Source organism: Triticum aestivum, chromosome 2B, assembly GCF_018294505.1.
Source record: "Triticum aestivum cultivar Chinese Spring chromosome 2B, IWGSC CS RefSeq v2.1, whole genome shotgun sequence".
Classification (NCBI taxonomy): Eukaryota; Viridiplantae; Streptophyta; class Magnoliopsida; order Poales; family Poaceae; genus Triticum; species Triticum aestivum.
In genome coordinates, this window is record NC_057798.1 from 786051728 (window position 1) to 786123816 (window position 72089).

At 48.2% G+C, this 72089-nt stretch overlaps 4 protein-coding genes across 4 annotated transcripts; 2 read left to right on the plus strand and 2 right to left on the minus strand.

Annotated features, from left to right (window-relative positions):
* Positions 1 to 18778: 18778 nt before the first annotated feature.
* On the minus strand, positions 18779 to 24357 carry LOC123039662 (auxin-responsive protein IAA14-like). The gene is made up of 2 exons (XM_044462726.1): positions 24131 to 24357; positions 18779 to 18833 (listed from the first exon to the last, which is right to left on the minus strand). Exons 1-2 carry the CDS (start codon positions 24355 to 24357, stop codon positions 18779 to 18781), a joined length of 282 nt encoding a protein of 93 aa, XP_044318661.1.
* A 3184-nt stretch (positions 24358 to 27541) lies between these two features.
* LOC123047405 (acrosomal protein SP-10) lies at positions 27542 to 28719 on the minus strand. Its single transcript, XM_044470948.1, has one exon. It carries the CDS (start codon positions 28606 to 28608, stop codon positions 27856 to 27858), a length of 753 nt encoding a protein of 250 aa, XP_044326883.1. The 5' UTR covers positions 28609 to 28719; the 3' UTR covers positions 27542 to 27855.
* Positions 28720 to 33561: 4842 nt separating this feature from the next.
* LOC123047406 (pyruvate kinase, cytosolic isozyme) lies at positions 33562 to 37965 on the plus strand. The gene is made up of 3 exons (XM_044470949.1): positions 33562 to 33947; positions 35476 to 35937; positions 36797 to 37965. The coding sequence occupies exons 1-3, from the start codon at positions 33678 to 33680 to the stop codon at positions 37607 to 37609; spliced, it is 1545 nt and encodes a 514-aa protein (XP_044326884.1). The 5' UTR covers positions 33562 to 33677; the 3' UTR covers positions 37610 to 37965.
* Positions 37966 to 62916: 24951 nt separating this feature from the next.
* LOC123039663 (auxin-responsive protein IAA14-like) lies at positions 62917 to 71663 on the plus strand. The gene is made up of 3 exons (XM_044462727.1): positions 62917 to 62964; positions 63194 to 63376; positions 71505 to 71663. The coding sequence occupies exons 1-3, from the start codon at positions 62917 to 62919 to the stop codon at positions 71661 to 71663; spliced, it is 390 nt and encodes a 129-aa protein (XP_044318662.1).
* Positions 71664 to 72089: the final 426 nt, after the last annotated feature.

A 72089-nucleotide genomic window follows, 5' to 3' on the forward strand; every position in this document is an offset into this window, starting at 1 on the left:
CAGCGGGATCTGGATACCCATGATGGCTCCCACATGTTCCACGATGATCTCATCGGATGAACCACGATGTCAAGGACTTAATCAATCCCGTATTCAATTCCCTTTGTCTATCGGTATGTTACTTGCCCGAGATTCGATCGTCGGTATCCAATACCTTGTTCAATCTCGTTACCGGCAAGTCACTTTACTCGTTCCGTAACACATCATCCCGTGATCAACTCCTTGGTCACATTGCGCATATGATGATGTCCTACCGAGTGGGCCCAGAGATACCTCTCCGTTTACACGGAGTGACAAATCCCAGTCTCGATCCGCATAAAACAATAGATACTTTCGGAGATACCTGTAGTGCACCTTTATAGTCACCCAGTTACGTTGTGACGTTTGATACACCCAAAGCACTCCTACGGTATCCAGGAGTTACACGCTCTCATGGTCAAAGGAAGAGATACTTGACATTGGCAAAGCTCTAGCAAACGAACTACACGATCTTTGTGCTAGGCTTAGGATTGGGTCTTGTCCATCACATCATTCTCCTAATGATGTGATCCCGTTATCAACGACATCCAATGTCCATAGCCAGGAAACCATGACTATCTGTTGATCACAACGAGCTAGTCAACTAGAGGCTCACTAGGGACATATTGTGGTCTATGTATTCACACGTGTATTACGATTTCCGGATAATACAGTTATAGCATGAATAAAAGACAATTATCATGAACAAGGAAATATAATAATAATACTTTTATTATTGCCTCTAGGGCATATTTCCAACAGTCTCCCACTTGCACTAGAGTCAATAATCTAGTTCACATCGCCATGTGATTAACACTCACAGGTCACATCGCCATGTGACTAACACCCAAGAGTTTACTAGAATCAGTAGTCTAGTTCACATCACTATGTGATTAATACTCAATGAGTTTTAGGTTTGATCATGTTGCTTGTGAGAGAGGTTTTAGTCAACGGGTCCGAACCTTTCAGATCCGTGTGTGTTTTACAAATCTCTATGTCATCTCCTAGATGTAGCTACCACGCTCTATTTGGAGCTAATCCAAATAACTGTTCTACTTGGAGCTATTCTAAATTGTTGCTCCATTATATGTATCCGGTATCTCTACTCAGAGCTATCCGGATAGGTGTCAAGCTTGCATCGACGTAACCCTTTACGACGAACTCTTTTACCACCTCCATAATCGAGAAAAATTCCTTAGTCCACTAATTTCTAAGGATAACTTTGACCGCTGTCCTGTGATCCATTCTTGGATCACTCTTGTACCCCTTGACTGACTCATGGCAAGGCACACTTCAGGTGCGGTACTCAGCATGGCATACTGTAGAGCCTACGTCTAAAGTATAGGGGACGACCTTCGTCCTTTCTCTCTTTTCTGCCGTGGTCGAGCTTTAAGTCCTAACTTCGTACCTTACAACTCAGGCAAGAACTCCTTCTTTGACTGGTCCATCTTGAACACCTTCAAGATCATGTCAAGGTATGTGCTCATTTGAAAGTATTATTAAGCATTTTGATCTATCCTTATAGATCTTGATGCTCAATGTTCAAGTAGCTTAATCCAGGCTTTCCATTGAAAAACACTTTCAAAATAACCCTATATGCTTTCCAGAAATTCTACGTCATTTCTGATCAACAATATGTCAACAACATATACTCATCAGAAATTCTATAGTGCTCCCACTCACTTCTTTGGAAATACAAGTTTCTCGTAAACTTTGTACAAACCCAAAATCTTTGATCATCATCAAAGCACACATTCCAACTCCGAGATGCTCACTCCAGTCCTTAGAAGGATTGCTGGAGCTTTGCATACTTATTAGCATCTTTTGGGATTGACAAAACCTTCCGGTTGTATCACATACAACCTTTCCTCAAGTATAACGTCGAGGAAACAATGTTTTGACATCCTATCTGCAAGATTTCATCAATCATGCAGTAACTGCTAATCCAATTCCAACAGACTCTTAGCATCGCTACGAGTGAGAAAACCTCACCGTAATCAACTCCTTGAACTTGTCGGAAAATATCTTAACGACAAGTCGAGCTTTCTTAATGGTAATTCTTACCATCATTGTCTGTCTTCCTTTTAAAATCCATCCGTACCCAATGGCCTTATGACCATCAAGTATTTCTTCCAAAGTCATGGATCCTTTCTCGGATTTTATGGCCTCGAGCCATTTATCGGAATTCGGGCCCACCATTGTTTCTCCATAGCTCGTAGGTTCATTGTTGTCCAGCAACATGACTTCCAAGACAGGATTACGTACCACTCTGATGTAGTACGTATCCTTGTCATCCCACGAGGTTTGGTAGTGACTTGATCCGAAGTTTCATGATCAATATCATAAGCTTCCACTTCAATTGGTGTAGGTGCCACAGGAACAACTTCCTGTGCTCTGTCACACACTAGTTGAAGAGATGGTTCAATAACCTCATCAAGTTTCCACCATCCTCCCACTCAATTCTTTCGAGAGAAACTTTTCCTCGAGAAAGGACCCGATTCAAGAAACAATCCATATTGCTTTCGGATCTGAATTAGGAGGTATACCCAACTGTTTTGGGTTTCCTATGAAGATGCATTTTATCCGCTTTGGGTTCGAGCTTATCAACCTGAAACTTTTTCATATAAGCGTCGCAGCCCCAAACTTTTAAGAAACGACAACTTAGGTTTCTCTAAACCATAATTCATATGGTGTCATCTCAACGGAATTACGTGGTGCCCTATTTAAAGTGAATGTGGTTGTCTCTAATGCCTAACCCATGGACAATAGTGGTAATTCGATAAGAGACATCATGGTACGCACCATATCCAATAGGGTGCAACTATGATGTTCGGACACACCATCACACTATGGTGTTCCAGGCGGTATTAATTGCGAAACAATTTCCACAATGTCTTAATTGTGTGCCAAAACTCGTAACTCAGATATTCATCATAGACATTTTATCCTCTTGTCACAATGATCTTCTACTTCACTCTGAAATTACTTGAACCATTCAATAATTCAGACTTGTATTTCATCAAGTAAATATTCTCAACATCTACTCGAATCATCTGTGAAGTAAGATCATAACGATATTCACTGCATGCCTCAGCACTCATTGGATTGGACACATCAAAATGTGTTACTTCCAACAAGTTGCTATCTTGTTCCATCTTACTGAAAACGAGGCTTTTCAGTCATCTTGCCCATGTGGTATGATTTGCATATCTCAAGTGATTCAAAATCAAGTGAGTCCAAACGGTCCATTTGCATGGAGTTTCTTCATGCATATACACCAATAGACATGGTTCGCATGTCTCAAACTTTTCAAAACGAGTGAGTCCAAAGATCCATCAACATGGAGCTTCTTCATGCGTTTTATACCATTATGACTTACATGGCAGTGCCACAAGTAAGTGGTACTATCATTACTATCTTATATCTTTTGGCATGAAAATGTGTATCACTACGATCGAGATTCAATAAACCATTCAGGTTTAATACTAATCTTGATGGTAGAGGGAGCGTGCGATGTTTGATCATATCAAACTTGGAAACACTTCCAACACATATCGTCAGCTCACCTTTAGCTAGTCTCCGTTTATTCCGTAGCTCTTTATTTCGAGTTACTAACACTTAGCAACCGAACCGGTATCTTATACCCTGGTGCTACTAGGAGTACTAGTAAAGTACACATTAACATAATGTATATCCAATATACTTCTATCGACCTGGCCAGCCTTCTCATCTACCAAGTATCTAGGGTGGTTCCGCTTCAGTGTCCGTTCCTCTCATTACAGAAGCACTTAGTCTCGGGTTTGGGTTCAACCTTGGGTTTCTTCACTAGAGCAGCAACTGTTTTGCCGTTTCATGAAGTATCCCTTGTTACCCTTGCCCTTCTTGAAACTAGTGGTTTTACCAACCATCAACAATTGATGCTCCTACTTGACTTCTACTTTCACGGTGTCAAACATCACGAACACTTCAAGGATCATCATATCTATCCCTGATATGTTATAGTTCATCATGAAGCTCTAGCAGCTTGGTGGCAATGACTTTGGAGAAACATCACTATCTCATTTGGAAGATCAACTCCCACTCGATTCAAGTGATTGTTGCACTCAGACAATCTGAGCACAAGCTCAACGATTGAGCTTTTCTCCCTTAGTTTGCAGGTTAAGAAAATCGTCGGAGGTCTTATACCTCTTGACGTGGGCACGAGCCTGAAATCCCAATTTCAGCCCTCGAAACATCTCATATGTTCCGCGATGTTTCGAAAACATCTTTGGTGCCTCTACTCTAAACCATTTAACTGAACTATCACATAGTTATCAAAACGTGTATGTCCGATGTTCACAACATCCACAAACGACGTTTGGGGTTCAGCACACTGAGCGGTGCATTAAGGACATAAGCTTTCTACTGTCCGCATAATTCCTACTTTCAACTTTCAACTATATTTTCTCTAGGAACATATCTTAAACAGTAGAACTAAAGCGCGAGCTACGACATAATTTGCAAAAACTTTTTGACTATGTTCAAGATAATTAAGTTCATCTTATGAACTCCCACTCAGATAGACATCCCTCTGGTCATCTAAGTGATTACATGATCCGAGTCAACTAGGCCATGTCCGATCATCACGTGAGACGGACTAGTCATCATCGGTGAACATCTTCATGTTGATCGTATCTACTATACGACTCATGCTCGACCTTTCGGTCTCCGTGTTCCGAGGCCATGTCTGTACATGCTAGGCTCGTCAAGTTAACCCTAAGTGTTTTCGCTGTGTAAAACTGTCTTACACCCGTTGTATGTGAACGTAAGAATCCATCACACCCGATCATCACGTGGTGCTTAGAAGCGACGAACTGTAGCAACGGTGCACAGTTAGGGGAGAACACTTCTTGAAATTGTTGTAAGGGATCATCTTATTTACTACCGTCGTCCTAAGTAAACAAGATGCATAAACATGATAAACATCACATGCAATCAAATAGTGACATGATATGGCCAATATCATTTTTGCTCCTTTTGATCTTCATCTTCGGGGCTCCATGATCATCATCGTCACCGGCATGACACCATGATCTCCATCATCATGATCTCCATCATCGTGTCTTCATGAAGTTGTCACGCCAACGACTACTTCTACTTCTATGGCTAACGCGTTTAGCAATAAAGTAAAGTAATTTACATGGCGTTGTTAAATGACACGCAGGTCATACAATAAATAAAGACAACTCCTATGGCTCCTGCCGGTTGTCATACTCATCGACATGCAAGTCGTGAATCCTATTACAAGAACATGATCAATCTCATACATCACATATCATTCATCACATTCTTCTTGGCCATATCACATCACAAAGCATACCCTGCAAAAACAAGTTAGACGTCCTCTAATTGTTGTTTGCATGTTTTACGTGGCTGCTATGGGTTTCTAGCAAGAACGTTTCTTACCTACGCAAAACCACAACGTGATATGCCAATTGCTATTTACCCTTCATAAGGACCCTTTTCATCGAATCCGTTCCGACTAAAGTGGGAGAGACTGGCACCCGCTAGCCACCTTATGCACCAAGTGCATGTCAATCGGTGGAACCTGTCTCACGTAAGAGTACGTGTAAGGTCGGTCCGGGCCGCTTCATCCCACAATACCGTCGAAACAAGATTGGATTAGTAACGGTAAGCATATTGTACAACATCAACGCCCACAACTACTTTGTGTTCTACTCGTGCAAAGAATCTACGCAATAGACCTAGCTCTGATACCACTATTGGGGAACGTAGCAGAAATTCAAAATTTTCCTACGAGTCACCAAGATCTATCTATGGAGAAACCTGCAACGAGTAGAAGGAGAGTGCATCTACATACCCTTGTAGATCGCTAAGCGGAAGCGTTCAAGTGAACGGGGTTGATGGAGTCGTACTCGTCGTGATTCAAACCACCGATGATCAAGTGTCGAACGCACGGCACCTCCGCGTTCAACACACGTACAGCCCGGTGACGTCTCCCACGCCTTGATCCAGCAAGGAGAGAGGGAGAGGTTGAGGAAGACTCCATCCAACAGCAGCACAACGGCGTGGTGGTGATGGAGGAGTGTGGCAATCTAGCAGGGCTTCGCCAAGCACCACGGGAGAGGAGGACGACTTGGGAGAGGGGGAGGGCTGCGCCAGAACTTCGTCTTCATCTCCCATGCGCCTCCCCACTATATATAGGGGTGGAGGGGCTGGTTTCTTGCCCTCCAAGTCCATTGGGGCGTTGGCCAAGGTGGGAGGAAAGAAATCCCATCATTTCCTTCCCCACCGATTGTTATCCCCCCTTTTTAGGGATCTTGATCTTATCCCTTCGGGATATGATCTTATTCCTTCTAAGGGGGGATCTTGGTGCGCCTTGACCAGGGGTGTGGGGCCTTGCCCCCACTACCCACGTTCATGTGGGTCCCCCCATGCAGATGGGCCCCACTCCGGAACCTTCTAGAACCTTCTTGGTACAATACCGAAAAATCCCGAACATTTTCCGGTGGCCAAAATAGGACTTCCCATATATAAATATTTACCTCCGAACCATTCCGGAACTCCTCGTGACGTCCGGGATCTCATCCGGGACTCCGAACAACACTCGGTAACCACATACAAACTTCCTTTATAACCCTAGCGTCATCGAACCTTAAGTGTGTAGACCCTACGGGTTCGGGAGACATGCAGACATGACCGAGACGTTCTCTGGTCAATAACCAACAGCGGGATCTAGATACCCATGATGGCTCCCACATGTTCCACGATGATCTCATCGGATGAACCACGATGTCAAGGACTTAATCAATCCCGTATTCAATTCCCTTTGTCTATCGGTATGTTACTTGCCCGAGATTCGATCGTCGGTATCCAATACCTTGTTCAATCTCGTTACCGGCAAGTCACTTTACTCGTTCCGTAACACATCATCCCGTGATCAACTCCTTGGTCACATTGCGCATATGATGATGTCCTACCGAGTGGGCCCAGAGATACCTCTCCGTTTACACGGAGTGACAAATCCCAGTCTCGATCCGCATAAAACAATAGATACTTTCGGAGATACCTGTAGTGCACCTTTATAGTCACCCAGTTACGTTGTGACGTTTGATACACCCAAAGCACTCCTACGGTATCCAGGAGTTACACGCTCTCATGGTCAAAGGAAGAGATACTTGACATTGGCAAAGCTCTAGCAAACGAACTACACGATCTTTGTGCTAGGCTTAGGATTGGGTCTTGTCCATCACATCATTCTCCTAATGATGTGATCCTGTTATCAACGACATCCAATGTCCATAGCCAGGAAACCATGACTATTTGTTGATCACAACGAGCTAGTCAACTAGAGGCTCACTAGGGACATATTGTGGTCTATGTATTCACACGTGTATTACGATTTCCGGATAATACAGTTATAGCATGAATAAAAGACAATTATCATGAACAAGGAAATATAATAATAATACTTTTATTATTGCCTCTAGGGCATATTTCCAACAGGGCCGCTGCTGCTCGTCTCCATCGGGTGCAAGACACCGAGCGGCCGTCGACAGGCGCTGCCCCGTGCCCGGTGCGGTCTGCAGCAGGGCGACAGAGGTTCTTGGCCCTTTTTCTCTGTATCATGAATGTATTTCTTGATTATCGAAAATATTGATGTTAAGTTGTGTAAATGGATATACAAACAATGTTGTAACTACCAATGTTTAATGGTTAGGTGTTCTGCGAACAGATTGTAATAGACTTGTTGTGTAAATTGATCTATGAAGAATGCCATGAGAAATGTTTTAGAAAATGTCCTATGATTTTTTTAAAATTAAAAAATTCTTTGCTGTCTGTAAATTAGATCAGCTGATGGAAAAGATTATGTTTCGGCTGACAGCAAAGATATTGCTTTGCCGTGTGTTATTGGGATTGGCAGACGGCAAAGTCTTTGCCGTCTTCCCTATAAAAAAGCTGACGGCAAATTATTCTTTGCCGACTTATCTTTGCCGTCTGAGTTTGCCGTCTGCTTCCTGACGGCAAAGTCTTTGCCGTCTGGATTTAGGTCTTTGCCGTCTGTGATCCACAGACGGCAAATTACCTGTTTCCTATAGTGATGGTAACAGGAAGCAAGGGACACAATGTTTACCCAGGTTTGGGCCCTCTCGATGGAGGTAAAACCCTACTTCCTGCTTGATTAGTATTGAAGATATGTGGAATACAAGAGTAGATCTACCACGAGATCGTAGAGGCTAAACCCTAAGAGCTAGCCTATGATGGTATGATTGTAAATGTGATCGGACTTCTAAGCACCATCCTCTCCGGTTTATATAGACATCGGAGAGCTAGGGTTTACATGGAGTCGGTTACAAGGAAGGAAACATAATATCCGGATCGCCAAGCTTGTCTTCCATGCAAAGGAGAGTCCCATCCGGACACGAGCCGAAGTCTTGAGTCTTGTATCTTGATGCTTCTATAGTCCGGACGATGAACATAGTCCGGCTGTCCGAATACCCCCTTATCCAGGACTCCCTCAGTAGCCCCTGAACTAGGCTTTAATGACGATGAGTCCGGCGCGCAGTCTTGTCTTCGGCATTGCAAGGCGGGTTCCTCCTCCGAATACTCCAAGATGATTATCAAACACGTAGACCGTGTCCGACTCTGCAAGATGATCTTCACATACCCTAGCATAAGTTCATTCTGCTGGCAATTTTTGCACGTCATGCCCTTGTATCGTGGCCTGGTCCAACACGAACCGGCGTCTCCTGCTCCACCTCGACTCGCGTCGCGAGGCGGTTTTATTGGCACGTCCTGCCAAGGCAGAGATCGTGTCCCCCTTAATACGGGCTCTTTTATTAATATGGGCATATGTGACCCCATGGCGACCGTTGGTATGATTCCATGTATTTTAGATAAGTCTCAAGCGGTCACGCTGAGGACTCTTGGTATTCATCCCTTTTATAAAGGGGTCAAGGCCTACGCCTTTCACCACCTCTCCTGCTCCTCCTTGCCTCTTGAGCTCCAGCACTCAAAACCCAAGCTCCAGCATCCCAGACCCTCCAACATGTCCGGATCCGACGCAACAGGCCGGTGGGTGGCCTCCTCGATTCAAGAGGAGGACATTACGAACCTTAGGGAGGTCGGATACCTGACCGCCGATATCCAGCACAACCTACCTACCCCGGGGCAAGTTATCCCCACGCCGGAGCCCAACGAGAGCGTCGTGTTTATCCCTCACTTCCTCCGAGGCCTAGGCCTCACCCTCGACCCCTTCATGAGGGGACTCATGTTCTACTGCGGGTTGGATTTCCACGATCTGGCTCCAGACGCCATCCTCCACATCTCGTCCTTTATTATCGTGTGCGAGGCCTTCCTCCACGTCAACCCACACTTCGGCTTATGGCTGAAGACCTTTAATATGAAGCCGAAGATGATCGAGGGGCGACATGTGGAGTGCGGAGGCGCTGTAATAAGCAGAAATGCTGATGCCCCGTGGCCAGAGGGTTCTTTTCCGGAAGTATCCGATGTGTGGCAATGGATATGGTTCTATGTCACTGCTCCCAGAGGCACAAAGTGGGCAGCTGCCCCCGAGTTCCGCTCAGGCCCTCCGTCACAGTTGGCATCTTGCACCCATGTGGGACAGAACTATGGGCCTGCTGGCGTTGTACCAGAACTGCAGAATCGCATCCGGGAGCTTATCGAGAGGGACATAAACCTTGTCAACATAATGCAAGTGATGCTAATCCGGCGAATGCTGTCGTGCAAGCGTCGGCCTCTCCGGATGGGGGAATTTAATCCGGAGGGTCCGTGGACTATTAAGCACTTCTTCGGCCTGAAGCTCGAAGGGATGTGTAAATTATCCTTGGGACCTCAAGTTAAATGTCCGGACACCATCGAGGATGCGGGCCTCAGCTGCAATCGCCTAGATGCCCAAGTAGGTAACTTCAAAGCTGGACACTTTGTTTATATTTATCATAACCTTTATTCTGAAAACCCTACCGTGGCCAGGAATGGCTCAACAAGGCGGAGAGAATCAGGTGTCCGGCGCCACTTCCTGAAGGCTCGCATGATCCCACTACCGCAAAGATGCTGGATCGGGCGCTCAGTAAAATCCCTTCAGGGAAAGGCGAAGGAAAGGGCAGTGAAGCCGAACTTCACGCGCTACGCATCCAGACCGGAGAAATCGCTACCTCTCCTATGGAGGATAGCCGGAAAGGGGAGGTCAAAGCCTCCTCCCCACGCGGGAAGAAGAGGGCCGCCTCCGAAGATTTGGAGGCGGAGACGCCCAAGCAAGGGAAGAAAACATCGCCCAAGGGCTTTGCCATGACGGGCATCCTCACCGCGTCATGCCCACCAAAGGGCCAGCTCTCCACCGAGCCGTAAGTTATTCATTAATTCAAAAAGTGTGGTGTTACTCCAAGATCCATAACCAGGACTTTGTCTTTTGTAGTCCGGCGAGCAGCTCTTCTCAACAGAGTTCGTCTTCGGGGGACCTTCGTCCAGAGATGATGGAGAGTGAGACTCCACCCACCTCTCCGCTTCATGAAGCGGGCGACACAGAGGTGTCGTCATGGAGGAGTCTGGATCTGCCGAAGTCGGAGGCTAATACGTCAGCCGCCCAGAGCCCGGAGCATTTGGCTCCCATGGGGGGCGATGAGAAGGGTCCGACGCAGTTTAGTGTCTGGCCGGACGCACTGACGGGTCATCTGGAGCGAGCTGCGCTCTCGGAGGAGCACCGCTCCTTAATGAGCATGGTGCTCATGAAGATTTCATCCGCTCCCAGCGGCTTGAATGAGGCATTTACAAGCCTGCTCAAAGGCTTTGAGGTGTGTAGTAAAAAATGCACAACTTTTTGGTTATGAAGCACGCACTAGGTGTGCTCCCTATAGATAGTAGCCCCTGAGACTCTAGTTGCCCGCCGTAGGCGGCAAACGGTGGATCATATATTAATGGTTGCGCCGTACATGTGCGCAGGTATACAAGGATTCGGCAGCCGACCAGTCTATTGAAGCTGCCGAACTAAGGAGGCAGATCGGATCAATTGATGCCGATATCACGCTGGTGAATAAGCGGCTGGAGGAGTCACAGGGTATGTGCTTGGCTTTCCTTATTATGATGTATAGGGAAATGTAAGAGGGGCGGAGTATTAATGCCATGTGGGTGCACTGCAGATGGTGCTGCTGCTGTGGAGGCCCTGAGGGCGGAGCTTGCTCAAGCCAAGGAATAAGCTCGGGCTAGCGATGCGGCTGCCCTAAAGGCGGCCGAGGAATTGAGAGCCGAACAGGCTGCTCATTGCCGAAGCGAAGAAAAGATAGCCGAAATGGTTGGGGAGTTAAAGAATGCCACCGACCGGTACGCACTCCTCGAAAAGGAGAGTAAGGCTAGTTCGGCCGAGCTGGACAAGGCACTTAATGCCACCAAGGAGATGCGGACCGAGATCCACAGTATGCGGGAAGAGCTCCAACAGGCCGACAAAATCATGGCTGGGGGCTCATACTTGCTGCGGACGAAGTTCTTGGATCCCAAGTATGCTCCCCTGGCGGGGCGCTTGAGTCCGGCAGACGCATATGCGGACTTGGAGAATAGTACAGCTGACGCTGTCAAGTTCTTCGAGGGTCAAGGCAATGAAGAAGTGGAGAAGCTTTTCTGGTCGCAGTTCCATGCTCCCACTCGCTCGTTGCCGCTGAATGAGAAGGTGGTTGCTATGGCGGAGCTCCACAGGCTGTCCGGACTGGCAATGCGGTCTGTAATATATCATCTTTGGCCGAAGGGGCCTAAGCTGGACAACTATTTTGGTTTGGTGCAGCAGTTCCTTGGAGCCGTGTCTCGGATTGACGCCATGAGGAGGTCGGCATGCATAGAGGGTGCGCGGATGGCACTGGCCCACGTTAAAGCCTATTGGACGGATATGGAGGCCACTGTAATAGCGACCCGGGATCCGGCGGGAGGCTAATATCCGGCTGAGCACTACTTGGCGCAAGTCACGGAAGGTGCCCGCCTAATAGAGGCACAGTGCTCGGAGGATGTGTCATGCGAGTGATAGGTCGAATCATTGTAGAGAACAATGTTTAATTTAATTATGAGGCTGTGTTTATACTATTGCCCGAAAGTATGATTGTCCCCCTTGTGTGGTCGTTTCTTATATGTATAAGTAGTCCGAAAGATAGCAGTCATTGGCTTCAGCCCCCACGCATGTAATGCGGGGGTATTCGCAAAAAATTGTGCTTAATCACACTTGATGCAACGTCTTGGTCCATAAAGGAGGTGATCGCACGTCGAACTAGGCAACCGGACTATATAGCTATAACACTTTCGCTTAGCCATGGGAGTATGATGGTGGGGCTACTATGTAGCCCTTGGTACCTTAGCGTGGATCCGAATACGGGCGCGTGTGTACATGGCCGGGAAGCGGCCCTTCGTTAATGCGGAGGAATCTTTAGGGATTCCGGTGAGTCTTCGAGTGGTTGAACAGTCTCTCGCTGTATCATGACGGTCAGTTTTCGGCTTTCTCTACTGAGGTGCTCATCCGGAATAACCAGGGCACAATCGCAGTAGTTCTCCTTTGGCCTGCCTTAGACGGATGATAGCGGAACGTAAGGCGGCAAACCCAGGAGCCGGGCAAACCCAACATTTGACCAAAGACATGATTCGGAGCTGATGCATATACGGCCAAACTCGTGACGCCGAATACTCCCGAGGGTATTCGGTCTTTTGTAAAAGAAGATAGGCTGACAAGAGCCTATTGTAAGCCCTGTATTCCTAGGTACGTGCAATTTAGTCTACCATGGCCAAATGCCAAAAACGGCAGTATCCTCTATGGGTATAGAACCCATGGGATGGTTTAAACAACAAGAGGCAGTAGAAAAGGTTTACACATGGGCTTAATCTAAAAAGAAACCTGTTGTACGGGGCCCTGCTGCACGTCTGCGCCTTTGTCTCCGTTGTGTCGTACCCTGGAAGGGTATCGTGCGAACGTTGTCTGTAAAAAAGGAAAACTTATAGGAAGTTGCAACGTAAGTATGCGATTAGTAATAAAAGTGTAAGCTATTGGCCCGTCAATAAGGTCGAGCCGAGCGTGGGGCTGTATTGAATATAAACAGCCCCTAGTTCCCATTATGGGATTACATATACGGTGCCCTGTTTGAATTTTATCCGGGCGACCGGACTCGTCTAACCGTGTCTGTGGTCGTAATGACCAGTCTTGTTTTCTAATACTGGAGGCCGCTTATAGTCCGGCCACCAAGGCCTTCGCGTACTCCTCTGCGCGTGAAGGGCGCTCTATGATTCCGCTAACAGTGATGACGCCACAGGGACCGGGCATCTTGATTGTAAGGTGGCCATAGTGTGGCAATGCGTTGAAGCGGGTGAAGGTCGTTCTTCCTAGCAATGCGTGATAGCTGCTTCGGAAGGGTGCGACAATGAAGAGCAGCTCTTCGCTTCTGAAGTTGCCTGGGGAGGCGAATGTTTCTTCCAGCACGACGGAGCCCCTGGCGCGGGCTGCAACGCCTGGTATCACCCCTTCAAAAGTGGTGTTGCTTTGTTTAATTCGGGATGGGTCTATCCCCATTCTGCGGACATTGTCTTCGTATATTAAATTGAGACCGCTGCCGCCGTCCATGAGGACATGGGTGAGACGGTATCCGTCGATTATTGGGTCAAGCACCAAGGCTTGTGATCCTCCTTGCCGAATTGTAGTTCGGCTGTCCGTGTGATCGAAAGAGATCGGACGGGATATCCAGTAGTGAGATGTGGGTACGACGGGCTCTGCATCGTGCGCTTCTATGAGCGCGCGTTCATGCCTTCTCGTGGATGTATGAGTTGCGTGGATCATGTTTACTGTTTTAACCTCTGGCGGGAATTTCTTCTGTCCCCCAGTGTTTGGCTGGTGAGGCTCATCCTCCTCTTCGCTTGGTGTGTCCCTCACCTTGTGTTCGGCATTTAATTTGCCAGCCTGCTTGAAGACCCAGCACTCTCTATGGGTGTGGTTTGCAGGTTTCTCCGGGGTGCCATGAATTTGGCATAGTCTGTCCAGAACTTTGTTCAGATCGGACGGTCGATCTTTACTGCCTTTGAATGGCTTCTTTTGCTGATCATGTCGAGAGCCCCTGAATCCGGCGTTGACCGTCATGTTGTCCGGGCTCTCTTCCTTGTTTTGGCATTTGTTTTTATTACGCCGTGGCTTCCCGTTGCCATCCCTTATCTCGGATGTGCTGGGGTCGCTCGTGCCTTTACAGGCCAGCCATCTATCCTCACCCGCACAAAGCGGGTCATAAGGCTTGTTAAGGCTGCCATTGTCCTTGGCTTTTCTTGGCCGAGGTGTCGGGCGAGCCATTCGTCACGGATGCTGTGTTTGAAAGCCGTTAAGGCTTCGACGTCCGGACAGTCGACAATTTGATTCTTCTTTGTGAGGAATCTGTTCCAAAGCTTGCGGGCGGACTCTCCGGGTTGTTGGGTTATGTGACTTAGATCGTCTGCATCCGGAGGCCGGACATAAGTCCCTTGGAAGTTGGCCCTGAAAGCGTCTTCGAGTTCCTCCCAACTCCCAATTGAGTTTTCGGGGAGGCTTTTCAACCAGTGTCGAGCTGGTCCCTTCAACTTGAGGGGAAGGTATTTGATGGCGTGGAGGTCATCCCCACGAGCCATGTGAATATGCAGGATAAAATCCTCTATCCAGACCCCTGGGTCTGTCATGCCGTCGTATGCTTCTATGTTCACAGGTTTAAAGCCTTGTGGGAATTCATGGTCCAGTACCTCTTCGATGAAGCACAGGGGGTGAGCAGCCCCTCTGTACCTGGGCGCATTGTGGCATGTAGTCGGTTGTTGTTGTTGTGTTCGGGGTTGATTCCGAACTGGTATCTGGCTTGTATGAGCATTTGGGTGACCCAAGTCCCTCGCTGGGGTGGGTCTTCTAGATCCATATATGGACCTGGCTGCACCGGCCTTCTTATCCGGTGGCTCGCGTGGATCGTGCGCAGTGTCCGCAGCCGCTCTGTTATGATTGTGAAGCGGTACGTCTGGTTTCTTGGTCGGATTTTCTTTTGGTGGAACGGCCGCGTCGTCGAATTATGGCAATAGCTTGCGCTTTGGATAGCTTTTCGTATGGCGGTCATCTCCATATCTTTCTTCGGTGTCTAGCACTTTATTCCATCTTCGGCTGAGCTTTTCCTATGCGACTTTGAGCCGTTGCTTCTGCATTTTTAGACTTTTTGTTGTGGCCATAAGCTTTCTGTGGGGGTTGTCTCGTTCCACTCGTTCGTCCGAGATGATGAATGCATCATCGTCTGGACTGTCATCCTGTTCTGGGGCGGCGTCATGAGCTCGTCCCTCCGGATCATTGCGATCGGGTATTTGCTCCGAACTTGATTTGGCGTGACCTGGCTCGTCCTGCTCCATCGCTGGGTCCGTGTGGTCATTATTGCTCTCGGAGTTTCCGGGTATATCAGCCCTTATTGCGCTCTTGTCGCTATTTTTGCCATTGCTGGACTTTGAGCAGCGTTTGCGCCGCCTTTTTGGCTTTTTTCTGGGTGTTTTATCTTCCGGTTTATCGCTGTCGTCCTTATTGGGCGTATCTACCATGTATATATCATGGGACCAGATAGTAGTCCCGCGCCCCGGGGATTCTGGAACTTCTTCTACATCGTCGTCCATACCGTCGATGTCTTCGGAGTCGAAGTCATGCACGTCGGTTAAATCTTCGATCGTGGCAATGAAGTGGGTGGTGGGTGGGCATCGAATTCCTTCGTCGCCTGCTTCCCACTCGGGCTGGACATAGTTCGGCCCAGAGTCTCTTGACAAAGAGAGAGATCTTACTAAGTTCAGTATGTTGCCCAAGGGCGAGTGCTGAAAGGTGTCCGCAGCTGTAAACTACATTACCGAAGCCCAGCCTGGCTCGGCTGGCTCAAGAGCGGGCGGACCGGGGCCAACAGCCGGATATGAGTCCAGGGGCCCAGGGTAACAAGCCTTCACAGAGGTGGGACCTGTGTTCGGCTCCACCGCCGATGAGTGTGCGGCCCGCGGGGTGGGGTCCATCCCTCCGTTCATAGGCAACGCAACCTGCCCTAGATGTAGATCCAGGGCTGCTTCGGGGATGATGTCCCGAGTATTGCCCGACTGCAGGTCTAGGCCGTGCTCGTCGTGACTGTCCGGCGCTCCTGACACAGGCTCGAATCCGTCGAAGATCAAGTCTTCGCGGATGTCTGCCATGTAGATCAAGTTTCCAACCCTGATCTGGCGGCCAGGGGCGAGGCTATCGATCTGCTCCAACTGGCCAAGCGAATTGGCCCGCAGTGCGAAACCGCCAAACACAAAGATCTGCCCGGGGAGAAAAATCTCACCCTGGACTGCGTTGTTGACGATTGAGGACGCCATCAAGCCTCGAAGCGACGACACAGAGGAACTCTTAATGAAAGCACCAATGTCGGTGTCAAAACTGGCGGATTTCGGGTAGGGGGTCCCGATCTATGCGTCTTAGGCTGATGGTAACAGGAGGCAAGGGACACAATGTTTACCCAGGTTCGGGCCCTCTCGATGAAGGTAAAACCCTACTTCCTGCTTGATTAATATTGAAGATATGTGAAATACAAGAGTAGATCTACCACGAGATTGTAGAGGCTAAACCCTAAGAGCTAGCCTATGATGGTATGATTGTAAATGTGATCGGCCTTCTAAGGACCATCCTCTCCGGTTTATATAGACACCGGAGAGCTAGGGTTTACATGGAGTCGGTTACAAGAAAGGAAACATAATATCTGGATCACCAAACTTGTCTTCCACGCAAAGGAGAGTCCCATCCGGACACGAGCCGAAGTCTTGAGTCTTGTATCTTGACGCTTCTATAGTCCAGACGATGAACATAGTTCGGCTGTCCGGATACCCCCTTATCCAGGGCTCCCTCACTTAGCTTTCTCGTTTGATTTATGCGGAAAAAAAATTGAACGCCAAATGTTACCTTTAAATGTTACATTTTGTTTTGTTTTTTCACCGACAAAACATTGCTATCCGCTGCGCATGAAATGTCAAGCACGCTTGCTAGACTAACATGAACATCCAAAAAAATGGTTTTTTCTTTAATTTATTTGCTCTTCTTTTCAATTTACTATTCAGACTTTTATGGACGATCAAGATCTAAAACTGTTAGGCCAACTCCAATGCGACGACCCGTTTTTTCGCAAAAGAAACGCGACGACCCATTTCCTCGCTGGTGTCTATTTGGGTCTGCACGGCCGAAAATGATGGCCCAATGTGTGACCACAAACGCAAAAATTGTTCATCGCGTGTCCTTCTGGACGCATTTCTCACGCAAATTTTGGCCTTATTTGCGCCCAGGCGAACACGAAATGGACACACCACGCATCCTCTCGTTATCAGCCTCCGGCCCGCGTGTCAGCCGGCCAACAACTGCTCCCATTTAATCCACGTGTGTCGAAGGGCCCCGCAAGTCAGCCACCCAGTCACCTCCACCCCTAGCTTGTAATGTGGTAGTTTTTTGCTATATACTCCGTGCAAGTGGATAAGCCGGCCAGTCCACTTCCCTGTCTTCTTCTTCTCCCTCTGCCCCCGGCCAACCCTAGCCACCGTTGGCCGCCAACTAGAATGTTGTGGAAGTGGATCCCGCAGAAGCATGGCCATGAGGCTGGCTCCGATGCCGCGTCTACACGTGAGCCAGCCCTATTCCGTCCTTTTTCTGGATTTTCTCTTTTTGTGAGGGATATTTCTGGGGTTTCAAAATTGGGGATTTCACTTTTTTTCACTTAATCAGTTGATTCCCCTCCTTGTAATTTTCCAATCAGGGCCTAAAGCAGCACTAATTCCACCATTAATTGGATTAAGAGCAAAACTTGACTTCATTAACGAAGATTTAAACATGATTAAGTATCAATTTTTTTTAAACATCAGTGCAGACGCAAGCGCTCATACATACACGCATACACTCACCCCATTGAGCCTTAAACGAAACCAGCTGATCCTAAATATGTTTCATTAGCCTCAACAGGGGGGCGGTAGAACTTAAGTGGAAATAATTAATCTTAAACAGGAGTGATTGTGACTTAAACATGATCATTAGCTTGAGCAGACCATCATTTGGTCTATACACACAATTGACACTGATCCGAAAAATTAGATTCTAACATGAGTAACTACATTAAAGAAGAGTCTATCTAGGGTTCTAATTAATCGAGATTAATGTGCTCATGATACCATTGTTAGATCCAATCTTCAGGGTTGACATAAAACCTTAGCTTAATCTCGTAACTCGAACACCTCATCATTAGATAATAAGCGCAAGCGTGATGTGGCCGCCATCGGTGGCAAAGGCACAGTCCTGTGCCTGCGGGATGCGGGCATTGTGAATTGCAGCTGCAGTCCAGGAGCTCCACCGCCCACCTTCATCCTCATGGATGACCCTTGTGGCATCTCCGGTGGTGGTGCATCTTTACGATTTCGGATGAGAATGGGGAAAGAAGGAACACGGTAAAATTGGTAGAGTAAGTGCACGGACGCGTTTTGAAACAGAGGGAGCACTTTATTATCAACGTAAGTAGTACAATGCGTTGTTACCGTGGCAAGCAAACACAAGCTCTAGGGAGTATCTGCTGCGTGCAATGCATCCACACACACACACACACACACACACACACTAGCTAGCTAGTGCTGCTGCTGCTGCTGCTGAACACCCCTGCACCCAGGCACCGAGGAACAAGTAGCTACCTCCCTCCTCCGTTGATAAGAATCCTCCAGCAACGGCATCGACACCAAGACGATCGAGACGATGGAATCAAGGCAGCCGCATCTTGCAGATGAGCAGCTTCACACAGCTATCGACGAACATGCTGCAACGCAAGCAAAAGCAGACCAACAACAACCACTTGTTAGTCAGTGCACGTTGTTGAAAACGATTGTTTTGGCAATGCTTCACGATGTATTGATCGGTGCAAAGCGCACGTATATATGGAGTACAAAGTGGGCCACAACCTCAACTATACAAAGACTAGGAGGTGGGCCAGACTATACAATAGACATGTACAAACCATATATTCAACACCCCCCGCAGTCGAAGCGTCGCCAGAGACGCAAAGACTGGACCTGAACTCCTTGAAAACAGAAGTAGGCAGTCCATTCGTCATGACGTCGGCGAACTGCTGCGCCGTCGGGACGTGGAGGACCCGGATGCGCCCAAGAGCCACCTGCTCACGAACGAAGTGTATATCGAGCTCAATATGCTTCGTTCGACGATGATGGACCGGGTTGGCGGAGAGGTAAACGGCGGAGACGTTGTCGCAGTAGACGAGCGTGGCCTTGTGAACATCACAAAGCAACTCCTGGAGCAGCTGATGGAGCCAAGAGCATTCAGCAACGGCGTTAGCCACTGCTCGATACTCAGCCTCGGCACTCGAGCGGGAGACGGTGGGCTGTCGCTTGGAAGACCAAGAGAACAAGGACGGCCCAAGGTAGACACAGTACCCCGAGGTGGAGCGCCGTGTGTCGGGGCAGCCAGCCCAGTCCGCATCAGAGTAGGCGACGAGGTCGGTGGAGGCGGAAGCCGTCAACGTAAGTCCCAAAGACTGGCTGCCGCGTATGTATCGGAGGATACGCTTCACCAGAGTCCAGTGAGAGTCGCGCGGAGCATGCATGTGTAGACAGACCTGCTGAACGGCATACTGCAAGTCGGGCGCGTCAGGGTCAGGTACTGCAGGGTGCCCACGATGGAGCGGTAGAAGGCCGCATCAGAAGCAGGCGAGCCCTCCAAAGCGGAGACCTTGGCCTTGGTGTCGACTGGCGTGGGAGCAGGCTTGCAGTTAAGCATGCCAGCTCGGTCGAGAAGCTCATGGGCATAGCGCTGCTGATGCAGGAAGAACCCATCGGGCCGTCGAACCACCTCAATGCCAAGGAAATAATGCAGAGGACCCAAATCCTTCAGGGCAAACTCATCACGAAGACGAGCAGTGAGCCGCTGGAGGAGCGCGACAGTGGATGCCGTCAGAATGATGTCGTCGACGTACAGCAGCAAGTAGGCCGTGTCAACTCCGTGATGATACACGAAGAGGGACGCATCGGAGCGAGTCGATGTAAATCCGAGCGTCTGCAGGAAGGCGGCGATGCGCTGGTACCAGGCTCGAGGTGCCTGCTTCAACCGTAGAGCGAACGGGAGAGCAAGCACACATGATCTGGATGCGTGGCGTCGACGAAGCCGGTGGGCTGCTCACAGAACACCTGCTCAGCCAGGTGGTCGTGCAAGAAGGCGTTGGACATGTCCAACTGATGCACAGGCCATGCTCGGGACACGGCTAGCTGGAGCACGGCGCGGATCGTGCCCGGTTTAACAACCGGGGCAAATGTGTCGGTGAAGTCCACGCCCGCGCGTTGCCGAAAACCCCGAACCACCCAGCGAGCTTTGTAGCGCTCGAGAGTGCCATCCGGTCGAGTCTTGTGCCGAAAGACCCACTTGCCCGTGATGATGTTGGCACGGGGCGATCGAGGAACGAGCTGCCAGGTACGGTTCCGCTGGAGCGCATCGAACTCTTCCTGCATCGCAGCGAGCCAATGAGGATCCCGAAGGGCGACTCGAGATGACGATGGGAGAGGAGACGGCTCGGCGGCGGAAGCAGCGAGAAGATACTCATCGCTGGGGTACCGCGTGCTCAGGCAAAAGGTGCCAGCCCGAGAGCGAGTCATCGGGCGGGGCAGTGGGTCCGTAGGGGAGGCAGGCGAGGATGAGGACGAGCCCGCCTCCGATGGGACCGCCGCGGGCGAGGCCTCCGTGGACGAGGCCGCCGGTGATGCGGCGGGCAAGGCCGCCTGCGTGGCGGCGGACGAGGCCACCGGCATGGCGGAGGCCGGCGGACGAGGCCGCCGGCAGGGTCGAGGCCGGGGACGCTGGGGGCGTTGCGGGCGTCGAGGGGGGTGCAGCCCCTAGGACAGCCAAACGGGGAGAGACTCGACCCGTGGCGCGGGGGGCACCCTCAAAGCCGGGAGGCGGCCCAAGAGAGGCACGTGGGCGGCCATCACCGGGAGCGGGCAAGGCCGCATCATCCGAAGGTACCTGCTGGAACGGAAAAACCATCTCATCAAAGTAAACGTGTCGTGAAGTGATCACCCGATGAGAGATAGGATCATAGCAGCGGTAGCCTTTGGTGTTAGGTGGATAGCCGAGAAAGATGTAGGCCACGGACCTAGGTGCGAGCTTATGAGGAGCGGTGGAAGCGATGCTGGGGTAGCACAGGCAACCGAAGATGCGGAGCTCAGCATAGGAGGGTGGCGTGCCAAACAAGAGGTGATGAGGTGCGAAATTCCCGCGAGTGCGACATGGGATGAATGTTAATGAGTAGTGATGCGGTGGCAAGCGCGTCGGGCCAAAAATGTGGTGGCACGTTGGCGTGAAAGAGGAGGGTGCGAACGCAGTCATTGAGAGTGCGTAGCACGCGCTCAGCGCGGCCGTTTTGTTGCGAAGTGTACGGGCAAGTGAGACGAAAGATCGTGCCGTGTGTGGCGAGAAGGTTGCGGATCGCAAGGTTATCGAACTCCTTCCCGTTGTCTGTTTGCAACGCATGAATGGGACGTCCAAACTGCGTGGAGACATAGGAGTAGAAGGCGGTGAGAGTGGCAACAGAGTCCGACTTTTGCCGCAACGGGAAGGTCCACACATAGTGCGAAAAATCATCAAGTATGACAAGATAATAAAGATAGCCCGTGTTACTTGCAACAGGAGAGGTCCAGACATCACTATGAATTAACTCAAACGGGTATGATGCGACATGCGAGGAATTGCTAAAAGGAAGACGAACATGTTTGCCGAGGCGACAAGCATGACAAGTGTGATCGTCGATCTTATTACACGTGAATGAAAAACTCCGAAGAATATGACGAAGGGTGGCGATGTTGGGATGACCGAGACGAGCGTGCCAAAGGTCCACTCCGGCGGAAAGCGCCATGGGTGCAGCAACGGATGAGGTAGGTGAGTGGACCGGGTAGAGCTCGTCGGGGCTGTCACATCGGTGGAGCACCATCCGGGTACGGGCATCCTTGACAGAAAAGCCAAACATGTCAAATTCAACGGTAACAGGATTTTCACGTGTAAGAGAACGAACGGAAACAAGATTTTTAATGATGTCAGGAGAAACAAGCACATTAGAAAAATATAATGGCATGGAGTTAGAAGGAAAAGCAGCATGGCCGACATGAGTAATGGCCATGGAAGAGCCGTCACCCACGATAATGCGAGCAGCGGTGTGAACGGGGTGAGCGGCAAGAAGGTTACCGGGGTTGGCGGCCATGTGAGCCGTGGCTCCGGTGTCCATATACCAGTCGCCACCACCGGTGTACTGCTGCGGCGTGGGGGCGGTGTGGAGAGCCGCTAGGAGCGCGGGATCCCAAGGCGCCGGCGGGAGGGTCGGGGCAGACGACGCCGACTGAGGCGGTGGCGCCACATACCCATAGCCCGAGGGGGCGTAGAGCGCCGCGGGCTGGTACGCCTGAGGGGCCGCGTACAGGGCCTGATGGGGGGCCGGGCGGGCGCCAAAGGAGCCGGGGACGGGGGCACGCGGTATAGGCATGGAGTATGCGTGCACAACCCCCGTCCACGGGCTCTGGCCGGCCTGCCAGGGCGCCGGTGGCAGCGGGTGCTGCGGCTGGCGGGGCACCCAGCCATGGGCAGCGGGCTGCTGCGGCTGCTGCTGCTTGCGGCCTCCGCGGCCGCGACGCTCGCCCCGGCGCTGCTGCTGCTCGGCGGGGGGGCGGAGGGGCCTGCGGCGGCACCGGGTAGGGGAACCCGGGCGGCGGCGGCGCCTAGAAGGGGCCCGGGGCGGGCCGCGGTGGTGGGGCCGGGGCGGTGGGCGGCGCACCGCCACGGGTGCCGGCGGTGAGGGCCGTGTGCGTGGCCCGGGTGCGTGACATCCGCATCCGCCTCTCCTCCAGTTTCAGGTACGCGACGATCTTGGGGAAGGTCAGGTTGGTGATGAGGGGGATGTTGGAGGCGGCGTTCCCGAAGTCGTCGTTCAGTCCGGCGATGAGGGTGCTGAGGAGAAGCTCATCGGAGACCTTCTCGCCGAGGTCACGGAGCTCGTCAACAAGCTTCTTGAGGCGCATGCAATAATCGTCAACAGACGACTCAAGCTGCTGGCACCCAAAAAATTCGTCGTGCAAGAAGACCTTGCGTTGGAGCGCGTTGTCGGTGAAGAGGCCGTTGAGCTTGGTCCAAACGGCGTGAGCATCATCGTCGGCGGAGACCACCGTGTGGAAGAGGTCCTTCGAGATGGTGGTGTAGAACCAACGGATGAGGGTGGCGTCGATGGCCGTCCACTCCTCATCGTCCTCCATGAAGCGGGAGTCCATGAAGCCATCGATGTGATCCCGGAGATTGTACTCACGGAACACAAGGGAGAAGTATGTCTTCCAGGCATAGTACGTGGAGGTGAGGTGGTCGAGGACGACGGGAACCCGGGCGAGGATGTTGAGGTCGCGGATGACGACGGGATCGGGACCGTCGAACGGGTTGGTGCGGCGGCTGCGGGAGGTGCCAGTGGAACCGGGGGAGACCATGGCCGAAGGGGGTTGGTGCGGCGGCACGGGAGCGGCGACGCGGCAGGGAAGGGGGAGGCGCCAGTGGAACCGGGGGAGACCATGGCCGAAGGGGGTTGGTGCGGCGGCACGGGAGCGGCGGCGCGGCAGGGAAGGGGAGGCGCGACGCGGGGGCGGCGCGACGGGGGAGAGGGCGGCGTGGCTTGGTGGCGGCGCGGCGGTGGCTGGCGGAAGCGCGGGCGGCGGCGGCGGACCAGGGCGGCGGCGCGGCGGCGTAGGGACGCGGCGGCAGCGGCGGCGGCGGTGGCGGCGGCGGCGGCGATGCGATCGCGGCGGCGGCGGCGGCGGCACGGGTTAGGGTTAGGATCGTAGGTCTGATACCATGTTGGAAACGATTGTTTTGGCAATGCTTCACGATGTATTGATCGGTGCAAAGCGCACGTATATATGGAGTACAAAGTGAAGCCACAACCTCAACTATACAAAGACTAGGAGGTGGGCCGGACTATACAATATACATGCACAAACCATATATTCAACACACGTGAAAGATGTTTACTGGCATGTACAGTATGTAACTGAGATGCAGAGACGATGATGGGGGCTTGCTTACTCCCACGGGAGGTCGCCGGCGAGCATGGAGTGGCCGGCCTCGTCCTCGTAGGCCACCAGCATGCCCCACTGCTGGCTAGCCCAGTTGAATGTGCGGACGAAGCAGAAGAGCGCAGCCATGAGCTCCCTGTACCCTCGGTACGCCCTCAGGTTCACCTTCCGCAGGTAGGGAGCCCCTTGGATGCTCACCTTGACCCACTTCTCGGTGTCGACGTGCCGGTTCTCCATCACTTGGCGCTCGCTCGCTCGCTTGGTTTGGAATTGGAAGCAGCAAGAGAAGGAGGGAGAGAGAGGAGTGAGTTGGCCTGTGAATTTATAAGGCAGTCAACCCTAGTGATGAGCATGTGTGTCGCTGTCATGTGTGTTCGTGTGGCGTGGCGTGGTGTGTGTCGCGGTGTGAGCGTGGTGAGAAGCTGGCATAAGGTAGAGTTGGTTAGTTGATGATCAACATGCATCTCCAGTTGTACCAACTCGTGCCAATTAGCTTAAAAGACGTGGTGAAGAAATCGGTCACAACTAGCGACAAACGGAAACGGCGCAGTAGTGAGAAAATATATCTTCTTTTTTTTACCTGTGACCGTAGAACAATCGTTTTAAGGTATTTTTATTAACAAGGATCAAAAAAGATATATCATTACCACGAGAATACAAAGAATATCTGCCTAATTTAGGAAAGACAGTCCTAGATAGAACTTGATACTTATACTAAAATGGCCGTATGCATCCCTAGATGGTGCAGAGGCCGGGGAAGTAAAATTCTCCCCAATTTTTAAGATAGAACTTGGATAATTTGGATGTTGAGAACAACCTCTCAATCATTTTTTTAAAGACAAAGCTAAGTGCAATTATACCAACAGCTAGAAATTGGTCTGAAGAAAGAACTTCACATAGCAATGCAGCTCCCTCCGATTTCTTTAACGAAAGCCAAGCGAAAACGGACATAGTTGTTCAGCACTGCTAGCTAGTCAGGTTTTACCTAAAAAAAGCCCAAATGTCTGAATTTGCATTGCACAGTGCGTCTGAATTTGCATTGCATTCACAGCAATAGCTACATGCAAATGAAATTGGTTTGAAAAAAAAAACATCACCACTTCACGAGAGTCATTCAGACAAAAAGTATTTTTCTACAACAATACACATAGAACGATGATGCTTACATGATCATCGATTATGGAAGGCTGACACCAAAACTTCCCTCAATCAAAACAGAAAAACATTCCTAACAACCAAAATTCTCATTCTTACAATCAGCCTACAAAATTCAGAACAACACTATGCAATGCTGAAAATAGAACCTGTATTTTCTGCGCTCGATTTAAGCCAGAGTAAATTGGCTATTCGGTGGTCGGTGCTGGCCATTGTGAGGGCATTCCTCATAGCTTTCCAAAGCAACATCTTTTGAGAAGTGAAAAAGGCAGAGATTATTATGTTTCCGGCAAATACTTCCATGCGATCACTCGGAATAGATTCTAGTTAAGCGTGACTACTCCTTCCTTTAAAAGCAAAGAATATTACCACATACCTGCAACAGAATTACGGCTGTATGCATGAGTAAAAAAAAAAGGCATTGCATTTATGTTTCATCAGCAGAAATGGCAAAACATGGTTGGAGGGATTCCCCAAAATAGACATTGACTATTACATGACTTTTTCCATGAGATAATCAAGCAAACTATAACCAATGCTATGCCAATCTACAATAAATTTAGCACTTATTAGCCGGCTAACAAATTTTATAGCAACCAATGCTATGGCAATCTACACCTTCATCTCAAATTTATAGAATGTTTTATGTTCTTCACTTATAACTTTTGAGTTGAGTCGATTGCTCTATGTTCTCCACTTATATTTGTTTGAGCACGGCGAGAAATATTTTAGAGTAACTCCAACCGGGTGACCCATTTTGCCCGTTTGGGTCATCCAGACAAAAAACTTGGCCCAACGGAGCGACCCAAACGGACACATCGTCCATCTGTTTTCGTTTTGTGTTCCCTCGGACCCATATCCAGCCAAAATTTGAGGCACATTTGGGTCAGAGGTGGACACAAAGCGGACGTTCTCTGTGCACTCTTCGCCCGCCTCTGTCCGGCTGCATGTGCCGCTTGGCCCAGTTGCCATCCACCCACCCGTTCCATCCCATCACTCTCCTCCTTTTCCTCTCTCTTCTCCCACCCACCCGCCCACCCCGCTCGAGAGTTGGAGCAGTGTCGGCCTGCCATCCCCGCCAGCGCATCCTGCAGTCCAACTCCATGCGCGCTCGCCGCGCCGGCCCTCCATGCGCGCTCGCCCGGCCTGCCGTCCCTGCCAGTGCATCTCCGCGTTGGAGCTCGTCGCGCCTGGCCTGCCCCCCGTGCCTTGCCTCCCCTGCGCTCGCCTGGCCGTGCTCCTGGCCGCGCCCGCTCTCGAGCTTCTGGGCACGCTCTAGACCGCGCCCGGCCACGCCTGCTCTCGAGTGCCCGGCCGTGCTCCTGGGTGCTCCTGGCTGCGCCCGCTCTCGAGCTTCCGGCCGCGCTCCGGGCTGCGCCCGACCATGTCCGGCCACTCTAACCTCATTGCTTCCTGCTCTAGCTGCATGGACGCTTGCTTTGCCGACGAAATCAGCCGCAGAGGCAGGAAATGGGTCCGCCGTATGTTTTTGTGTTGGGTATATCCATCGTCCTCGCATGTCCACTAGGCGGACGAGCGACCCAAACGGACAAAAACGGATAACATCCGTGTTCGTTTAGGTCCCTGCGTTGGAGTTGCTCTTATAGAAATCATTTGCACTCTCTTGCTTCTCTTTTTTTTAGAGAGAGTTAAATAGTAAGTGGCAATTTGCACGAGTTATATGTTTGGTCCAAGGATTTGGCTACCGAGGGGCACTTTTTTCTCGTGGGTCACCGAAAAACTCGGTTACCACGGTTAGGGCGAAATTCCAAGCAAATTCCAGACGCTTTTTTTTTTTTTTGAATCCGAACAAAATTTTGGAATTTTTTGCTTGAGAAGTTGATTTCTCGTGGGGTATTTGGAAACGCGGTATCCGCCTGGTAACCGATTTTCTCGCGCGGTACCCAAAACGCTGGTTTGGTCCAAGAGTAATAGATATGTAGTAGTATATATATAATAAAAACTTGCATGTAGACCACGGAATATGTTCGTACGACCGGACAGCACACAAGAACTATTCTCCATGTACTGAGGCAGAGAGTTTTGACACATGGAGTGGATGTTCGTGATGTATTTCCACCATTGATATGCTGCATTTCTTCTTGTTCAGTTTGCCAAACACCCAACATCGGACGTCTCACTCTGCTAGAATAATCTCTTAGTTAGCTTATTGTTTTCTTTAACAAAAAGGTTGTTATAATTGAATCTTCTTCCTTTCCTATGACCCGAGAGACTGAAGGCTGCTCATCTTTCTGACAGTTGAGCAAACAAGTTAACATGCGCATGCAATTCTTATTCAAGTTTCATCCAAATTTATCACCACAAAGGACACATAACAAAACACAGATGGCACTAACATCACGAATATCAGTCCTAAACACACACGAACAAACACGGGGCCACATCAAAACACTACACCAACGACGACGACACGAAGACGAGATATATCGAGAGGCTACGTACGCTACACCACACATGCAGACATGCGGCTAGCTGCGGCGTGCCCCTTCCCTTATTCCCTTCACCAAAACAAGCTAAAGATGGATGATCAAGACCGTCGCCGGCGGCGGCGGGGGGCGCCTAGCAGGTGGCGATGCAGGACTTGGAGCACTTGGCGGCGCACTTGGCGTGGGCGGACATGGTGCAGCCCTTGCCGCAGAGCAGGCGCTTCTTGTGGCACTCCTCCTTGGTCAGGCAGCTCTTGGCCGACTTCTCCCCCTCCTTGCTGGTGCTGCTGCTCCCCTCCTTGCCGGCGTGCTCGCCGCTCTCCTCCTTCGCGTGCTCGCCGCTCCCCGACGACGCCGACGGCACCGTGCCCGGGTCGCCGCCCTGCTGGATCGCCACGCCGCCGCCGGGCTTCATCCCCTCCAACGGCATCGTCGCCGCCTCCTCGCTGTCCTTCTTCTCCTCCGTCCGGACGTACGCCAGCCGCGCGGCGGGCTCCTCCCCCAGCAGGCCCTTGGCCGCCGTGAGGTGGCCCGCCCGCACGCCGCCCTGCGGCTGCTCCTCCGATGGCGTGATCGCCGCTCTCGCCGTGAGGCGCTTGCCGTCCTGCGGCTGCTCCTCCGATGGCGTGATCGCCGCTCTCGCCGTGAGGCGCTTGCCGTCCTGCGGCTGCTCCTCCGATGGCCTGATCGCCGCTCCCGCCGCGACGTGGTCCGCCAGCTTGCCGTCCTGCGGCTGCTCCTCCGACGGCTTGATCGCCGCTCCCGCCGTGAGCTGGTCCGTCCACTTGCCGCCCTGCGGCTCCTCCTCCAGTGGCTTGATCGCCGCGGCCGCCCTGGCGGCGAGCACCAGGAGCAGCAGCACCGCGAGGCACCCGGAGCGAGACATGGCTGGCTGGAAGCACGGACGCTTCGGTGTCTCGCTGGCTTCGGTCGCTGGAACTGTTGGTGCGTGCGTGTGCTACCACTACTCGCAGCTTGCACCTTGGGCTGTGTGAGCTGCGAGACGGCGTCGTATTTATAGCCATGGATGAGGTGGGTGTGGCCGGGGTGGAGCGCGCGGGCGGCGACCATGGCGTGGTGCAACTACCTCCTTCCCGGCGCGCCGGTGCCCAGCGCGAGGCGCGTGCGTGCGTCGTCGTGAGTGGATGCATGGGCACGCTCAGTCATGCACCAACGATGAATCAAGGGCATGAGTCCGTCATGCATGCATGTCTCTTGTTGACGTCTTGACGATGGTAGAGGCCTAGAGGAAGGAGACCACGCTCCAAGGGCATCTCCAACGAGGGGGAGGTCCTATGTGACGCATCAAGCGTCAAAATGCGTCTTTCGCCCCAGCTGCGGGCCTTTTCGTGTTTTTTCTTTGATTTTCCCGGTTCTTAATTTGGTTTCCAGAAGAAAAAGAGTGACTTTTTTGTTTCTAAATAAAGAAGTGGACATCTTCAGAAAACTACAGGGATTTTTTTGGAAAAAGTGAACATTTTTTAAAACTCTTGTGAATTCTATTTAATCTCTTTTTTCCAAAGTTTAGAAATTTATGTAAGAAAATTTACGATTATTAAATGCGATTTTTTTTTTCAAATTTCCAAAAGCAAATCAATAATTTTGCCAGTAGGTTCAACATTTGTACCCCATGACTATGTTTCCAGAACTGATTGGGACATTTCCCCTTTTCTTTAGAGATGAAGGGATCATTTGTACTCTCTCTGCCATGCCTGTGTGCATGATTACTCAGTATACTCATGTTCATTTTTGTTTTGTTTCTAAACATGTATATCATTTATGTGTGTGAACTGGTGGTGTCCTTTAAAAATATTTATTGTTGTGCATCGATTTCTTCATGGTTATGCCTTCTATTTAATTTTTTTTAATAATACCAATGTATAATTTATATTCACATGACTTGTTAATCACAATAAGATAATATGTCTATACCACTTGTCAGTCATTGTTGGCAAGGATTCGAAAAGGATTTGGTCAAGAAAAATAGAAAATCATGATATACTTCTTTGAAATTTTCCTCGAAGATTGCCGGTTTACTCATGATTGATGACAAATATGTTCACTCATTTTTAGTCCAAGTGACATTTTTTGTATCACAACATTGTTAAACGTCTATATCGCCTCTCTTGTGTTAGCACTTAGCACACTATATTTTGGTTCATTATTTCTAGAACGAATGATGGTAATTTTACACATGATAATGCGTGCGTTGCACGTGCACACTTACTAGTAAAAACAAGTTTTGCAAATTTACGCTTTGAAACCACAAACCCTATTTCTAAAACATCTATTACATACTGGGTCATGCATGATGATCATCCCATCCGTCTAGGGCAGGCTGGGTTGCCAAAATACACCAAAAATTGCACATAGTTACAATTTCATACCCGTATTAGTCCCATCAGCCCGCATGACAAGCTAGTCGAGTGGCTTAAATAGTTGGGTCGTCCAGAAGCGTCACCCTCTGTTAAGAAAATAGTTTGTCACTATGTGTCGATATGTCGATAAAGGAAACATTCATGTTAGTACTATTTTTTTATGAATCACGACGTGTTTGTAAAAATCGATGAACGAAATAAAAACGATTGCGATTGTAGTAGGGGTATCAGCGTACGTGAACAAAGACAAACTTGACACTCGATGAACAATCATCAGTTAATGAAATGCAGTCTGGTGTCAAGTTATCTCGTTCACGCGGCGAGAATTGATAGACCTATACAACAACAGAGAAGTATGCCGCCATCCGCCGACGAGGCTGTTTTAAGCCGGTCGGTGTCTGCCTACCGCGGCGATGTGGGACTAAAACTTGGATGCATCGATGAGAGAGGAAGGAGCTTCTGTCGTTGCAGGTGGGACCGCTACGACCTGCATGCAGCGGGGTTGGCCGACGCGCCCATGCGTCTGATGTCCATCCCGTATTTGGGCTGGATACGAGAGATGTCGGTCAGCCCGAATGTTTGAGATCCGTTTAAGACGCCCGTCTGGATCGAAATTTTATGAACGGGATATCTCGTACCGGTTTCCCTTTTAAAAAAGTGTTGGATCTCTCGTATGGCGGGCGCTGCCACACTGGTATATTGTTCCATGGTTTTGTGAAGGACAAGGACCGTTGCAAAACTCCTCTGCCCGTGACACGGATGGAGATGGTCAAAGACATAACCCTCTTCTCTTCAGAAAATCTTTAGAAAATTGGGAGACAAAATTGAATCGAATCGCAAAGTTCCTTCCGCCCGACTAAAATTAAAATCGTTCCCTGCGCTTTCCGCGGTGACATGCGCACGGGTCGGTTGACCCGACCCGACCCGACCCAAGGATGTGCGGTACACTCTCCGTCGGACGCCAGAGCGGCCGGTGCAGGGGTCCAGAACGAGGGGCGGGCGGGCGCGTGGATGGACTGACCCTCAAAAAAAAGAAAGCGAAAGTGGTACCGAGGCTCGGGTCGGGCGGGTCCCCGGTTTTTGACGTGCGTCGCGCCGCGCGCTGGTTTGGCCGCCCACCGGCACGGCATATGCCGTCGCGCGGGGACGAATGATCCTCAGGATCTCCACCGGACCCCACCGCGCACTATCCTGGCAACCAGACCGCAAGTGCATCGGCGGCCCGGCCAGGCAGCGCACATGCTTCCCATCAGCGCCCGTGCCCTATTTTTTTTTTTTTTTTTTTTGCGAATGGTTTTTCTTTGTACCTCAAAAACCACGACTCCGCTATAAATTTGATGTCATTTTTCTATCATGACAAATCAAACGTCTTTTATGGCAAATTATGTTTTAGGAGGACGGCAGGTTTAGCTGGCGAGCACGGCAAATCCGTCTCTGCTCATTATTTTGTCAGAAAAATGCCATGCTTACAAACCAAATTTGCCAATATAAATTGCCATAAAATATATCGGATTTGCCATGCCTACGGATCTGGCGTTAGTTTTTAGTGTTTTCGTAAAACTATACATGTCGTGGAATTATCACGTCAGATGTCCTAGTGTGAGGACTTAGTCGCGAGGCCAACGCATCTATGTGGTAGCTTGAGAGGGGTTGAGCGGAATTGAGAAGCGCAACACACGACAAGGGTTTAGACAGCTTCGGGCCCCGGGAAACATCATCCGGTAACAACCCTACATGTTGTTTGAGGTTAGGTCTCATTATCATCACGCGGGAGTCGTCGTAAACTGGCTCTCCTCTAGTTGTGTCTAGCCCTAGAGATTGTTTCTTGTTAATTGTCCCTCTCTGGGAAGCTCTGCCCCTCCTTATATATGTTAAAGGGGCGGTTTACATGACTAGTCCTAGTTGGATTAGGATTACTCTATTACAAGTGGAGTCCTAGTTTTCCTTCCTTTGTGGGAGAATATTTCCTTGTGCTTTCCTCATAAACCGGCCCACCATAACATGATGCGGCCTTCCATAAACCGCCTTCTGGGTCACCGGGTCTTGTCGTTTCTCTGACCCACTTGCCGGGTCACCCATGAGTCGTCAGACTCGGGCGGGTCACTTAGTGAGTCGTCCAGTCCGGCCACGTTAGTTTTTAGTGTTTCCGTAAGATCATACCATTAGAAGCTTTTTCTAAAAAGAATCAACGGTATATGCTTTATACCATATAACCCACACTTTTTTACTACTTTATGGCGTAAGTTACATTTTAAGATGTGTGCGCGCCTTATTCAATGAAATTGTGTGTGTGTGTGGGGGGGGGGTATTGCTTTTAGAGACCAAAGGTCATATGGTACCTTTTACAAAAAATGGAAAATGTGTTTAAATCCTTGAGGATGCCAATTTTTTCTACGCACTGTTTTGCAATCAAGGTTTCCGCCAACCTTGATTGCAACAAACATGGAGGAGGACCTCACCTTCCCTCTTCATATGTGTAAGCAAGGTAAGAGAGCGCTATGAGCTTGGCCATCTGGTTGCCATCCGGCAACACATCTCAAAGAGGGAGAGGGGTATCGAAAGGGGACAATGCAATCCAAAGAGGCGCTAACCCGAGTTTAGATGAGAGCATTAGGATCTTCTGTGGAATCGGTCGAATGGCGAGACCAATGAGCACACCTCAGGAACCTGCACCAGAAGTAAGAAAAACTAGGACCACTCACCACCATCCTGCCACCATCACCTGCACGGCTGCAACCACGGATTTCATACGGGGCGATGCAAGCCATCTAAGCCACTTCCGCGCTGGATCTGGGCGACACACAACATGCAAGTCCCACCAAAGCCGGAGCGCTACGAACACATGACAGCAAACGCCACCCGCCGCTCGGCGGGATCGCAATCCGACCCACATTTGGCGGGGGCCAGAGACCGGCTATCCACCAGCTGGCCACAAAGAGCACGCACCGAGCATCAATAGGGTCCCATAGAGGCCGGCAGCAAGGGGGAGATCCAGGGGCGACGACTGTGTTTCCCTCGTCGCCTAGGGCAGACGACGCGAGAGTCGGGTGATGAGATACAAGTGCTGGAAAACATTTCTATTCTCCTAGAATACCGCCCATGAGAAAAATATTTCTAATCCCTCTAAACGCTCTTATATATCTTTACAACGGAGAGAGTATCTATTTGTTTTTATTTCCAATATATACCATTTTTTTAGGGATCCAATATATACGATCTTAAATGGTGGAGAATTTTCCACTGCAACTTCTTCCCCAAGAAGAAGACGTGGGAAACGGGGGGCTGACGGTAACGGGAGCGAAGCACCGGTGGCGGAGAGCGGCCGCGTCCACCTCCCCACTCGGCCCGGTGCCCAGACCAAACCACGTGTCCACAGCCACAATCCCGTCGTCCTCCTCCCTCCCTCCGCCTCTTCGCCCACCGAATCGCCCCCCCCGAAATCCCCCACTCCCATTCCTATAAAACATCCACCCATCCATCCCCGTCCGCGACCAAATCCAAATCTCATCGTCATCCCCCCGCACCCCCAACCCAACCCCTCCCACCCCACCTCCGGCGACCGGATCGGCAGGGCGCGATGGCGAACATCGACATGGCGGCGGTGCTGGCGGACATGGACCGGGACGCGGCGGCGGACGCGCGGACGCCGCGGACCAAGCTCGTGTGCACGCTCGGCCCGGCCTCCCGCTCCGTGCCCATGCTCGAGAAGCTGCTCCGCGCCGGGATGAACGTCGCGCGCTTCAACTTCTCCCACGGCACCCACGAGTACCACAAGGAGACCCTCGACGCCCTCCGCCAGGCCATGCACAACACCGGCATCCTCTGCGCCGTCATGCTCGACACCAAGGTATATAGCACCCCGACCCCCGACCCCGTCTCGATCCCCCCTCTCCCGCCCCGCCGCTGGCGCGGCCTTGGCTCGCCGGATCGGGCCGTTCTGTGGGGTGGATTCCGTTGGTTTTGGTTTGAGGGTGGAAGGCGTGGGCTCCGATCTACTACTGATCTGTCGATCGGGGGTTCGATTGGGGTGATCCGGAGGCAGCCGCATGTCAGCAGCATGGTCGGATTAGGATTACGGCTTTGGTGATTTTGACTTTTTGAGGGGCTACATTTAATGCTAGTACTAGTACGTACATGTGTGGTTGGTTAGATTGGCCTCAGGGCTCTGCCTTGTCGTGGAAGGTTGGATCTAGGATTGATTGGGCTGCTGCCCATTTGCGATGCTGGTGAAATGGAATCAATCAATATATCATGGGATGGCATGTAGCCTGACCCGCTGTGGCGTGGCCTGCGCGGTTGCATCCGTGTTGTCTTGTGTTGTGTTGTCGCCGGCCTCCAGATCCTGCTGCCATCATCAGCCGCCACAGCGCAGCTGATTGCTCAGTACTGGAGACGGTTGCGCCGTAAGACCTGGTTCCGAACGACCTGCCTGCTGTATTTATAATACATCATGTTAGTTAACACAAGTTTTGCATATTGTCGCCGTGTTGTTCAGTTACTTTGTTCACTAGTGGTTTCACTGTGTGTTTAACTGACCAGACATTACTCGTAAATACTCCCTCTGTACCGAAATACTTATAGTTGGGGGAACTTGTACTAGTTTTCCCCAACTACAAGTTCCCCCAACAAGTATTTCGGTACAGAGGGAGTATATTTGAAGGATGGTTCAGTGGCTGCTTATTCCAGATCTTGGTGTTACGGTATTGCTGGCTCTCATAGCTTTTGTTCATGCACACAAATAGAAGGAAGCCATTGGTACACTTATAGAGAGGTTTTATTTGGTAGTAACAAAACATGCTCGAGTAGTTGTTTATTACTCCCTCCGTCCCATAATATAAGATCATTTTGTAAGCTAAAACAGCTTACAAAACGATCTTATATAGTGGGACGGAGGGAGTACACAATAATGGCTTAATGCTTCAACTCATTTATATAACTAGTTCTTCATCTTGTGGTGCTTATCTTCGCAGATCACATGTTTAAATTTAATGGTTTTTATTTCTTACACTCCCTCTGTTCACTATTATAAGATGTTTTTTCTTTTTGGATATTTCAATATGGACAGACTGAAATGGGTGAACAAATACACTAAAACGTGTCTACATACATCCGTTTTAGAAAATAGTTAGAACATCTTATATTAGTGAACTGAAGGAGTACTTCAGTAAGCTCAATGCGACCGGTCCTTGCAATCAGGTGCTGTTATTGCAGTGTTTTCTTTTGGTGACCATTTCATTTAATATTTTTTTGCAAAAAAGGGAAGACCGTTTCATATGATGTGTAATCTGTAGCCTACATTCTGATGGGTTCTTGTTGGTAGGTGTTTGAGGGCATTATATGATGATCTGTACTGAGTATTTTCTTCATCACTGCAGGGACCTGAGATTCGTACTGGATTTTTGAAGGATGGTAAACCAATCAAACTGACAAAGGGTCAAGAAATCACTGTTTCCACTGACTACGATATCAAGGGCGACACGAACACCATCTCCATGAGCTACAAGAAACTTCCTCAGGATGTGAAGCCTGGGCATGTCATACTATGTGCTGATGGTACCATCTCCTTGTCTGTTCTGTCTTGCGACCCAGCAGCTGGAACTGTCAGATGTAGGTGTGAGAACACTGCAATGCTTGGAGAGAGGAAGAATTGTAATCTGCCAGGAATTGTCGTGGACCTTCCTACGCTGACGGAGAAGGATAAGGAGGACATTTTGGGATGGGGTGTGCCTAATGACATTGACATGATTGCTTTGTCATTTGTCCGCAAAGGATCAGATTTGGTGACCGTCAGGCAGCTTCTTGGACAGCATGCAAAGCGCATCAAGTTAATGTCAAAGGTTTGTATGTTGTTACTCTCAGCTGTTTTATGTGTCTTCTTGGTGTTCATTTTCATGTCCTTGCTAAACTCTTTGATATTCTCTGCAATGATGAAATGTTTCTGCATGTTAGTTAAGTAATAAGGCAACCATAGATGATGTTTTTTCTTACATTGAGGTTGAGCTGCCTAACTGTTTTGCAGTTAAGTTTCTTGTTAATATACTTAATACACAATGGATGAACTCCTTAGCTCTTCCCTGTGACCTGTTTCACATGTGCTCCTGTTTGTAAAAAACATTGTAGTCTTATTCTATGCTGTATTAGGCAAAAGTACACAATTTATTCTCTTATTTCTGCTTTCCTTACCGACACGCTTGCTTAAACCTGGGACAATTAGCTGAGCAAGTTTTGCCTCTTTTTTAGTTAAGTACGAGGGCAACCATAGATGATGTTTCTTTCTTACATTCAGCAGCCTAACTGTTTTGCAGTCGAGCTTTTTGTTAATACATACTGGAATTCTCCATTCTGGAACCCATGAAATCTTTGGCTCTTCCTTGTGGCCTGTTTCACATCTGCTCCTGTTTGTAAAAACATTAGGCAAAAAGCCAAAAATGCACAAATTGTTCTCTTTGTGCTTTCCTTAATGAGCACATTTGGTTAAACCTTGGGACAGTTAGATGAGTAAGTTTTGTCTCTTCTTTTGCTGCATCTCCCCTGATAATGTTTTTTTTCCTGGTACTTGTGAAATTGTTCAGATTTACTAGGCTTTGTTTGACTGCCATGTTGACAAAATCTACTGTATATATATGTACATATGCGCTTGCCTGTGACCATGTTCGTTATGGCGTTATGTATCTGACTTCTTTCTTGAATCTGTAGGTTGAAAACCAAGAGGGCATTGTAAACTTTGATGACATTCTGAGGGAAACCGATGCCTTTATGGTTGCCAGAGGTGATCTTGGAATGGAGATTCCAGTTGAGAAGATATTCCTTGCACAGAAAATGATGATCTACAAGTGCAACCTTGCTGGCAAGCCTGTGGTCACAGCGACCCAGATGCTTGAGTCAATGATCAAGTCCCCGAGGCCAACCCGTGCCGAGGCTACTGACGTCGCAAATGCGGTGCTTGATGGAACTGACTGTGTCATGCTCAGTGGTGAAAGCGCTGCCGGAGCATACCCTGAGGTGGCTGTGAAGATCATGGCGCGCATCTGCGTGGAGGCGGAGTCTTCCCTGGACAACGACGCCGTCTTCAAGGAGATGATCAAGGCCGCGCCCCTCCCGATGAGCCCGCTGGAGTCCCTCGCGTCCTCGGCCGTGCGAACCGCCAACAAGGCCAGGGCCACTCTGATCGTCGTCCTGACCCGTGGCGGCACCACGGCGAAGCTGGTGGCCAAGTACCGGCCCAGGGTGCCGATCCTGTCGGTGGTCGTCCCGGTGCTGACGACCGACTCGTTCGACTGGACCGTCAGCTCCGAGGGCCCCGCCAGGCACAGCCTGATCTACAGGGGCCTGATCCCGCTCCTCGCCGAGGGCTCCGCCAAGGCCACCGACTCGGAGTCGACGGAGGAGATCCTCCAGGCGGCGCTCAAGTCGGCCGTGAAGAAGCAGCTCTGCAAGGCTGGTGACGCCGTCGTCGTCCTGCACCGCATCGGCGTCGCCTCCGTCATCAAGATCTGCACCGTCAAGTGAGCGCCATCGCCGGGCGCTCGGCGGCCCTTGCTGCCGTGGCGAACTCTCTGTTCTTGTGGAGACGAATTGATAATCGCCGTACCGTCCGTTGCAGTTTGTTGCATAGATCCGATCCGAGCTGGTAAATTAGGAGGGAGAGGACTCCGTTAATATAGAGCTCTTTTATTATTATTACCGTTGGTTGATATGATATGCCCCCTGTAGTATGGTGTTTGGCAGGTGTCATGCCTGCACAAATTTTTCTCTAATTATTATTAGTTGCTGCTGCTGCTTGTTGTACTCTGAACTCTCAAGTACTGGTTTGGTAGTGATGTCGATGCATGTGGTGATAATAAGATTTTGGCATCGTGTACCGAGTCGTAAGCTCAAGGACAATTGCGCGTCTACACCGCAGTCTCTCGAAGAAAGAATTATTCGCTGTGAGGATACTATCTTTCGAAATCATCAGAGGTAATTTGATGGATTTCTCCAGGGAGATTTGATTGGTAACTCAAGATACAGTCTCACACTACAGATGGGAGTGGGACAGAGCGCCAGAGCAGAGCAAACAACAGAGTGAGAGGCGAGCTCCGTCGCGCGCGCGCCAACCAATGTTGGTTTTAGAGAATAACTATGTTTGCGGAAATTGTTTCTGTCTGAAAATTGTGCACGGATTTTCCGTGAACGCGTAGAGAAGGACTGAATGGAATTGAAAGGGAGAGCAGGAAGCAGCGAGTATGGAGCTCATCTTCAGTTAACGTGTTTAGAAAAAAAAAGGTATTCTCGTTTGTCGCCAAACTTTTAGCTTGCCACGACTAGGTACAACTCAATATACCAACCATCAACCGGCCTGACCACAAAAAGGGACGAAAGGAGTCGGATGGCTTCGAGAGTTTCTCATGTGCCGCGTGTGTGTAGCACTGAGTTAGATAGTCTATAGTCTATAGTGTGGATTCACTCATTTTACTCCGTATGTAGTTTATAGTGGAATTTCTAAAAAGGCTTATATTTAAGAACAGATGGAGTAGATAGAATAGGAGCACAACATGGTTGCCAATTTAGGCTAGCGGCTGCTGTCGTCGTAGCTGAGAAGAAGGATGCTGGTGCCTCGTGTCCACGTATGAGTTGGTCAGGGCGGTAGTGTGGGGAAACCCTGTCTCACTGCTGAGAGATGGCTGCCTGCCTGCATTGCATTGCAACACAACAAGATTGATGATGCAGCAAGCCAGCAACCAACAAGAAACATGCGTTGCATGCTGGTACACTGGAATTATTTCTCCAGTCTTTTCCTTCTGCCTCTGCATGGAACCCAGGACCATTTCTCTTGTATAATGCCATGCCGTGCAAGGTCGGTTTTTTCCGGAAGGGGCCGGAACAACCGACTTCCGGATATCTAAACAATGTCGCGGTTTTTTGGCTACAATGTTTAAAAGAATTTCAAATTTAAAAAATTATCATCAAAATATGTAAGCATTTAACTCATTGTATGACGAACTACTTGTTGTTGCTCCAGTGGTCAGCACGCTTGGTAAGGACGACCAGCACGACAGTCCTTTGTACTCCATCCGTCCGGGTGTATAAGTCATTCGCGTAGTTCTAGGTCATCGATTTGAGGAATTAAATATGTGTTATATGTCATGAAAAGTATACCACTAGATTTCCACACGGATGTAGTTTCTAAATATATATTTTTTGTCACATATAATACATACTTAGATAGTTGAATTATCGACCTAGAACTACGCGAATGACTTATACACCGGGACGGAGGTAGTAATTGTTCATATTTCACTCAGAATGGAGCGCAAGATGTTCCTATCTTGCTTAGCCTGAAGTTAAATTTAGCGAAATAAGTGTATATCAGCTCTCACCTTTCACGAGACGATAGATCCCCTAGGAACTTGAAAGTGGTTTCGCTGACGTGAGACGCTAACCAGGACTGCATGTTGACTTATACTCCCACATCATTTAGGAACCCACAGAGTCAGCGTCTTCAACAATCTTTTACTAACAATTTTTCCCTTTTATCTCTATGGTTAAAAAAGGCTGACCATTGTCCCTCCAATGGGCAGGACGACGTCATCACCACCCTCCTCTCCTTTGCCTTGCCTCTGGCCAAAATTCCATGACCCGCACCACAACTTGCTCTTGCCTTGGCTAGGAGCACGACGAGGGGCACACGAGTTGGATGTGTTTCAGCTGCCCCACCCTTGCTCCTTTCTCCACGGCGGAACCACTCTGAATCTATTTCTTCCCTTCCACCAATTTTTTCAATGGACGACCCCGCGCGCCCTACCTGACCTCCTGCTGTGCTAATTTCACAAAGATGAGGGGTGACCCACAAGTGTAGGGATCGCAACAGTCATCGAGGGAACTAGTTTAACCCAAGTTTATTGATATGACACAAGAGGAGCAAACGAATATTTATAAGCCTTAAAAGTTGAGTTGTCAATTCAATCACACCTGGATAGATAACTTGCTTGGCACAATTTATTAATAGCAAAGTAATATGATAGCAATAGTAGTGAAACAGTAACAAAAACAATAGTAGTAACGATATTACAATAAAGTAATAGATTGCAGCAGTAGTAATTGTAAAGAGAGCAACAATATCGGAAAGCGTGGGCATGGAAGTAGAAGGTGGGTTTTGTTCAGACGAGATTCAATATCTAACAGTCATAACATAGAGCGATAACAAGTTAGCTCCAATCCATCAATCATATGTAGGCATGTAGTTCATATATAGTTGTACGTGCTTGCGATAGGAACTTGCACAACATCTTTTGCCCTATTCCGTTTTAGCTGGATCCTAATGAAAATTAATGGTAACTAAGGACCACCTTTTAATAGAGGACCGGATTAAAGCATTAACAATCAATGAATATGTGTAATTATCAAGGAAAGTCATCCCTGTTGATATTCCAATTATTTTGACCTTGGGGTCTCAGGCTCAGAATGATGCATACAACTTGCAGGTATGATCCAAAATACAAATATATTTGTGAAAACAATAGGGTTCAGACCTGAAATCATGGCACTCGGACCCTAGTCACAAGCATTAAGCATACAAAGTCATTGCAACATCAATCCCCGAACATAGTGGATACTAGGCATCAAGCCCTAACAAATATGATATCTATTACATAAGAAATCTCATATGATTCTCATCTACCTCCATGTGCCTACAAGGAAATTACTCACATATGGGTGGAAGCATCATGAGATTGTTGTTACAAAAGGGTTGGTGATGACGATGGCGACGAATCCCCACCCCGGGGCCCAAAACAGACTCCAGATCGGATCTCCAGAAGAAGAACAGAGACGACGACGCTCCATATTGTAAAATGCATCAGAGACTTTCTATGATTTTTTTCCCGAGATATATGGGATTTCTAGGCGAAGGAATAATTGTAAGGCGGTGCTCGATGGCCCCACGCAACCACGTGGTGCGGCCAGGGGGACCTGCACCAGCAAGCCATGTGGAGGCCTAGTGGCTCCCTCTAGTCCATCTTTGGTCTGCTGGTCTTCTTATTTCTGGAAAAAAAATCTTCAAAAAAACGCCGTTCAATTTGGAGCACTTTTATTTATGCATAAAAAAAACACCATGACAATTCTGCTGAAAACAACGTCAGTCCGGGTTAGTTTCATTCAAGTCATGTAAATTGGAAGCCAAAACAATAGCAAAAATGTCCAGATAAGTAGATACGTTTGAGATGTATCAATAAACTATCTGATCACGCCCCCTATATGGGTCCTTAGCGAAAGCCAAAAGCCATCGATATCACTTATTGCCAAGTGTCGATGGTAGATGCTCCCTCTAGGGGGAGTCCCTAGCTGACGCTCGTTAGCGTCAAGCGGAGGAGCGTTCGCTGAAGGTAGATGCTGATGGGCTGGCCCATTTGAAGGTCTGGAGCTCGAGAGCGTGAAAATAAACGCCAAAAATAAACCGCACCAGCAGGAGATCGAACCCATGACGTCCCAACTCGGGAACTCAAGAACCTAACCAGTTAAGCTAATAACTTCTACTGGTTTGGAAGCACCGCGAGGTTTTAAAGTATAGAACAACTTTTGAAATTTTTCGAACAACTCAAGAAAATTGAAAACAAAAATAGAAAAGGTGACAAACGTGAAACCCTTTTTAAAACCATGAACAATTTTTAAAATTTGAACAAACTTTTCGAACAAGAACAATTACTGAAAAGTTGAAAACAATTTTTTAAAATATACATTGAACATTTTTGTAACATACGCTGAACAATTTTTAAATATGTACTGAACATTTTTGTGATATATCCCGAACAAATTTAAAATATACATTGAACATTTATGTAATGTACGCAGAACAATTTTAAAATAAATATTGCACATTTGTGTGAAATATCCCGAACAAATTTAAAATATACATTGCACATTTCTATAATGTACGCTGAACACATTTTGAATTGTGTACAAAATTTTAAAACCTTTGTGATTTTTATGACATCATGAAGAAAATAAGGAATTTTAAGCTTTTTGAAAACAAATGATGAAAATAAATACGAAAAAGGATAAATAAAAAGAGAAAGAAAAAGAAACAGAAACAGAAACAGAATTTAAAAAACATAAACAATAAAAGAATAAAGAAACAGGAAAAATCAGAAAACCGGCAAAGAGTATAAAAAACCGGTTTAGGGAACCTTCTAGAAGGTTCCCAAAACCGGTTTGCCTGGCAACGCTTTAATTCGCGAGGTGGACCGGCCCGTCGCGCGCAGCTGGTCGAGCGCTTCAGCGAAGCCACTCCTCCTGGACGCTCGCGGGCGTCAAATAGGATCCACCCCCTCTAGGGTCTGGTGCATGGTTGTGGCGTTCCCCCTTCCCCCCGGCCCAAGGTTGGTTCATTCTGTGCGTACGCAGATCAGACAATGCTTTGGGCGGCATGGGCTTGGGGCCTGTCGAGGCGTGGGAAGGTGAGGCCTTCCTACCGGTCTCTTTAGTGGTCGGTGGTTGCACACCTAGGGCGAGGGAGGATACGAGGCCATGGATGCCCCGGCAGCGGCCCTAGTGGGCTCGCGGCTGGCTCTCCGACGGGAAGCATTGATGCAGGTGTTGGTGGTGTGCTTCGACCATGTGGACTAGATCGGCAACGTGCCTCGGCGCGAGGGTGCCAGTCCAACCGATATGTACATGACAACTTAATCAGGATGGAATAAAAAAAAGTTCAATGATCAAACCCCTGATATAACTCTTTTCCGATTAACATCTGATATTACTCTATATCTCAGGATAGAAATATATCTCAGAATAGAAATATATCTGATATTACTCAAAGAGTAGGTATTGGTAGATACTCACAACAGTAATCACCCTGTAAAATATCTAAAAAATGGCCCTATCTACATGCCATCAGCGCATTTGTTATAAAATGTGACATGAAACACCTAACACTTCGTTTGGATGTTGATATTGAGGCCCAGATATTGATATTGGCATTGAATTTCCCGAATTCCGCTGTTCAGATGGTCAGGGAATCGAGCCCACCGAATTGGCCCAAAATATTGAAGGCCCGCTCTGAAAGCCCGCGTCTCTGTTCCCCAATTCGAAAGGGGCGAGCTAGATTTTCGCTGGTATTCGGGAACGAGCCCGCGACTTACCGCTTCAACCGCTCCACGAAAGGAAAGGAAAGACTCGAGCGAGAGAGGAGGCGAAACAGAGGTGCGGCAGAGGAGGCGAACAGAGGCGCGGGAGCTCCCGGTGGCGCAGGTCAGCCCCTCTCCACCGTCCTCCTTCTTCTCTTTCCCTTCCGGCGGATCCACTCCTCATGCATCGCTTCATCCACTCCTCCCCTTGTGCATCGCGCCATCCACCTCGTGTCGTCACCTCCCCGCGTGGTCGCCGCCCCTGGCCGTCGTCTGGCCGCCCCCTCCCTCGCTGGATTTGACGGCGACCTCTCACCCCATGGCCACTTCTCCTCAAGCCGGGCCACTTCTCCTCAAGCCGGGCCACTTCTCCTCAAGCCCCATGGCCATCGTCCCCTATCCCCAACACTAACCCTAACACAGAAACCCTAATCCCTTCTAATCCCCACCCATATGTGTTTGATTACTCATATATTTTATCTTTTTATGAACAACAAGTCAGTGGATGGTCTGAAGGTTTGGATTGGAGCATGGATCCCCAGCAGGAAGATCAAAGGTAATTGAAGAACCCATCATTGCTTTGTTAGGTGTGTGATGCTTGATTGGATGTGCAATTTGTTTCTGCATTGGATGTGCAATTTGTTGAACCAATCTGCTAGTTGTAGAAATTTTATTTCTGTCCGTTTAATGCTTGATTGGATGTGCAATTTGTTGATTCATATGCTGTAGAAAAGATTGATACCTAATTATTTAATTATTGTGTAGTGCCATGTTGTCAGATCAAGTAGACATGATTTCTTACATAACTGAAGAGAACAAAAGGAGAAAGAGGAAAAGGATAATCTTAACAGAACTTTACTTTGAATCGGTTCTTCTTGGAATGGCATACCTTATTTCACAGAGAGCACCTCGTTCTTCAGCTAGTTTTAGTGATGATGAGCAAAAATACACACTTAGGAAGTACTTGTTGAAAGATATGTATGATGGCTCAGAAGTGGCATGCTATGATCAACTACGTTTAACGAAAAGAAACTTTCATGATTTGTGCACCATGTTGCGTGAGAGGTGTGGTCTCCGCCGTAGTGTGTATGTGACTGTGGAAGAAAAGGTTGCCATGTTCTTTCTAGTGGTGGGACACGGTCTGAAAATGAGGTTGCTTCGAGTGGATTTGGTTGGGATTGGGTCAATAACAAGCTACTCATGGATAGTGACGATGTGTGGAACAAATATGTTCAGGTAAAAAACGACGTTTAATTAATTTATTCTATGACATATATACATGCAAGTGATTTACTTTCTATGTGTATGTAGGCTAATGTGAAGGCAGCTTGTTACAAGAACAAAGAAGTGAAGAATTGGGAGGCAATTTGCACAATATACTCCAAAGATTATGCAACCGGTGAAGGTGCAATGGCAGGTGCTGCAACTGAAGAGCAACCAATAGAACCAGACGTAGTAGGCGTTGAAGCCTCTCCCGAATTGCCACAAAAAAGGCAGCGAACAGGCGATGCTATATTGTGAATGTTGGAGACATGAAAGGTTCTTTCCAAGATGCTATGAAATCACTTGAGCCTCTAGAACTGCCCAAGGTTACTCCTCCTCTTGAAATCCTTGCTGCCCTTGAAAAGATCCCAGACTTGGCTCGTTTAGACATGTTGCGAGCATATGGTAAACTTATCCTTAGTGAACGCTTATTTCAAGCGCTTATGGAGTTGCCCATGGAGTTTAGGAAGGAATGGTTGTTGATGCTCAATGAGAAGAACAACGTTTGAGTAGTTTCAAGTGCTTAGGTGTTGTTTCTTTGTTCCATGTAATAGCTATGAACTTGCTGGACCAATTACAGTGTTATTGCTACATGTATGAGACCTGAATTTCCTATATTATGTGTTGTTGGCTAGGTGCTGCTGATTTATAAGTGTTGCTGATGTATCAGTTCTGCTGCTGTTGTATTTGTGCTGCTGTACAAGAGTTGATGCTGCTGTTGTGTAAGTGTTGCTGCTGTTGTATTAGTGCCGTTGTACAACTGTTGCTGCTGTTCTTTAAGTGCTGCTGCTGCTGATATGTGCTGCTGCTGCTGAATAAGTGCTGCTATGTATGTGCTGCTGTTGCTGTTGTATAAGTCATGTTGATGTATCATTGTTTGTTTTGGGTAAGTGCATCCACTTTATAACAATATTTTTTCATATATAATCATTCAAAAAAATATTGCAAATACTTTAGTTTCAAACATTACATCAGAGTTCAGTTTTCATCATATGACAGTTGATCAATTCCAATGTAGAGAATGACCATCCAAACAAGCTTCCGAATTGAGCCTGTCATTAGAATTCCAACTGGCAATTCTGTGCGCATCCAAACAACATAATTTGGGTTCAATGTCAATATCAAAGTCAAGCAGATTTGATATTGGGGCCAATTCAATTCCATGGCCCTGAATATCAACATCCAAACAAAGTGTAAGCAAGGTTTGGTATGATAGAAACCAAAAGCAGGCCATAGCAGTATTAGTCTCAGATAACTTATTTACACTGTTTTTCATACTGCATAATAGTAAACTACATGGTTGACTGTTAGATATATAACTTTGTCCACACGCCTTCATCCGATTTGCTTGATATATAACTTTGTCCACACTCCTTCATTTGATTTGCTTGCATGTTGCAACGCATGGATCTGCTAAAGGACATGTCATGTTAGGCAAACTATTCAAATAGTGCGTCTCATGGACAGCGAGGAACTAATTTGGTCTGTATGAAAGAGAATCACTTTGGATAATATTAAGTGATCTGGATACAATGTAGCCTCTTTAACATAAAAGAATATAAAAGATGAAATTAAATTTGTTTTATGTTAGTATTCTACAAGGCACCTAGAAAACATAATAAGCCTACTATACATAGATATCCTCCAAGATTTTCTTTAGGCACAAAACTTGATTACACTATGATCTCATCTTATTATGTGCCTAATTATTTAACACTGACAAACATGATTGATCTAGTAAAGGTGCACAATTTCAGCCAAGATTAATGTTGCAAGGTAATTGTCTTGGCACCAAAGCAGTTTTTTGGCACAAAACTCTGATACAAAAAGGGAAAGAGATAATCACAAGTGCACATCCTTCTATCTAAGGTCACATACAACAACAATTTGAACATGTACTATTAGGAAATTGAAACCTCTCTGTACACATACTAAGAAAGGTACTAACTTCCTAAATAAAAGAAATTGCTAATACAAAAACCAAAATACTGATCCGACCTCGATCTCTAATTATAGTTGCAGCACACATTTGACAATATATTTCTACCAAGAATTATCTTTGTTTTGCATAATAAAGTAATTCCACACTTGGAATGCGTCGATACATCACCATCTATTTTTTATGCCAGTACAACTGTTCTGAATCCATTCGACAACAAACTATACCTAGAATGCATCAGACCTAAGTAAAATAAATGGGGGAGGGGTAAAATCAGGTACCTGAACACTGAGAGAACCTGCCGCAAACCGAACCATTGCCGGCTAGAAAGGTGAGGCAGAATCAACACCCGGATTTGTACCTACAAAACCAATTAGGAAGCACACAAACAATGAATAAAGTTTTGATCCCCTGACACGTGCTAAAACTTTCTAAGATAGTAGTAAGATCTATTTATCGGTGCACCAAATCACTACTAAAAAAGCAAGAATAACCAATGGTTCAACCATATGTGAGTACCTAAGAGTAGGCTGCTTTATCATGGAAGGAGGCTTTTCACTGATAGACATGGCAGGAGCAGCCTAATTTCAGCCGAAGAACACCTGAGATAGGACACGACAACAACAATAAAAGAGGGAACAAATTAGCCATAGTGTACTTGTACTTCCACACACCTACAAAAAGAACACATGAGAGTAATAAGGTCGGGGAACTGTACTCTAAATAATTCTATAGCTGCACGAAAACTTCCAGGCGAAATATTTGAACCCAAGCACAATGCAAGCAGCAGGACTACTGTGGGGAGTTTCGGCTATCAGATGTGCCCTGCCTTCTGTCGTGACCGTCTATTTTCATCTATGGATTTGACCCTAGAAACCTAGTGGGGAGCTAGCAAGACGTGTACACTTTCAGATAAGCCCGGTGGCGAACGGGAACAGTCAAACACCATAAAAGGTAAAATGGGTACCATGGTAAAACCTACACATCCACTACAAAAATATGACAGCAAAGCTAGACAAATCCATGCATAAACTGATAACATGTGCTTGATATAATAAGAGATACATGTGTAGCCTAACAGTATATACAGTAGGGCTCACAGAATATTGAAATTACAAATGAATTGTTATTTCTAGCCTTTTCATTGGAAATATTGAAAAAATACATTCTCTGAAGACACCCTTTTCAGCAGTGTTCACATGCATAGAATAAAAAAATAACAATATTAACAGTGTATAGATACTGCACTAACCAACAATACTCCAATTAAGCTAATATAATGTATCTCTTTGTTCAGGTCATGAAGCAAAGAATAAAAGACTTGTATGCACTAATGTATACCTCTAATTAACCACCACATGTCACTTATACATTTGTGCATAAATCAAGCATCCGTCCACGACTTCAAATGAACCTTAACTGCCATAGTATCTAAAAAGCTTCAATATCATTGAAACAATATCTTCCATCACTTGAATTGCCCAAAGGTGAAAGCCATTTAGGATAAAAGAAGTCTAGATCGATGAAATCATCACAATAATCCAGTTCACTTGGGAGATACCTGCAGTTCCAGAGAACAGTGAAGCAGTCAAATATAAATAACAAATCTCAAATTACTGAAACACCAATTTCACATGATAATCCAGTGAATATAGGTATATAAATAGTACAAATAAACTGGAGAATGTATCTAAAAAAGAAATGGGCTCACCAGACCTGGGGCATCAATGTGGCAAATAGACCATTCATCATTTGTAGGAATGAAACTGAGGCAGAAAAATATGAATTGTGGTACGGGGAGATGCTAGAGAGAGCAGGTTCAGAAGGAGCACAAGTTCACCTGGGACTGAGACCTTTGATTTGGCGGCCATGGAGCAAAATCCCTAGGCGAGCAGGGTAGCCTTGCTCGATGCTATGAAGAAAAAGGCCCAAATCAGCTCACTTGATTCACTAAAAAGAAGAATCGAGATAAGATCAAAGAACACTAACCTGCAACAACATCACAAAAAGCCTCAAAATGCATAGGACAGCGACCTAGCTGGCAAGGGAGGCGTCGAATTGGTCATCTGCTTAGTGGTGGTGGCGGCCCGTGCTCCTCCTAGCCAGTTCCTCGCCAGGTAAGCCATGACCTTGTTCGGCTCCATGACGGTGACATCCTGCAATCCAAGACGAAGCAGCGGTGAGAGAGAGAGAGAGATATGAACAACACCACACATGTCAGGAGCAAAATTCCTACGCAAACGACACAAACCAGATCTGGATGGAGATGAAGAAAACCATAAGAATAAGAGAAGGGGAGGAGGGATGCATGAGAGAGACGCTCATTCGCCATGGGCTAGACCACGGGTACCTCGAGGCCGAAGATTCTCTCTAAAATAAACCAACATCATTTATCAAGTATTTTTTTAGAAAGATTTTCTCTAAAATAAGACAGCATCATTCATCAAGGCCACCCAGTTCGCCGGTAAAACCAGAGGAGAGAAAGAGGAAAAAGGACACATATATTTATTATATTTATAATCTGTACATATATATTGAGAAGAAACAAGAGCTCCGAGTTGAGGTTCTTCTTCTCTGCACCCGCCCGCACGCACAGCAAATAAAATCATTATTTTCACTAAGATCTCACAAGGGAACATGAAAAACTATCAGGTACCAGCAAATAAATAAAAGAGATCTCCCTGACCAAGCCCACACTCTCACTCTCTCCCATAACTTATAAGAAGCCAACCCAATAGTAGCCATGCAGTTGAAATTTTAGAACAACAAGCAAACACCATGATGATGCACACAATCAGGGAGGGAACCAAGCCTACCAAATCGAAACACATCGGGGATTGAGAGGGAGAGAGAGAAGGAGAAGAACAGGGGCAGGGGAGGAGACCTTGATATGGCGTAGCTGGACCAGGCGCGAAAGATGTGGACGCCGCCATCAGGATCAGCCCCATACATGGTTTAGACATCGAAATAATCCATGTTGGTCATGTGGCACAGCAAGCCATAATCAATACACCACAAAGAAACCAACAACAAATTAGTTATAAGAGAAACCAACGACATACATCACTTGACTAAATACAAAATGGAAGAGCATAAAATCTGCAGTTATAAGAGAAATAATATGGGCACATGCCTTTCTTCGATATCAAACAAATATCACATATCATAAGGCAGTTATAAGAGAATGCATCAAGCTTAAACAGGAAGTCTGAGATGACAACGCTGCTACACACTGTATATACACATACCTTCATTGTCAACTGATGTATATCAGGTTGTTGTTACTCGGCCCTTTCACAGTGTGGCTAGCTCGTCCGGTTAGCTTTTTGGCAGGGCGGTGTTTCCCTCAAAATCTAATCATACAGAAAGTCAAACAAATTTCACACATCGCATCATTGTCATAAGAACATGCACATAGGTTAAATTAAGAAGTCAAAGACAAATGGATTTAAAAAACCATATGTTTAGAACAACCAACCATTATTTGTAAGACAGTGCATGCACTTTTGTGCCACAAAGCAATCTTATAATGTTGAGGGAGACATATAAAATTAGTTGCCACAAACACAGACATGAACAAACTAATAAATGAATACCAATGACATTGCTCAGAAATTCTTCGAGACCATCACAATTATTTCAGTGCTCGCATGAACCTACCAAATGTGCTGGTCAACATTTGCATCATTTAGAACATAAACGGTCAAGTTTGATTGATACCTAATATTTTCATAGATCAACATAAACAGTCAATTCGTTTAGGGGAACCATGCAATGCAAATTTAATGGCCTGATTAACATTTATAATATGATAAATCGTGCAACAATAGTTATGGGACGACACTCAGCTCCATAAGATGATGAGACTAATGGTTTTCTTATGTTTCTCTCCATGATGATGATGATGAAGAAGAAGAAGAAGAAGAAGAAGAAGAAGAAGAAGAAGAAGAAGAAGAAGAACACACCTCTCACTCTCTTGCATATGACCTCCTTGCAAGAATCATTGAAGAGCCCGAGAAGCTCGTCGATGGCGGGGAAAACGGGTGGCGCGGCATCGAGCAGGGGCGGCGACGATAGCCAAACCACCTCGAGCACCACGGTCCAGAAGCCAAGAGCATGAGCCGACCAAAATCAGAATGGATTAACCAGGAAACCCTAGACAGATCCCTAAAAACAACAAAGCCCTTGATGAGCACATATGCATCACAAAGGGAAAGACAAACAAGGGAGCAAATAATCACCTCAGCCATCTCAGAAGCCCACTCGGTGTGCTCCCTCTCCGGTCGACCCGCAAGACAGCCCCAACGCCACGCCACGCCACCGTCCCAACCGTGAAACAGACAGAGAAGGAAGATGGTAAAAAACAAGCGAAATAAAATATAGAAACGATGAGCGAGAGGGAAGCCACCTGAAGAACGGTTCCTGCTCGGAGTTTCCTTTTGTTAACATGGTTCTTGACAATGGTGGGAGGCACAAATGACATAATGATTTGGATAGATTGGTCAAGGGTAGTGAGGGCCAATAAAAGAGTGTTATTACAATACTTACTTTACAATTCAATTGCAAGTTGCAACTGGAAATGTGCAATCCTATGTCTTACACGATAAAACATTCCACTTTGCTTCTCATTTATTTTTGTGTTTACAGTGATACTAATTGTGCTCCCTGCTCGCTCCAGATGAATATATGGACAATAGTTGTCTGTGGCGGTTTTTGTTTTGGTTTACACAAGCAATAAAGAGCAATTAGAGATGATACTTCTTTCCCAGCCTTGATTGTTTGCTTCCTGTGCATGCCTTATAGTATAAAATATTAAATACATGGTTCATCAAGGGCATATAGATAGATGTGTTCATCAGGCATATCCTAAATGAAACGGAGCAATATTGGATATAAACAGCAAATATAAAAAAAATACTCAGCTCCAATACAAACATTAACCAGCCTAAAGATGATGTTATTAGAAACAGGGCACTGTGGTTTCTACTGGTTTATCAAAAAATTAAAACAAGCCATTCAACCGACAACTTGCTGGGAGCGGGTATTTCTAGCATAACAATGTGCAACTTATTCTTAACCAGATGAAATCAAGCTCCAACAACAAACAATAAAAGATCAAGAACAACTTTTATGCAATAAAGATATAAGAGAGAAGAAATCTTTACATAAGACACCTATAAACACTCGAGCATAAATAAGCAACACCGTTAAATACAAATAAAAGGGGTTAAGGGTTCATTGCATAGTGGGCTCAGATTCGCCTTTCCTCGATCATATAACCTATCCCCGTCATCTCTTATCACCAGATCAATCTGTTTATACAATGGAGCTGCCCTGGTTATCACTCAACAAGAATGACCATCCAAGGACAGACCAATAGGTATCACAGGATCAAGAAGGATTCTAGAGACAAGAGGGAGGATCCAACTTGATACCCACAGGTGCCTTGATTGCTCAAAAGCATACTTATTTCAGCCATGGTTATCATCATTGCCCTAGCACGAACACCATTGATCAATTTAGCAAATCCAAGGGAATAGCTACAGGACCAGGGCACCCACATGTAACCCAGAGCATCGCATGAGCTCCTATGATAGCAACTGAACATGAACAACAGCATGCAAACCCTAGAATAGCATGGATCCACTACTACAGAGCTCAAGTAGGAACCGATGCATGAGTAGGGCATAGAGCAACAACCATACGAGCACCACATGAACATAGCCACGACCTTGTCCCATACAGTAGCTGAAGTAGAGGAGCAGGAGGAAGACGGAGCTCACCAAGGGTGGTTGTAGCCGAGGAGAGAGGCGGCTAGGTCATCTCCACGGGAGCGGGGACGCAATTTATACGCGCAAGCGTGAAATGACGAAAATGCCCATGATGGGGCAGGCTATTTACAAGCGGTGGCACGAACGAGACGGTAACTATTCATTCCAGCAATAACTTTTTTTGATCCGACGGATGAGGTCGTTCCAGGGGTCGATCCGATGGCCCAGATCCGATCAAGCCACCCAATCCAATGGCCAGGAAGCCCAAATCGCCGAGGAGCCGGAAGGAGAGCTTCTATTCTTATTTCTGGATGGAAAAGGGTTCAGGGTTCATTGCATAGTGGGCTCAGATTCGCCTTTCCTCGATCATATAGCCTACCCCGTCATCTCTTATCACCAGATCAATCTGTTTATACAGGGTAGCTACCCTGGTTATCACTCAACAAGAATGACCATCCAAGGGCAGAACAACAAGTATCACATGATCAAAAAGGATTCTAGAGACGAGAGGGAGGATCCAACTTGATACCCACCGATGCCTCAATTGCTCAAAGGCACCCTTATTTCAGCCAATGTTAATCATCATCGCCCTAGCACTAACACCACTGGTCAATTTAGCAAATCCAGGAGCATAGATATACGACATCCACATGTAAACCAAATCATCACAGGAGCCCCTATGATAGCAACCAAACATGAACAACATCCTGCAAACCCTAGAATAGCATGCATCCACAACTAGAGAGCTCAGGTAGGGACCGATGCATGAGTAGGGCATAGAGCATCAACCAGACAAGCACCACATCAATATAGCCACGACCATGTCCAATATAGTAGCCGAAGCAGATGAGCAGGAGGAAGATGGAGCTCACCGAGGGAGGTTGTAGATGAGGCAGTACTCAGTGGGCACCGGGGTTGCGCCTGAACACCGTCCAACCGGCAAGGAACCGCTTCCTACACCGCACATCCACCACGCAACCGCATCGGAGTTGCGCCTTGCACCGTCCCACCGACGGGCACGAACGCCACGGTCACATAATTCTCCTTGAAAACCACATACATATGCACACATGCTCTCATCTATTAGTATAGTTATACATAGAAATTGCTAGTTGCTTCAAACCAAAAAAAACTTAATTCACGCATTCATTGCTCCTTTTCACACAGAAAAATGCATCAAATCCTATGACTCAGAAGTTGTTGATCATAACAGGCCATGTCGCTCGTCTTGACACCAACGCGTGTTGTTAATGAGACCAAAAACTATATTAAATGACAATGGCCAAAATCAGGTACATATTGGTAACAACAAATAACATGATTGGTAAGCTACATCAGTAAAATAACCACAAAATATTCTGTTGCATGCTACCATGTATTTCTGAATCACAATGAGTTCACAAATTTTGTGCACAGGAGATGGCAAAGGAGCATCCACTTGTTTTCAGTTACTTATGAGTGGAACCACCGGCTTCTTCAACGACCGGGAATCATAATGGTAGCAAATCAGCAGCAAACCAAGCAGCTGCACTACAACTACACCTGCTTATACATCATTAAAACCTGACAACCAGGTGTTGTATATCTGACTATACCCCACTTAAAACCTGACAACTACGCTTTATTAAACACAACAACCATGTATTTATAAAAAAAATGGCAACCACCCCCTTGTCGCGGATAGCAAAGTATATTTGCGGCAACTATGGGTTTATAAACATGGCAAGGTCATACGAAAAAACACATGACAACAAGGTATGATTAATCTGACAACCACTCAATGGTTAATATGGTCAAAACAGTAAAAAAACATGGCAACTGCTGACATGGACTATCAAATTAAATACCCCCTTGCACTGAAATACACTCCCAAGAAATAAAAAATGGTAGTTATATTCGAACAATTATGGTTTGTGTCTAGAGGAAACATCACAAAAAAATATCTCACTAAAACAGAAAAGGTTGGCAGTTGTATACTGCAGTTGTGTAGTCGGCACACACCTTATTGTCTGTCCGCCTGCCCCTTGCATCCGGATCCAGCTTTCTTCCTGCTTGGCATATCGACACCCCCTCCCCCTATTTAAGAAAACACACAGAGGAGGAAGAAACACACCATGAGAGAGGGAGAGAGGGCACTTCTCACATAACCAATATGCAATTCAGGTTAGCTTCTCCCCAAGGATCAAATGCATGCATTTTGTTCAGGTAAAAAGCTACTGATGAAGCCTGGAAAAAACAAGGTAACTATTGGCAGGAATAAGATAAGCTTGACACTACAGATAAACTACAAGACCGAGGATTGTCATGATGATAAAAATATGTTGAGATGCAGAGAAAAGGAGACCGGAAGCAGCAATGACAACACAAATAAACATATGCCATTCACAGGACTGTAAACACCAAACCGGTGACTACATCTAGTTCATCAATCAACTAGAAAAAATAAAAGCAGCAACATCATCTCTAATCAGCAAAAAAAACTCCTAGTTCATCATCAGACAACTGGGAAATAAAAGGCATCAGCATAGACTTGTATAGATAAACATCAGCAACGGCATAGAAGGCAAGGACAAACATGCATAGATAGACAGTAGCAGCAGCCTAAAACTTGCACAAAGCCTCCGAACTGAATAAGTCAGGCGGCAACATAAAGCCTGAAAATCTGCATATGGAAGAAAACAACAAGCCTAAGCCACCGTCGCCACCTCCCCTGGGGTACGACCCCTCCCACAGCCCATCAACAGAAACAAACTCCAGCTCGCCCCCATGCACCTACGCACGCCCCGCTGTGGTCACCACGCTTTACGGAAGCATCACCATGCTCTCCTACGTCCTGTACATCAACGCCCCTCCCTTCGCCACACGCCGGCCATGAACCATCCGCCCCATCAAACCATGCGCCTGCACCTCTCTAGCCGGCACAGTCCGCCTCACCCGCCATGGCGTGGTTCCCCCTACAAACCCCCCACCGCTCCACCACATGGCATCGATCTGCAACCGCCGCTCGCTCCCCGCCGAACCACGAGAGAGGGAAAAAAGTGCGCGAGGTACAAACAATGCATCAGGGTGGACTCACCGGAGCGCCTGCAACGGATGGGATCCGGGAGGGAGTTGCCGCCTGTGCCCTTTCTTGAATCCGGTGAACCTGAGGCAGATTGATGATGACGAACAACACCTCTTCCGTGTTGATGCCGGCGGTCCAGTCGCGCCGGGCAACGAGCAGGCGGCCGCCGGAGGCGAGGTTGACCTCCACCATCGAAACCCTAGCAGGGGGAAATCGATGGGGGCGACCACAGGAGGTGAGGAAAAGTGGATCGACGCGGTGAAGCTAGTAGATCTACAGCCGCCTATGTGCCGGACGGCGCCGGAGCGGCCGGAATCGGCCGGCGTCTGAGGCGGTGAGCAGTGGGGATCGAGCTAGTGGGCAGGAGGGAGGACGGGAGGAAGAGGAGAGGGGGTGCGCAAGTGCGGGGGAGAGAGGCGGCTAGGTCATCTCCACGAGCGGCGACGCAATTTATACGCGCAAGCGTGAAATGACGAAAATGCCCATGATTGGTAAGCTACATCAGTAAAATAACCACAGAATATTCTGTTGCACGCTACCATGTATTTCTGAATCACAATGAGTTCACAAATTTTGTGCACAGGAGATGGCAAAGGAGCATCCACTTGTTTTCAGTTACTTATGAGTGGAACCACCGACTTCTTCAACGACCGGGAATCATAATGGTAGCAAATCAGCAGCAAACCAAGCAGCTGCACTACAACTACACCTGCTTATACATCATTAAAACCTGACAACCAGGTGTTGTATATCTGACTACACCCCACTTAAAACCTGACAACTACGCTTTATTAAACACAACAACCATGTATTTATAAAAAAATGGCAACCACCCCCTTGTCGCGGATAGCAAAGTATATTTGCGGCAACTACGGGTTTATAAACATGGCAAGATCATACGAAAAAACACATGACAACAAGGTATGATTAATCTGACAACCACTCAATGGTTAATATGGTCAAAACAGTAAAAAAAACATGGCAAATGCTGACATGGACTATCAAATTAAATCCCCCCTTGCACTGAAATACACTCCCAATAAATAAAAAATGGTAGTTATATTCGAAACAATTATGGTTTGTGTCTAGAGGAAACATCACAAAAAAATATCTCACTAAAACATAAAAGGTTGGCAGTTGTATACTGCAGTTGTGTAGTCAGCACACACCTTATTGTCTGTCCGCCTGCCCCTTGCATCCGGATCCAACTTTCTTCCTGCTTGGCATATCGACATCCCCTCCCCCTATTTAAGAAAACACACAGAGGAGGAAGAAACACACCATGAGAGAGGGAGAGAGGGCACTTCTCACATAACCAATATGCAATTCAGGTTAGCTTCTCCCCAAGGATCAAATGCATGCATTTTGTTCAGGTAAAAAGCTACTGATGAAGCCTGGAAAAAACAAGGTAACTATTGGCAGGAATAAGATAAGCTTGACACTATAGATAAACTACAAGACCGAGGATTCTCATGATGATAAAAATATGTTGAGATGCAGAGAAAAGGAGACAGGAAGCATGAAAGATCGTGGATGTCGCCTAGAGGGGGGGGGGGTGAATAGGCATTTTAAAATAATTACGGTTTAGGCTTGAACAAATGCGGAATAAACCTAGCGGTTAATTTGTCAAGCACAAAACCTAAAACAACTAGGCTCACCTATGTGCACCAACAACTTATGCTAAGCAATATAAGCAACTATATGATAGCAAGATATATGACAAAGAACAATATGGCTATCACAAAGTAAAGTGCATAAGTAAAGGGCTCGGGTAAGAGATAACCGAGGCACGCGGAGACGACGATGTATCCCGAAGTTCACAACCTTGCGGATGCTAATCTCCGTTTGGAGCGGTGTGGAGGCACAATGCTCCCCAAGAAGCCACTAGGGCCACCGTAATGTCCTCACGCCCTCGCACAATGCAAGATGCCGTGATTCCACTAAGGGACCCTTGAGGGCGGTCACCGAACCTGTACAAATGGCAACCCTTGGGGGCGGTCACCGAACCCGTACACTTTGGCAACCCTTGGGGGCAGTCACCGGTACCCGTCAACATTATCATTCTCTTCATCATTATCCTCATCATCATTACTATCAACATCATCATCAAGAGACATATTGGGGTACAAAGTAGGAGATACCTTTGACGCCTTAGCCATAAGGCAAAAAGCAATAGATGATGGTGTAGGATCCCTTGAGGCACCATTAAACACCACATCTTGTTCCATGGAGTGTTGGGTTTCCTCTACATTGTTAGCACAACAATTCGAGGAAATAGATGCATTTTTATCATGGCAACAAGACATAGCAAGCATATCATCATGATATTTAGTCAAGCAATTTCTACATGATATGCAAGGACTATCAACACAAGCATGTGAAACATTTGGAGTGCTCGAAGTGTTAAAGCCCAAAGAAGGAGCATTGCAATAATATAGTGATGAAGGATCATCCACAATAAGCATACTATCATCATTGCAATGACCAACACTACTCACCATATCATTACCTTGTGGCAAACCACATGTAGGTGAAGTAGAAGAAGTTGAGAAGACTAAACGACCAGAGGTGGAGGGAGAACAATCATCCCCACAAATCTTGGACACACCATATTTATCTTGAAGCTTTGTCCATAACTCATGAGCATCCCGGAACGGCATGAGTTGAAATATAACTACATTGCTCAAAGCATCAAAAAGCACATTAGAAGCTTGAGCATTGAGATAAGAGTTTTTCTCATCCTCTAAAGATAATCTTTGGGGATCCTTTGGAGGAGAAAAACCCATATCTACAATTCGCTCTAAATTTGGGTCCATGACCCTAAAGAGGTTAAGCATGCGAATTACCCAAACATCAAAATTTGTGCCATTGAAACTAAGAGTGTCAGAGAAACCTAAACCTCTAGTCGACATCTTTACTCTCTAGGCGGTTAAGCCCAACAAAGAGAGACGAGGCTCTGATACCAATTGAAAGATCGTGGATGTCGCCTAGGGGGGGGGGTGAATAGGCGTTTTAAAATAATTATGGTTTAGGCTTGAACAAATGCGGAATAAACCTAGCGGTTAATTTGTCAAGCACAAAACCTAAAACAACTAGGCTCACCTATGTGCACCAACAACTTATGCTAAGAAATATAAGCAACTATATGATAGCAAGATATATGACAAAGAAAAATATGGCTATCACAAAGTAAAGTGCATAAGTAAAGGGCTCGGGTAAGAGATAACCGAGGCACGCGGAGACGACGATGTATCCAGAAGTTCACACCCTTGCAGATGCTAATCTCCGTTTGGAGCGGTGTGGAGGCACAATGCTCCCCAAGAAGCCACTAGGGCCACCGTAATGTCCTCACGCCCTCGCACAATGCAAGATGCCGTGATTCCACTAAGGGACCCTTGAGGGCGGTCACCGAACCCGTACAAATGGCAACCCTTGGGGGCGGTCACCGAACCCGTACACTTTGGCAACCCTTGGGGGCGGTCACCGGTACCCGTCAAATTGCTCGCGGCGATCTCCACAACCTAATTGGAGACCCCGACGCTTGCCCGGAGCTTTACACCACAATGATTGAGCTCCGAACACCACCAACCGTCTAGGGCGCCCAAGCACCCAAGATGAACAAGCTCAAGGGCACCAAGCACCCAAGAGTAATAAGCTTCTCAACTTGTAACTTCCACGTATCACGTGGAGAACTCAAACCGATGCACCAAATGCAATGGCAAGGGCACACGGAGTGCCCAAGTCCTTCTCTCCCAAATCCCACCAAAGCAACTAATGCTAGGGAGGACAATGAGAGGAAGAACAAGAAGGAGAACACCAAGAACTCCAAGAACTAGATCCAAGGGGTTCCCCTCACATAGAGGAGAAAGTGATTGGTGGAAATGTGGATCTAGATCTCCTCTCTCTTTTCCCTCAAAAACTAGCAAGAATCCATGGAGGGATTGAGAGTTAGCAAGCTCAAAGAAGGTCAACAATGGGGGCAAAAACGAGCTCAAGAGATGGGGAACCATTGGGGAAGAAGACCCCCTTAAATAGGTCCCCACGAATCTGCCCGTTATGTGCAGAAACCTGTAGGACCGGTACAACCGGTGCACGAACCGGTACAACCGGCCAAAGCAGAGGAAAAACCAACCTGGGAAAAGCTCTAAGCGGTACAACAGCCTGGGGAACCGGTAGTACCGGTAGTACCGGTTAAACCGGTCAACAACCGCCCAAGAACCGCTCCAAAACAGAAACTAGTCCGGTGGTAGAGCGGTACATGGCCGGTACAACCTCCGGACCAATTCTGGAGCGGTACAACCGCTCCAAACACCGGTTGTACTGGTCAACCGGTACAACCTCTCCACGGGGCGGTACAACCTCTCTATGTAAAACAGGCAATATCAAAACAGCCACAACTTCCGCATACGAGCTCCGAATTCGATGAAACCAAGTTTGTTGGAAAGCTAGCAACAAGGGCTAACACAATCTTGATAGAAAAAACAATAAGAAGCAAATGAGAAAAGGCCCATAAGAAAATGGTGAGAACCCTTCCTTGGATAAGACCGGTAAAACCTCCAACACCGAAAACATCATAGAAGACGCATGCGAACTCCGTTTTCGATGAACTCAAGCTTGTCATCAAGATGACCATAAGCTCTAAGACTCACAAAGAGAACCAAACAAGAACAAAGAAACATGATGCAAGGATGCAATGGTTTGAGCTCTCTACTAACGATACGATCAAGCTACCAACTTGAGAGCCCCCCTTGATAGTACGACAAACGATCCTATAACCCGGTCTCCCAACTACCACCACGAGACCGGTAAAATAGAAAACCTATCAAGGGAAAACCTTTGCCTTGCACATGGTCCACTTGAGCTAGATGAAGACGATCTTGACTCCCTCAAGTTGGACCACCTTTCTTGATTGCGTTGGCTCGATGAAGACTAGATGATTGCTCCCCCATAGTCCACTATGGGTGAGCGACTCTTCGGCACATCTTCACAAGTCCATTGACACCACAATGGATGGCAAGATTCAAACTTGATTGCTCCCCCATACTCCATTATGGGTGAGCCACTCTTCGTGTTGCTCCACTTGAACTTGCACACAGCAAACTTGATGACGATCACCACTTGATGTCATCCTCCATGGGTTGTATGGGATCTTCCTCTTGACGCAAGACCATGGAAACATACCTAACCCCACAAAGAACTCTCACGTAGACCATGGGTTAGTACACAAAGCATAATGGACAATGCTTACCATACCATGGGAACACTTCGTCCCTCTCGGTACAACTTGTGCGCTTTGTGTGTTGATCAACTTGAATCACTCTCTGTACTTAGGCTAGATCAACCTTGAATCTTTCCAACCCTCTTCATTTGGATGATGTCTTGAAGGTAAACATGAATGATCACATAATCTTCTTCTTCAAGACATGCTTGCAATAAGCTCAACACTCACATGACCAATCTTTGGATAATTCCTTAATAGCACCTTGGTCAACTCATAAACTCCTTAAAACCAACACATGGACTTCAAGAAAAGCCTATGGACAAAACCTTCAAATATAACTCAAGGCAACCATTAGTCCATAGAGATTGTCATCAATTACCAAAACCAAACATGGGGGCATCGCATGTTCTTTCAAAGCAGCAATGACAACACAAATAAACATATGCCATTCACAGGACTGTAAACACCAAACCGGTGACTACATCTAGTTCATCAATCAACTCGAAAAAATAAAAGCAGCATCATCATCTCTAATCAGCAAAAAAAACTTCTAGTTCACCATCAGACAACTGGGAAATAAAAGGCATCAGCATAGACTTGTATAGATAAACATCAGTAATGCATAGAAGGCAAGGACAAACATGCATAGATAGACAGTAGCAGCAGCCTAAAACTTGCACAAAGCCTCCGAACTGAATAAGTCAGGCGGCAATATAAAGCCTAAAAATCTGCATATGGAAGAAAACAACAAGCCTAAGCCACCGTCGCCACCTCCCCTGGGGTACGACCTCTCCCACGAGCCCATCAACAGAAACAAACTCCAGCTCGCCCCCATGCACCTACGCACGCCCCGCTGTGGTCACCACGCTTTAAGGAAGCATCACCATGCTCTCCTACATCCTGTACATCAACGCCCCTCCCTTCGCCACACGCCGGCCGTGAACCATCCGCCCCATCAAACCACGCGCCTGCACCTCTCTAGCTGGCACAGTCCGCCTCACCCGCCATGGCGTGGTTCCCCCTACAACCCCCCCCCCCCCACCGCTCCACCACATGGCATCGATCTGCAACCGCCGCTCGCTCCCCGCCGAACCACGAGAGAGGGAAAAAGTGTGCGAGGTACAAACAATGCATCAAGGTGGACTCACCGGAGCGCCTGCAACGGATGGGATCCGGGAGGGAGTTGCCGCCCGTGCCCTTTCTTGAATCCGGTGAGCCTGAGGCAGATTGATGATGACGAACAACACCTCTTCCGTGTTGATGTCGGCGGTCCAGTCGCGCCGGGCAACGAGCAGGCGGCCGCCGGAGGCGAGGTCGACCTCCACCATCGAAACCCTAGCAGGGGGAAATCGATGGGGGCGACCACAGGAGGTGAGGAAAAGTGGATCGACGCGGTGAAGCTAGTAGAGCTGCAGCCGCATGTGTGCCGGACGGCGCCGGAGCGGCCGGAATCGGCCGGCGTCTGAGGCGGTGAGCAGTGGGGATCGAGCTAGTGGGCAGGAGGGAGGACGGGAGGAAGAGGAGAGGGGGTGCGCGAGTGCGGGGGAGAGAGGCGGCTAGGTCGTCTCCACGAGCGGCGACGCAATTTATACGCGCAAGCGTGAAATGACGAAAATGCCCACGGCGGGGCAGGCTATTTACGCGCGGTGGCACGAACGTGACGGTAACTATTCATTCCAGCAGTAACTTTTTTGATCCGACGGACGAGGTCGTTCCAGGGGTCGATCCGACGGCCTAGATCCGATCAAGCCACCCGATCCAACGGCCAGGAAGCCCAAATCGCCGAGGAGCCGGAAGGAGAGCTTCTATTCTTATCTCTGGATACCGTGGTATGCGGTTGCTGGTGGTCATTGCCAAGCTGTCGTCGGCGATGGCGGCCTGGCCCTAATCTAGATCTGGAGTTCCCAACCCCTGAAACTAAACTAACCACATAACGAAAAATATTCCCCTGAAACTAAACTAAAAAAACCTATATATAAACAACCCCTGATCGGTGCCACGATCACACATTCACACTCCCAAGTGTGTACTCCTCCCTTCCACGATCAGCGCCGATCGTACGTAGAGTAGTACACACGCGGTGCATTGCATTCATGCGCGCATGCATGTGGGCCACGCAGCAACTTTCCTTGCGTGCCGGCCGATTTGGCACGATGCGCTCGCTTGCCCGGCCGATTTGTTGAGAATGGAGGAGGAGATAGAGGTCGTGAATCGGCTGCCGTTTTGGGGTCGGCAACCAGATATGAGCGCACGATGCTGACGCTGATGATGAACCAACCAACGAATGGTGCGAGCACACGTACGTACGTACTTGACAACGCACTCGCACATACATGCATGACGACGCACATCCTTCTTCTTTCTTTCCATGTGATCTGGCCGGCCATCTCTCTCCCTGCTACTCTTTCCTGCCTCCTACCCCCTCTGTTCTGCGTGAGCGAGCGAGCGCGAGGTCATGGCGGCGCGGCGGGACATCGGCAAGAGGGCGCGCACCACCGGCACGGTCAGTCAGACCAGACCTCCCCCACAACCATCTCTCTCTCTCTCCCTCCCTCCCTCCCTCCCTCCCTCTCTCTCTCTCTCTCTCTCTCTCTCTCCCTCCCTCTCTCTCTCTCGTGCTTGCGAGCTTTGGTTGCACGAGTTGGATCCTGTGACTGGACACTCGACTCGACTTGTTTCCGCGCGCGTTCATTTGCATCTGCTCGCCGATCCTTCACATGCTATGCGTGCAGGTCGACGCTGAACTGCGGCTCAGCCCGCCGGGCTATGGTGGCGGTGCTTGCACGGACAACAAGTACGTGAAGGTCAGCGTGGAAGGAGCCCAGTACCAGCGGAAGGTGGACCTGGGGGCGTACGGAGGGCACGCGGAGCTCAGGGCGGCGCTCCTGGGCCTGGCCGGCCAGATGCTGGGCCTGGTCTGACACGGATCTTGCCTCTCAAACTAGCTAGACTGTGGATTAATCCCTCAAATTCAAGGTACACGCCTTGGGTAGCGGCAAGAAGGGGATCTGGGGAGAAAGAGCCGGAGGTGGGAGGAGAAACACGCCACAGGCAGCCGGGTCGGGGTTCACTTCTTTCGTGCCCCTCACACACACATCAACCATGCGCTAAGTAGGGGCAGGCACACTCGCTGCCTCACTGGCTCCAATCTGGCCCGGTGTAGCGCTGGTTGGGCTGCTTGCTGCGCTGCGGCCTGGTGGGCTTTGCTTGGGCCGGCTCACTCGGATTGCTGGGTGTAGTTCTCGTGACATTTCCCCTTCCTTTACGCTTGGCTTGACCCCAAGCCAGCGCTCGGGGAAAACGAGACCGCAGCGGAATCTTGTCCTCCCAGGTTGCCAAGGATGTAGGAAAACCCGACCATTGCACCAGAACTTGTTTCACTTGCCGGGCTCCGCGTTGGACGCGACGTTTCTGGAGGACAGCTTCAGGTACTTGTAGTGGAAGAAGATCCTCGTCGAGTACTGGAAGCTCTGGCATAGCACTCGTGGCGGGAGGAAGGCCAGCGCGAAGCTGCGAGACATGGATAACAGGATGGATCCTGGAATGCTCTGGGAGTGCAAGCTTGTACGCCACTTCGCCCACACGTTGCAGCACCTGAAACGGTCGAAAGAATCGAAAGGCAAGCTTGTGGTTAGCGCGCGCTACCACGGATGATTGTGCTCATGGTTGCAGCTTGAGGAACACCCAATCCCCCACAGTGAAAGGACCACGATGTCGCCTAGAGGGGGGGGGGGGGTGAATAGGCGTTTTAAAATCTTTTACGGATTTGGCTATATCCTAATGCGAAAATAAACTAAGCGGATACTTTTCAAGCACAAATCCTAAATATACTAGGCTCACCAAGTGCACCAACAGCTTAGGATAAACAAGATGAGAACAACGAGGATATGAGTAAGCACAAGTAAGTACACAATCTTACTCAATGTATATCACAAGATATGTAAATGAATAATACACACAACCACAAGTAAGCAATACAAGCTTACACAAATTATGTCACAAGATATGGAAATGAATGTACAAGCTAGCAATTCACACTCAGCACAAGATAGAACAATGGTAGCAAGTATGAATTGCGGACTATAAAGCGTTGGCCTAAATGATCTCTACGATATGGTAACCAACACAATATAATGAGGACAACAAGATATAGTGAATGCACGGTCAAGTGACCAAAGTAAACCACAAGTAAGGAGTTAGGGTTAGGGATAACCAAAGTCACGAAGACGAGGATGTATCCCGATGTTCACTTCCTTGGAGGGAAGCTAGTCACCGTTAGAGAGGTGGATGTTACCATGAAGGCACACCAACGCCACGAAGGCTCACCCTATTCTTCTTGAGATATCACCACGAAGGCGATTCTCAACCACTAGTGGTAGACCTTGAGGCGGCCTTCAAACCTTCACAAACTTTTTGGGGGACAAATCACAAGTTGATTCCTCACTGGAGCACTCCTACCGCCTAGGAGTCTTTGACCTCCAAGAGTAACAAGAACAAAGGGGAAATACTCAAGACTTGCTCAAATCACGAATTCCTTTGGTCAAGAGAGGGAGAGGGAGTGGATCTATCACTTGATTGGAAAAACTCTCAAGAACTCTCACAAATCTCTCCGGGATCTAAGATTTGGTGTAGGAGAAGTGAGAGGGAGCCACTTGTGTTCTTGGGGCGATTTGGGATGAAGTGATCAACCCTCTACCGGATTAGTAGAGGGGTATATATAGAGGGCCTAGAAAACTAGCCGTTTGTGAGTAAGTGACAGCGCCGGGCCGGACATCCGGGCAAGTGCCGGACATCCGACGGGCACAACCAACATTTGAAAACAGGTTTTGGAATTTGCGGGCCGGATTTCCGGGAGGATCCCGGACATCCGGGGCGACCCGGAAGCCCGGACATCCGGCCAAGTCCCGGATGTCCGGCCATAAAAAAAAACAGCTGGAACCCCAAAACTGAAACATGCATAACTTTTACATCCGGACTCCGATTTTGATGATCTTGGGCTTGTTTTGAAGCTATGGAAAAACTCCAGGTCCTCACATATAGAACCACCCAAGATAAGCCATAATGGAGGGTGCAAAGCATGCAATGGTTATACATATACTTTGGGGAACCTAGTTGGCTTTGGATTTTCTTTTGAGATATGTAGGCATATTGTATTTGTATTGGATAGGAGCGAAATATGCCTATGTTGGAAAATGATGTGAGAAGAATAGAAATAGATGATGTTGACTTGAGCAAATCCATCACTAACCCCTTTGATCCCCTCTTAATAGTGCGGGATCCCTATAACTCAAGAATCATAAAAGAACTATACTAGATAGCTTCCGAAAACTCATTCCTGAGCATATATCCTTTTAGATGGTCATCGATCCTCACATCTAAAGCCAAAGGAACTAATACCTTTGACTAGAGCCTTTCACTTGAGCTTTATATTGATGTTTCTTCATGGCTCAAGTTGAAGGCAAGACAAGACATTGGAGAAGTCTTCAAGTAGCTCCCCCATACACAATATGGGAAGATTTGCTTTGCATTCATCTTTACTTTTCCATCAACATTAATTACTTGATGACATACTTTGATGAGCACCAAGCTTTCTTATAAGCACCAAGCTCATGAGAATTACCTAACCCACATAACATAGACAACACATAGTATGGGTTAGTACACAAAGCGCAATTGATAAATTCTTACCATACCACAAGGTCTCATGTAGCACATGATATGTGCTTGTGTGTTGTCTATCTTAGAGGTCTATCTTTGATCTTCATCTTGGTCAACATTTATCTTTGCTCCATGATTAATATTGATGTCTTGAAGGCCCTATTGATATCTTCACTATGCTTCATTTCTTCAAGACATAATAACCAATATCTCAATTCACCATGACCATATCAAGTTTCTCCTTGAATATCATATTGGACATCATTTGCCCGTTCTCATGCTCCAACATAGTATCTTGAGAGGCACAATGAATTCTTCACTTGAATTACTTGCTTCAAGACATAATAATCCCCGACTCAACAAATGAGCTCATAATGATCCTATCATCAAGCATATGTAGAATTCTTCTCTTTAATCATTCTCTCAAGATCTTGATCCATCATGGTTCAACCCATAAGCCTTGATGCATGCACAACAATATGTATATGGCATTCATTTTGAATCCATTCTATCTCCTTCTTGCATCACCATGGAACAAACATCCTTCAGTTCATCCAATATTCTTCATGCATTGGAAATGGAACTTTCCTTCAAATGTAAAACTCAATGCAAACATTAGTCCATTAGGATTGTCATTTAATTACCAAAACCACACATGCGAACTACATGTACTTTCACACAGCCAACACTCGGTCTGACCGTTTGCGGTCTGCCTTCACTTTCATATCCTACCGGGCTCTGTTAAGGTGCTGACGGAGCAAAGCCACCATGGTGGCACGTTCTTCAGTCCACTGAGCCAGATCAGTGACCGCAGCATCAGCCACATTAGAGATGCCGAAGAAGCAAGGCTTGTGGCCATAGAGCACTTCGAAGGGGGTAGACTTGAGAGTGGAGTGGTAGGAAGTGTTGTACCAGAATTCCGCGAGGGAGAGCCAATCCATCCATTTGCTGGGGCAGTTATGAACAAAACAGCGGAGATAGATTTCCATGCACGGGTTGACACGCTCCGTTGTGCCGTCAGTCTGCGGGTGCCGAGCAAATGAGATATTGAGGGTTGTGTGTGTCAGCTTGCACAATTCTTTCCAGACCCGACTGGTGAAGACTCTATCACGGTCGAAAACCATGGCATCTGGAGGTCCGTGTAGTTTGAAGAGAAAATCCATATATGCTTTCGCCACTTGGAGAGCGGTGAATGGATGGCGGAGGGGAATGAAGTGAGCATACCGGCTGAGCTTGTCCACCACCACCAGGATAGAGTTGAAGCCACGGGAGGTCGGTAACCCTTCCACAAAGTCAAGAGTGACTACTTTCCAGGCTTGCGTTGGCACCTCCAGCGGCTGCAGCAGCCCAGGGTACTTTACATGTTCCGGTTTAGCTTGTTTGCATACAGCACAGAGTGCCACGAAGTTCTTGACAGTTTGCTTGAGTTGAGGCCATGCGAAGAGGCGAATGATACGGCTGTAAGTAGCCTGGATGCCCGAGTGCCCCCCGATGGCGCTGAAGTGCATCTCACTGAGGAGTTGATTTTGCACTTGTTTGTTGCTACCAATCTAGATGTGTCCTTTGTAGCGAATGATCCCATCTTGGACAGTGAATGGCGGATCGATAGGAGCCCGCGCTGCAGCTGCTGCCAACAGCCTGGTGCATTGTGGATCCATGAAGTAGCCTTTCCTAACTTCTTCCAGCCAGGAAGGGACACAAACTGAAACTGCGTGGAGCTGGTCAGATAGTTCTGGACGACGAGACAAGGCATCAGCCGCCAAGTTGGTCGCGCCTTTCTTGTACTCGATGGTGTAGTGGAGGCCGAGCAGTTTAGTCAGTGCTTTTTGCTTCCAGGGGGTGGTCAGGCGCTGTTCATTAAGACACGCCAAGTTGCGGTGGTCCGTGCGGATGACGAAGGAGGAAGTGAGGAGGTACGGGCGCCATCGGTCCACATCCATGAGGATGGCGAGGCACTCCTTTTCGTATTTAGAAAGCGTCTGGAGCTTGGGTCCCAAGGATTTGCTCATGAAGGCAATGGGGTGGTGACCTTGCATTAGGACTGCGCCAACTCCACGCTCTGAGGCATCCGTCTCCAAGACGAATGGCTTGGTGAAGTCCGGCAAGGCAAGCACTGGAGCCAATATCAGGGCTCGTTTGAGCTCCTGAAAAGCCTCCTCATGTAATGGTGTCCAAGCATAAACGACACCTTTCTTTAGCAGATCAGTTAGAGGACGGCTAATCACGCCGTAATGGTGCATGAATTTACGGTAGTAGCCGGCGAGACCCAAGAACTGCCGCAGTTCCTTGACTGAGAGAGGTTGTGGCCAATCTTTCACTTTGTCCACACTGGACGGATCCGTGCTGACACCTTCAGAACTGATGACATGACCCAGGTACTTGAGCTGCGGCTGCGCGAAGATGCACTTGCTGAGCTTGACTTTCAGTGAGTACTCCTTCAGACGCTGAAACACAGACCTGAGCAACAGCAAATGATCGGGTAGGGTACGGCTATGAACCAAGATGTCATCTATGAAAACTAGCATGCCCTTCCGAAGTAACAACCCCAACACCATGTGCATCCCGGACTGAAAGGTGGGAGGCCCCCTAGTGACCCCATACGGCATTACCTTGAATTCAAAATGACCGTGGTGTGTCCGGAATGCAGTCTTGGCTTCATCTTTAGGACACATACGGATCTGATGGAAACCAGCTCGCAGATCCAAAGTGGTAAACCAAGCTGAACCAGCCAATTCATCGAGCAGTTCATCGATAATGGGCAGCGGGTAATGATTTTTGATAGTGATGGCATTCAAATGGCGATAGTCAACACAGAAACGCCATTCACCATTCTTCTTGAGCACTAACAAAACTGGAGATGCGAATGGGCTGCGGCTTGGTTGGATTATCCCCCGTTTCAGCATATCAGCCACCAAAGCCTCAATTTCATCTTTCTGTGCTGGGTTGTAGCGGTAGGGTCGAATATTCACTGGCTTCGCACCCGGCAACAGATCAATTGAATGATCAAAGCTATGCGCTGGTGGGAGGCCTCAGGGCTCTTCAAACAATTGCTCAAACTCAGAGATAAGATTCTGAACTTCTGGGGGAATCTCAATCCCGTCTGGTGTTATCTTAGCAGAGCAGAGTTGCAGCACGTGTGTCACTTTGTCTCGTGCCTGCATCAGATGCAGCTCGTCCAGCGAAAGGATCTTGCAGGAGGTGGTGATGGCAGAAATCCCAGTCAAGTGGCAAAGGGCCCCCGAGTGATGGAATTGCATGTGCTTCTGGCCCCAATCAACTGTCATGAGCCAATCCATTCCTAAGATAACATCGTAAGCACCCAGAGGAAAAAGCTTCAGCGGGGACTAAAAGTTGTGCCCCTGTACTTGATATTCGACTGCTGGAATCTCTTTAGTGCAAGAGACGATAGCACCATCAGCTACTTTGACTCTCAGAGGGGTTGGTATTGCTTGAATCCCAGGCCATTCGCCGGCAATGTCGAAGTTGATGAAGCTTGTGAACTCCCCGAGTCCACCAGCATCAAGAGGGATCGTTGCTTGAGTTGGCCCAGCAGACGGAAGGCTCGTGGGGATTCAGTGCCAGTTGCCGCTGTCGCTGAGAGCAGACAGAGATCTTCCTCTGAGGTATCTGCTGAGAGGTGAACGGACTTAGGCGAAGGAGGGTTGTTGAGCATGCCCACCAGTTCTTCGACCACATGCAGCTGGACCGTGGCTGCACATGTGTGCCCTGGCCCCCATCGTTCACTGCAGGTAAAACAGAGGCCTTGTGCACGGCGATAGGCACGCAATGTCTTGAGCTTGTCGTTAACGGACGAAGTAGTGGAAGCAGGCTTGGAGCTGTCTGGACTGCGACGATCATCCCCACCCGCGATCGATGTCGATGGTGTTTTGCCTGAGGACACGACTGCTGGAATAGACAGCGGGGTGGGAGGATGCGGCGAAGCATGATAAGCACGGCCACCTCTCTGTTGCTGGCTTGTCACAGTCATCTCCGCGCGGTCTCGCTGAATAAGCTCCAAGGCCTCCTCCTGTAATGCAGCCAAAGAAACAGCAGTTTCCAAGTCGACCGGACGATGCAGAATAATAGCTGCCTTAATGTCACTATTTAGACCATCCAAGAATTGCGTGGTGAAAAATAAAGGATCCCATGATTTGTGATGTGCCAATAGGCTATGCATAGCTATGTTAAACTGTTTGGCATATTCCAAAACCGAACCTGTTTGTTTTAATCTAGAGAACTTGCGAACTAGGTGTTGGAATTCAGAACGACCAAATTTCTCTAGAACAGCAGCAACAAAATACTCCCACTTCGGAAACTTAACATGAGTTTGAGACCACTCTAGCCACAGAGCTGCATCGCTGGTGAAATAGACCACGGCGGTATCCACCCAGGTACTGGGATCAATAGCACAAACACAAAAGTAAGCTTCGCAACGGATGCACCAACCAGTAGGATTGTCCCCATCAAATTCAGGACAGACTAGTGGGAATAGGAATTGCAGGGTGCAGATACGGGGCCGCTATTTTGACCGGGACCAAGCAGGGGAACAGGGGGAAATGGAGTCCTGAACGTACCATTGGCCAGGGTCGGTGCGGGGAGCAAGGGGCTCCCCCCACCGAAGCCCGTACTGGTGGAGTCCTGCCGTGGCCACCGGGCCCGTGGCCATCACCACTAGTGTTGTTGGTGGCGAAGGGCGCGTCCGCCGCGGGCTGGATCCCGCTAGTATCGGCCTTGCCCGCCTCGTGGAAGAAGGGTCTTGTGGTGATCTTGGCGAGCTCAGCGCGGATCTCGCTCAGATCAGCTTGGAGCTGCCTGACCGCGTGGTCCACGCCGAGGCACCATGCTGTGAGATCGGCGACCTTGGGCTCGAGCGACGCGAGCACGGGCTCCATGCGGGTCACCGTGGGCTCCATCAAGCGACTTCTGGATCGCCAGCAGTGCTGCAGCGATGCCGCCACGCTCGACCGTCGTGTCCGCCATCTGCTTCTACAGAATGAGATTCGCCATGACCGCCTTGAGGCTCTTCGTGCGCGTCGGGGCCAGGATGAGGAAGCGGGGACCAGCAATCTGATACCAAATGACACGAATCTTACCTCTCGAACTAGATAGACTGTGGATTAATCCCTCAAATTCAAGATACACGCCTTGGGTAGCAGCAAGAAGGGGATTCGGGGAGAAAGAGCCGGAGGTGGGAGGAGAAACACGCCACAGGCGGCCGGATCGGGGTTCACTTCTTTCGTGCCCCTCATGCACACACCAACCATGCGCTAAGTAGGGGCAGGCACACTCGCTGCCTCACTGGCTCCAATCTGGACCGGTGTAGCACTGGTTGGGCTGCTTGCTACGCTGCGGCCTGGTGGGCTTCGCTTGGGCCGGCTCACTCAGATTGCTTGGTGTAGTTCCCGTGACATGGTCGTGGCCTACGAGGACGAGGACGACAACATCTTGCTCGCCGGCGACCTCCCGTGGGACATGTTCGTCTCCGACTGTAGGAGCGTCAGGATTATGAGACAATTGGCGATGATGACCAAGACAAATGGCTAGAGCTAGGGCACGTTGCACAGTCATGTCAGTCATGTCCTCGGTTGTCAGAAATTTGGATGAAACTTGAATAAGAATTGCCTCCTGTTAACTTGTTTGCATTCTTCAGTCTCCTGGGTCGATCACAGAGGAGAAGCATCTATTTGGTTCTCCAAAGTTAACTTAGATAGAGCATTTGTTAGGTCATGATTTTGTCACGCCTGCCGATGCATCTACAGCTGACTGAACGAGTGCAAGTTCAGACCCTGAAACTCTGAACTCGCAAGTCGCAACAGCCTGTTGGACTCGGGCTTGCAATGCGCGCGTGTGTGCCGTGGCCCGTGGTGGCCTACAACGAATGAGAATTGTGTGATCTCCTTCCCCCTCTCGCATGTCTGCTCCTCACCCACTCATGTTCGTCCCCATTCCCTTCTCTCAGCTCGATTCCTC

Bases quoted from the DNA above. Each gene is read 5' to 3' on its own strand.
- LOC123047405 (XM_044470948.1), bottom strand. From the start codon at position 28,608: ATGTCTCGCTCCGGGTGCCTCGCGGTGCTGCTGCTCCTGGTGCTCGCC.
- LOC123039663 (XM_044462727.1), top strand. From the start codon at position 62,917: ATGGCGGCGCGGCGGGACATCGGCAAGAGGGCGCGCACCACCGGCACG. The intron at 62,965-63,193 runs GTCAGTCAGACC...CTATGCGTGCAG, and splicing joins GGGCGCGCACCACCGGCACG to GTCGACGCTGAACTGCGGCT. The intron at 63,377-71,504 runs GTCTGACACGGA...CGGCTCACTCAG, and splicing joins CCGGCCAGATGCTGGGCCTG to ATTGCTTGGTGTAGTTCCCG.
- LOC123047406 (XM_044470949.1), top strand. From the start codon at position 33,678: ATGGCGAACATCGACATGGCGGCGGTGCTGGCGGACATGGACCGGGAC. The intron at 33,948-35,475 runs GTATATAGCACC...TCATCACTGCAG, and splicing joins CCGTCATGCTCGACACCAAG to GGACCTGAGATTCGTACTGG. The intron at 35,938-36,796 runs GTTTGTATGTTG...TTGAATCTGTAG, and splicing joins GCATCAAGTTAATGTCAAAG to GTTGAAAACCAAGAGGGCAT.
- LOC123039662 (XM_044462726.1), bottom strand. From the start codon at position 24,357: ATGGAGAACCGGCACGTCGACACCGAGAAGTGGGTCAAGGTGAGCATC. The intron at 18,834-24,130 runs GTAAGCAAGCCC...CTTGCGTTGCAG, and splicing joins GCCGGCGACCTCCCGTGGGA to CATGTTCGTCGATAGCTGTG.